The sequence below is a fragment of the Helianthus annuus genome, chromosome 7 (genome assembly GCF_002127325.2).
Source record: "Helianthus annuus cultivar XRQ/B chromosome 7, HanXRQr2.0-SUNRISE, whole genome shotgun sequence".
Classification (NCBI taxonomy): Eukaryota; Viridiplantae; Streptophyta; class Magnoliopsida; order Asterales; family Asteraceae; genus Helianthus; species Helianthus annuus.
Genome location: NC_035439.2, coordinates 85,231,432 through 85,303,520, shown reverse-complemented (window position 1 = coordinate 85,303,520; position 72,089 = coordinate 85,231,432).

Here is a 72,089-nt window from a genome sequence, read left to right as displayed (position 1 = left end):
TTTTGCAGACTTTGTAAACACTTTCCAGTACAGTTTCCAGATTTTCTTGATTCATAGGGGTTTCAGGGATATTTGGAACAACAGATATTCCTGCTAACATTCCAGCTGCAAACACATTTGCTGCTATTTTGGAAATGATAGGGTCACTTTTGGCTTTACCAGATTTTGGTGCAACCTTAAGTTTACCAGTATCATCTCCACCAGTGGTGAGTAACATATTCTCATCCTGTATTTCCTTATGTCCTTGAATCACATTAATATGTGATTCTCCATAAGTTTTTGAGGTAAACATATTACCTTTTTCCAGATTTCCTTGATCAGTTTCCTGATCTCTATCTGTTGGGATCTCATCCTCTTCCTCATTTTCTGATTCAGAGTTGAGATTGAAAGAACTAGTAACCTCTTCATCAACATCAATCTTTTTATGTTCTAAATTGTAAGAAACATGAACTGAACTTTCTGATTTTGTTTGTTTTGAGTGAGTATCAACTAACACAGTTTTTGAAAGAGATGTACCAGCAATATGAGATTCATCATGATGTATTACTTCAGTTGCTTCAATTTCAGTGCCATCAAAGTGAGTTTCTTCATAATGTTTTTCTTCAGCATCTTCATGAGTTCCTCCAGCAATGTGTGATTCTGCATAGTGTTCATGTATTGTCTCTTGATGAATATTAAACTCATGATGAATTCTTTCTTCATGAATTTGTTGACTCTCAGCATCATCTGTCTTGTTTTCTGGTGAGTTAGTAATCATCAGAATTCCTTCTCCTCCTGCATCCTCTGTTTCTGATGTCTAGGACTTCTGAACTTCTTCTTCTTCTGGTGATGAAGAACAGTTAAAAACTTCTTTGCTGGCTCTTTCTATTGGAGAATCTGATTTGGTCAGAAGTGCTTCATGCTGTATTATGTACTGTGAATCTGGTGCAATGAGGCATAGCATGCTTTCTAGTAACTCAGTGATATCTTTGTCAGATTCCCATCCATGATTTGAACTCTAGGCCTTCATGGTATTTGAACTCCACATATCTTCCAAAATTGGAATTTCTATGTCTCTTGCAGCAAAAGTTTCAGAGATAAAAATAGAGATTAACCTTGGATATGGCAAATGTGAGGTTATTCTTCCATTTCTGGTGATGATTGACCTTTTGATCAGATTGAAAATTTCTGACCCATAATCAATTTTGAACCCAGTTATGAGTCCATACATGATTGTCAGAATAGCTTGACTGACTTGATCAGTTCCTCTTATCTTTGAGGTGAGACATTTGTTTAGCACTTCCATCATCACTTGCCAGATGGCTCGCATTTCGTTTCTTCTAATTGCTCCAATTTTGTTGATTTTCTTGTTCTTGTAACCAAGCCCAATGATAAAGCTCATTAATTCTTCTCTGCTTGGTGCTTCAATGTGATTATCAAGAATAGGTAGTTCAAGCCATTCTCTTACCCTTGCAGGGGTTAATGTTACAAAAACACTTCCCCATACATGAGCTGAGACCTGATTTTCTTCAACTTCATTAAAAATGTGAACAAATTGTTGTAGTAGCTTTTCTGGTACTTCTCTTTCTTTTGTTAGTGTTCCTGAGATTGGACAATTCATGAAATACTCTACCAGAAGTTGACATCTCACATCATACTCCGAATGCTCTATATTCATCAGCAGATTGTTTTCTTTCATTGGTAGAAATTCTGTATCTACCACAAAAGGTACTTCATGTTGAACAATTGGGATGTTAAGGTTTACTTCGGCCATTGTTGAATTTTGTGATTTAGGGTTTGGAATTTAGGGATTTTTGGATTTTGAGTAAGAAACAGGGGATGTTTTGGTTTGAAGTTTTTGTGAAGAAGGTGTGTGATTTTCGAATTTTCTGCTAAGTGAGATTTATATAGTGAGGGTTTTAGCAGAGAATTGTGGGTTTATGGAGTTGAGGGGATATGGAATGTGTCATGTAATGGCGGTTAAAGGATCATTAATTGTCTTTATTACCATTAGATCATGTGATGTGAGTTTTGGTTCAGAATATAACCGTTGGATCGTGGGTATCAAGACTTTAATGATGATTAATCGTGTAATCGTGGTTATGCCCTTTCAACTTGTTCCTTCAATTTGTAATTTCTTCAATCATTCCTTTCCCTGAAGTGTTAAACTGAATTTTAATTGGAGAAGGCTATCGGTTATATGACACCTTTTCATTTTTGTGGACCCCATTTTGTGAAGAGGTCCAATTGGCTTTCTTCATCTGCATCCTCTCTTTTCTTGTAAGTCAAAGTTCCATTCTGATGATGTCATCAGAAATTCAACATAAATTCTGTTAGAAATATGTATTTCCTTTTGATCTAACTTCTGTTGACCCCCTTTTTTTGGATGTGGTCAACATAGGTTAACAATATTCAACATAATTTCTTAGTTGTGTTTCCCCCCTAAACTTGTGACCCTTTTCAGCAGATTTTGAAGTTACACTTTTGATTGATATAGAGGTATACTTGCATTTTTTTTTTTTTGAGATGAGAGGGAATGAGACAAGATCAGAGGACTTACATGTGATTTTCTGGTTGCATCCATGTTACCTTGGCTTTTTATGATGTTTTCTAAAACTTTTTACCATGTTGGAGTTTTATCAGAAAACCAGTTTGAATTACCAGATTTTATCTTTTGTCATCAGAAATTCAGAATATTGTGTCAAATATTTTTGTTTTCTGATGATCATGTTTCTCAATTTTCCTTACCCATTACCCAATCCATAAGTCAGTTAATCAAAGAAGAAAAAAACATACTTTATAAACATATTAACATGCAAAATATCTACACAAATAAGATTCAAATAGGGAAAGTCCTAATCTATATCTATCCCTTCTCCATGCTCAATCTCAAGGAGTACCCAAAGTACAGTCATCAATCCAGAATTCTGATTAGTGGGTCTGAGCAGACTGATATTCATGTTTTCTTGGAGACCCAACTCAGCTCTGAGATAACCTGCAGGAACTCCTCCAAAGCCTAGCTGGCTTGTGATTATCTTCATCAGAAAACGAGGATACATAAAAAATGGCCTGTCCGACCACATATTACTTGCAAAATCTTTCATTAAATAATAAGAGAAGTTGTAAGGAATGTTAAATATGAGGGCTCGGATAGTCTCCAACAACCTATTGGATGCTTCATGATGATTAATGGCCTTCTTTGAGAAGCATGCACCCATTTGTGTGATCAGAAATTGCCATGGATTGTACCCCATTTGCGTCAAGGTTTCTTCAATCTCAGTCTTTGAGAACATCAGAACATTATATTCATCATTGAGTTGTAGAGCCGTTCTGAAGGTTTCTTCAGTTATTCGAACTCTTTGGTTGAGCACAACACTTTCAATAAATATCTGTCCCCTATCCTCACAGTCTGACAAAGTTGCATTTTGCCAGAATGTTTGAAGAATTTCCGGGAAGACTATTATATTGGCAGTGAGGGCATACTTCAAGTTACTTGCCATGAGCATATTTACCACTGTTTGACATCCTTCCCAGAGAGGACCCTCAAAGCTGGTTCTAAGTTTGAGGTTGTGGTATGGATGTTGAGGAAGTGGGACACGATCAGCTCTTATGGTTAGCATTTTTGTGATTGAGTGAAGATGTGAGTGTGTGAAGAAGAAGGTGAAGAAGTTTTCTGGTGATTCCTTATGTGATGGTGACAGACTTTGCTTAATGTGGTGAACATATATAGTAAACTTAAAGTTTGCCATAAATGGTATCCACCTACTAATAGATTTTGTACACCACAATCTTCGTTATTAAATATCTATCAGGTTACATAAAGAATAACTCAGATAAAACTCTCTGCATTAAATGATTTAGGCGGCCATTTTCAGATTATCTATCATGATTACCTACCATTGTCACTTCAGTGTAATTAATGAAAGAGAGAAAAGTCTTTACACCCATTAACGAGTTCCCAGAAAAACTTTTGTCATATGACGTTTTCAACACAAGAGAAGAAAGAAAAAATAATACTGAAAGAAAAAAAAAAGAAAAAGTAAAACACACAGAATATTGATTATGAATTTGCCGAGTTGAGATATAGATAAAGGTGATGACATGCGTGAACTTGTTCTAATGATCATTCAATGATTCTGATTATTCAAGATGTTTTCTGATGAGGTACCAAGATTTCTGATGATTTATTAGATATTCTGATGATTTATCAGATTTTCTGATGACACATCAGATTTTCTGATAATTTAATAGATTTTTGGTACTTTAATCAGATATACACTCCAATTCTTTTGATTATCATTTAGACAAGTTATTAAGCATTTTTCTGGTAATAAGGTTGTTTGAAAGACCTTTATCACAGAATTGACCAAGATTTAGCAAATTGTACCTTAAGTCTTCAACATAGGCTACTTTCTATATGGTCAGACATCCATACCTTATACATCCGTATCCCATGATCCTCCCTTTCACTCCATTTCCAAAATTTACCAATTTACCCAGCTTTGGAACAAAGTTGCTGAGTAAGCTCCTATCCCCAGTCATGTGCTTGGAGCTTCTTGAATCGCAGTACCAGATCTGTTGCACATGATGGTCCTGAAATGGAATGGTTAGAGGGTTTTTGGTACCCAAGCATGCTTGGGTACTCTTTCTGATGAAATTTTTAACGGATTTCTTTCTTTTGTTTTCTTTTCATCAGAAATTCTGTTACATGCTGAGCCATTAACAGATTTTGCATTTTTCTTTTGGAGATGGTGTTGAACAAGCTTCAGTATGTCAACACACATACAAGATTTATCAGAATTTTCTGATATTCCTTCTTGTGATGGAATGATGGGATAATCTTGAAAAAATGAGTGAACTGCTTCTGTAGTTTTTACAGACTCTTGTTTACATTCACTTATTTTTGGTTCAAAGTTGGGTTTATCAAAAGAGTATTTAGAACAGGTTGACTTGCAAGTTTCAGAATCAGATTCTGATGAAAATTTATCAGAAATCTGTTGAGTTGCTTTTACAAAGACAGCGGGTTTACTGTTACTTGTTCTTACATATCCCAAACCCTCTCCTTTGTTCTTTGGTGTGGACTCAATGAAGTTTATAAATTCTTTGGCTTGTTGAAAACCTCTTACATTAATTTCTTTATCATTGATTTTCTTGTAAAGATCTTTTCTTTCATTTTCATAGAACTCTATTTTAGCTCTTTGATCTAAACTTTCTTCTATGAGTAATTGGTTTTCAAGAATAATTTTGTTCATGGTCCTTTGCAACTCATCAGATTTTTCAATATCTGATTTATGTTTAACTTGCAGATTTAGAAAATATGACATTAGCTCATTTAGCTTGTGTTCAAGATCAAGATTGTCTAAATTTTCCTGTTGTCCTGAAGTTTCTGGTATGTCATCAGAAAGTGCCATGAGACAGAAGTTGGCCATTTCTTCTTCTTCTTCTGCATCAGAAGAGTCATCAGATAGCCATGTATCTGTCCCAGCAATTAAGCTGACTTGATGCTGCTGCTTCTTAGCTTCTTCAAGCTTCTTCTCATAGTAAGCAACATCTTTCAGCTTCTTGGTCTTGCATTCTGATGCATAATGACCTCTTTGCTTGCACTTGTAGCACACAACCTCAACCTTCCCCTTATCCTTAGATCTAACTTCTTCTTTAGATCTTCCATCCATCCTCCCTCTGTCACTTCTCTGATATCTCTGGCCTCCTCCTCTCAACCTCTGCTCAAATGTTTTGGTGAGCAGTGCTATTGCTTCAACAAAAGCTGAAAAATCTGATGAAGTATCAGAAATTTCAAAACTTTGGTTGTTTGAAGGTTGTGGATCATTGGAAGGTGTTGGCCTTTGTAAGTTTGAGATAAGAGCTAAAGATCCCCCTCTTTGAATGGTTTCTTCAAATATTTCTTCCTCTCTGGGGATCAAGATGTTGTATAAGTCATGAAGACTCATGTCTCCTAGTTCTAAGGTTGAGGACAAAGTCATGGTCAGACTTCTCCATTCTCTAGGTAAAGCATCAAGAAATTTTATGTTTCTTTCATCATTTGACTTTGTTATGCCAAATTTCTTTAGCTCGTTTAAAAGTTTTGTAAATCTTTGATATGTATCATTTAATCTTTCATAGGGTAAACTTTTAAACCTCTCATATGAGGAAACATTATTTGTTCTCTTGTTTCTTCTCGTCCTTTCTCCTCCTTCACAAAGATTTTCCAACTGATCCCATATTTCCTTAGCTGATGCACATGCATCAACTTGTGAAAATATGTCATTGGGGATGGCCATTATTAAGAGTGACTTTGCCCTTTCATCCCCAGCCACCAGATCCTTGTCTTCCGCGCTCCAGTTTATTTCACTTTTGGGAGCACGGGAGGCAGGGATTGCTGGTGTTTGGTCAGTTGCTGGAACTGCTAGTATATCAGTCATTGGTATATGTGGACCCCTTTCAATGGATTGAAATAGAGCTCGGTCATGACCATTTAGGAAATTGACCATCCGAGGTTTAGACATAGAACCAATATTAAAAGCATTATTCCAGGATTGAAAGCTGGCCATACTTAGAAAAAAGAAGATGAGCGATTGATCATTTGGAAATAGTTTGTTCAATCTGCTCTGATACCAATTGTTGGACCCAATATGGCCTAAACAACTTTTTTTCACGTAATATGGCAAGTGATTTCAGTAGATGTGAAAAAGATGTGCGGAAATGGAAATCAGACTTTCAGAAACAAGACCTATAGAATTATCAAGTTTATATCACTTTGAAACAAAATCGTTTACAAGGTGATTGTAAGATTATTATCTAATACAAATGAATCTTGTATTCTGTGGGTGAGAAGGGCAATGGAGTTTGTGTGTTGTATACGAATGCTAAGCTTCAAACTCAATTGTCTTCTGCTGGTTGGGCCTTCTATTTATAGAAGGCTGGGTACATGAATAAACAATAGTTTATTCATGCAATAAGTCCTGCAAAAAGTAGCAATTTGACATATTCATTGAATCCAACGTTCAAGTTGCCTTTGTAATCATGATATCCAATAATATCAACTTGCTTCGGTCATGGTGGCAGCATAGAGCTTGGTTTTAGACAAGTGGGGTATTCATCAGAATTTCTGATAAACCACTTCATCAAAAATTCTGGTGAACAAATCATCAGAAAATCTGATGATCAGAATCGTCAGAAACTGATGATATTTCATCAGAAATAGCATCAGATCTATCAGAAATGACCTTCTCTGATAATCCAAATCAGCTCTTGATCAACTTGTGATTCTTTGAAGTAGATGCTGTGCATTTCAGTTGTCCTATCTGATCTTCTTCTTCTTGTTTTGATCTTCAGGACTGTTATCTCTTCATAGATCCAGTTGATTGTGATTTTCTTCAATACTTACAAATAAAGTTTCCTAACAACTTCCTTATTAAGATTTAAATTCTAGTTAACATCTGAAAACATGTTAACACTCCTGGCAAAATGTGATTCGATAAAATCACATAAGTCACCCTTATATTGGATCCTTCCAATTCCTTTCTGTATTATTTAAAACATCTATTAGCGATGTAATGCATACGGGCCATATTCTTTGTCATTAAGACAAAAAGACATTTGTAGTCTATGACTCCCTGTCAAGAAAGGTAATGAACTGCGTTCAAACCTTAAAGCCTTGATTCTATAAAATCATGGCATATAATTTAAAAAAAAAGTTTCCTTGTGTTGGTGCATTTATGTCTATCGCCTCCGTCAATTCAGAACGTAGCAGAAACAGTATAATTCTAGCCTTATATTGTTATAATTAGATAGAAAAGGCAGGGTGGCAATATTGTAAATAAGAGGAAAGCTCTTATAAGCCTTGGCCTATAAATAGAAGAGTTAGGGTTAGAGACTTTTGAGACTTTTGGCATTTGGAGCTTTGGAGATCTAGAGCTAGAGAGAGAAAGTCAAGAGATAGAAAGTTCCGTGTATGTGATTCAGGTGCTGTACAATTTCGGATCATTCTATAGAATCACAGTTATATTACATCTCGTGTGTTCGGTCACGTTCGTGTACGGATTCCGCACGTCACACGTTCAGTTCGCAATCGTTTCGGAGTCAAAACCGGTCCTAACAAGTGGTATCAGAGCAGGAGCTCGATTGCACGGATCAAACGCACCGAATCGGATAGGATTTCATCGAATTCAGATCTAAAATTGCATCAGAATTGATTGATTTCTTCATCTTTTCATCTCTTCACGTTTTTATCTGAAAATCGCCAAATTAAACGACTTTTTACAGTTAAAATCAGCTAATTTTTGAATATGTTGTGCGAAAACATCTGATCTACAAGCCTACAACTTTTCAGATCTTAATTCAAAGCCGTTTGGGAGAAATCTAAGATTTTTTGAACGAAACAATTGATAAAATGCTTATTGTTATTGTTGATGTTCTTAGAGTCACCCGATCGATCAACTAGTCACCCGATCGAGCAGCATTAGTGTTACCTGATCGAACAACTATTCGATCGATCAGTAGTTCGATTCATTTTCACCTCATTCATATTACTTCATTTATGTCAGTAAACTGTGTCGGTCGTTAAGCACACTATATTCCACGGTTCATTTAATACATGATATTTTGGTCCAATTGAATTGATTCATTATAAAATTGTCGGCCATTGATTTCTTAAGTCAATACATTGCATCTGACATTTAATTGTAAATTTAGTTTGTATGAAAAGTGATAAAAGTGTTGTCGGCTTTTAATATTTGTCAGAGATTTGAATCATTAGTATGCATGTGCATGTGATCAGTTGCATGTGAGTTTATTTTGAAGTTCAAAGTTCATTGTAGAGGTCAAAGAGTCAACAAGCTAACCGTTCGACCAACATAACATTTTGTCGTTTTTTGCCATTCAATCGAACAGTGGGTCGAACGATTTGCAGTTCCAATAAGGGTTGTTTCGATCGAACAGTGGGTCGTTCGACCTGTCACTCGATCCTCAATTCATCCCAACCGATTGAGTTACTTAGTCAACGTTGATAACCTTGTCAATCAAACTCATTAATTACAAACAACAGAAGTCACATGTTGCACTAATATAGATAGATTCATGTCAATCAGTCAAATCACAATTTAAATCAATACAGATATGTCGGCCATTTGCAAAGTATTTGCATGAGAATTGATGTGTGTATGTGAACTTTATAAATTGTGGTCATAAAGTGTCTTGAGCTAAGTGCACGTAATTAAAGGTCCAATAGAATCATGACTTGAATTACTTTGTCAGTACATTCATTAATACACTGCATGTGATTTTGTTAATAATAATCAGTTTGTGTATTGAAATCAAATCATCGAGTGTCCATTGATCGAACAACAACTTGATCGAACAACAGCTCGATCGAGCAATAATTTTTGTGGTGTGAATTGATCGAACAGTGGGTCGCACAAGTTGCCACCTTAAAAGTCAAGTGGGTCGAACGAATAGCAGGTCGAACGGTCGAACAAACAGATCGAACAAACAGTGGGTCGTTCGGTTTGCCACCCGCTAATAACATTTGTTTGTTTGTTTTTCAGGTCCCACCCGATCGAGTTACACCCCATCTGATTCGCTGTCATCCTATCTTTGATATATTGTTGACTTTTGTTGACTCACTCGATCAGATACCTGTCCGATTCAATTGATTGTTAGTGTTTGAACTGATCTTGTGTGTTCGTGATTCAGGTGATTCAAGGAGATAAAATCATGGCTGAAATCAAAGAGAAAAGCAAAGAAGAGATTTTGAAGGAGAAAACACCCAGAGAAAGAAGTATAGTTGGATACAGAATTGATAAAATGCAAGAAGAGTATGAAGATGCTGTCAGCAGTAAAAGATGGGACAAGAAGCGAGAGTGTTATGTCAACAGAGATGGTGAACCTGTTGTCCACATGAGGGACATAGTTCATGATGATGTTCTTGTAGTAATTCCTCGATCCGACGAATACTATTCAAATGTTGAAAAAGATAAAACATATGTGAAAAGGCTGGATAAAATCATAAGAGATGCTATGACATCAAGTCTGAGGAAGAGGGATGAAGCAAAAATGAAGAAAAATGTGGAGTGTATGGTGAATGAGTTGAAGAAGGTGGCTGAAGAAGTGAAAGAAAAAGAAGAGAAAGTTGAAGAAAAAGTTGTTGTGAATGAAGAAGTTGTGAAAGAAGCTGTTATTGAAAAACAGCAGGTTGTTAAAGAAGAAATGAAGAAGAAAGAAGAAGGAGAAGTGAAGGATGAGATTTCGGAGGTTGCTGGTAATGATGTTGATGTTGATAAAGAAGAAAAAACCGAGGTGCCAATCACTGAGGTAAATACTGAATCTGAAATCTTAAAAACTGTTGAACAGTGCAAGATATGCATGGAAACGTGCAATGCTTGTACTGAAAAAGACGAAAAGTTCAGAACAAGAGATCTAGAATTCAGTAAAATCGAACAAGTTTTCAAAAATAAATGCAAAGAAATGTTAGAAAACGAAAAGGTTTTAAAAGATAATGATGAAAAACTTTCTCAAAAATGTAAAAAAATTAGAAAAAGAAAATGAAGTTTTGAAAGAAAATGTTTTGAAAAAGACAGAAGAGTGTTTACAAAAGGAAAATGCATGTCAAGAAATGAAAAAAGAATACGATTCAATAAAATTGGCTTATCACATTACGAAAAAGTCATATGAAGATGTAAAGAGTCAAATGAAACTTGTTCAATCACGATTGAAATACTGTTCTGAAACAACTGATAAGCTTAAGCGACAATATGAAATAAAGCAACAAGTTGTAAATTCTTACATTGAGGATGTTGCTAAGCTAAAGCGTCAGATTGCTGATTTAGAACAGGATAACAACAAGTTAAAAGTTATCATGCATCATCATATGTGCTTGAAAGAATTTTCAACATAAAACCGGGGGATGATGATTCTGAGAAAAACAAGAAAGGTATTGGCTCAGAGTTTCATCAAGTTCCACCACCGGAAAAGTTTGCACTTTACGATGATGAGAAGGTCAAAAAAGCTTTCAACATGGTCGATCAATTGCCAGATAACATTGGCGTAACCTATTCTAAATCTGATGATTCAAGTGACTCAGAGGTGGTAGGTAAGGTCGTTGAAAGTGTGTTGAAAGAAGAATCAGTTGATAAAGGTAAATCTGAATCACAGGATGGAAATGAAGGTAGTTTTCATGAAGAATATCTGAAAAACTCAAAATCTGAGAAAAATTTGAATGATGATTCAAAAGGATTGGCATATACCATGATTGGATTGGACAAATTATTCTTAGATATTGTATTCCCAATTCAGAATGTGATTTCAGAAAAGGTTGATAAAGTTTTCAAGATGGTTGAGATTGAAAAGTCTGAGATTCCAAAGTTTGCTGGAAAGTGTCACAAAACTTTTTATAACAAACCTGGTTTCAAGAAGAAAAACATGAAGGCTGGTTTGGGTTATAAAAAGAAACAAAATTGGAAGAAAAATGAAACACCAAATTATCATACAAAGATGAACTTTGTTCATGGAACAAGTTCAGAAGAAGAGAAAGAACTCCAATTTAGACGACAGTCTAATGAAGAGTTCTATGCTAAGAAAAAGCAACAACAATAGGTCAAAGATGTTTCAAAGAGAACATGTTTTAAGTGTGATCAAACTTGACATCTTGCACGCAAGTGTCCAAATCTGAAACCTGTTAATGTTGAGACGAAAAAGAAGTCTGATGATGTTCAAAAACAGAAATCTGAGGATGTGATCTGAGGATGTGAGACAACGGTCAACCAGATTTGATTCAAAACAAATTTGGAGGTACAATACAAACAAGTTTGCTTCGAATCAAACTTTGAAATCAAACTCGAACAGGTTCGATTCTAGACAGACCTGGAATTTTCACACACCCAGATTTAGAACAACACAGAGTTGGAGAACAAATGTCGATGCAACAAAACCACAACAATTTTGGAAACCAACTGTTGTTCAAAATCAAAATGTTCAAAAAGAATCACATTTTTACAAAAGAGGGACTCCAAAAGGTCAAACATGGTCTGCTAAGAAACAAATCGCTTCGATAAATGATGAAAAAGTTGAAATCAAAATTGACAAAGTCTTTCTACAAAATGACAAAGATTTCCCGAAGTTAAATGATTCATTTTGTGTTGAAATGCCTAAAGTCAAACAGACCTGGGCTACATTGCTCAAATAATTCAATCGTTGAATGTGCAGGTGCTTCCGAAGAATTCTGAATGTCAACAAGAAGGGTGTCGAAGCAGCCTGGCACGAGAAGAGGAGGCTGCTGAACCCTGAGATGGTTGAAACAGGGAGTTTGTTTGTTTTCGGAAAATAAATAAACGATATTTCAAAACCCTAAAAATTGAAAATTTAAAAAACCAAAAATATGTTTTTATTTTGTCAAAAATTTGAAAAATCAAAAATATGTTTGTTTTTAAATTTGTCAAAAATCAAAAAATTCAAAAATGTGTTGATTGAATACGCCGAAACCCTCATGGCTGAACAAACATGATTAATTTCACAAGATTGAAAAACGGTTTTTTAAACTGTAAAAGATCAATGTGTTGTAAATCATGGGGGTACGTTATATTTTCTGCAAATCAGTGCATGAGAAGCAGAAAATGGATGGCGAGACAAAGCTGTCTACATCGGTTTGTCAAATTTTCTTTAAATGGTTTTGCATTTTAGGGGGAGTAAGAAATTTTCATAAAATCCAAAACATTTGAAAATTTGAAAAAGCCAAAAACATGATAAAATTAAAAAATGAGTTTTTGTGTAAAAAGAGGAAATGATAGTACATCAGTAGACAATCACAGTACGCTAAAGAAATGGAAAGTCAAATGTGATAAACGGTCTCACTGATGATATGCCAGTAGGTTTTTACACGTTTAGTAGATTGTTTTCGAGATATAAACCTAAATATCAATACTTACTTATCTCGTGGGGAATATCTCTCGGATATATAGGTAACCCCCGAAATCTTGTTTGAAGGGCTTTCTATTTCTGACATACTAGGTCTTTGTACATGATGATATCTGGGGTATTATACCGGGACTTCTGATTTTGCGGGAGCAATAGCCTAGTCCTCGTATAATACTCTGCACTGCTTTAATCATAAAGCCCACCCTCAGCATAAAAAATAATGAAACATTGAAAAATGCTAATCATGTGTTCTTGAAGAAAATATCCCCAAATAGGACACACCTAAAGTCGAGCCATCATCTCTTTTTCCGAAAGTTCTAACCTGAGCTCTCATGGTCTAGCATTACCCGTTTACAGATATCTTTAGTGTACATTCACCTGTAAGACTGAATATAGGAGTCTGGATACGGGTGTATATTCTGAGGTGGGACATGCGAATAAGTTTAAGTCTTTAAAACACTAATCCGTATCTCGAATCAATTGAACTTTGTGTGAAAATTTAAGTGGATCAGTATACTGACAATCTAAGTGAATCGTTTAGAACTTAAATTGTTTAAAGCTCAATGGTGCTAGTGATTTGTCATAAACTGATATGATCCTCTGACGCGAACTCAAACAAAAATATTGTCTGTAAATATGTTTGTAAATATTTCTTTACTGCTTTATGTTTCAGAAAAATACAAAAAGATTTTGATTTCACTTTATTTTCGACAACCGATGTCTGAGAAGCTGAGTTTCAAAATTTAAGTATGCTGATCGTGTTTCTGAAAAATAAACAAGTTCATTAATTTGAAACTTGAAATTAAAAAAAAAAATTGGTTGTGATGTCTCCAAGGTCATTAAGTTCGACTTGGATGATTAACTGTGAGGGAGTTGGATGTTTAGATTGTTAAAATCTTTTGTAATAGAGCCAGTGTTAGATCTTGGTCGTTGAAACTGCCAAATCTTTAAAGATTGTTGATATAGAGAGAGAGAATCAAGTTAATCCTGGATATATTCATATTGTTATATATTAGAGCCAGGAGCTTGATTTAGAAAGTTTAATACAGCCAGGTTACGATTCCTGGACAATTGAATGATTCAAAATGTTTTTTCTTATAAATGTTTGAGTCTTTGCAGATGCTATACCAGACTACGATCCCGATAGCCGAGTCTAATGGGGAGTCTGAAGACGAGCTCATCGCAAGGGGGAGCGTGGATTCAAGGAGCCATGTAACTATCCCAGAAGAGCTTGTATAGAAAAGCAAGGTGTCGATCCTAAAAGCACGGAAGCTTGACGAAAGGGGAAGCTGAAGCTGAAGACAGATCCACGAGGATTCTGTTCGAGAAAGAGGGAGTCTGTGTGTGCTGAAGACGTCAAATTTTCAAGAAGACTCAGAGAGAGAGAAAGACAAGTCGCTACGAGTTTGACTACGGATTGACTGCGGAAATATCCAAGGGGGAGTCTGTTGGTGCATTTACGTCTATCGCCTCCGTCAATTCAGAACGTAGCAGAAACAGTTTAATTCTAGCCTTATATTGTTATAATTAGATAGAAAAGACAAGGTGGCAATATTGTAAATAAGAGGAAAGCTCTTATAAGCCTTGGCCTATAAATAGAAGAGTTAGGGTTAGAGTTAGAGACTTTTGAGACTTTTGGCATTTGGAGCTTTGGAGATCTAGAGCTAGAGAGAGAAAGTCTAGAGAGAAAGTTCCATGTACGTGATTCAGATGTTGTACGATTTCAGATCATTCTATAGAATCACAGTTATATTACATCTCGTGTGTTCGGTCACGTTCGTGTACGGATTCCGCATGTCACACGTTCGGTTCGCAATCGTTTCGGAGTCAAAACCGGTCCTAACACCTTGTTTCTAGGCCTTTTGTATGCCACCCTATTATCCTAAGTAGTTTTTGATAAGGATAAAATATAACGAAAATTTAAATAAATTAAATTAACCCATATGGTTTATAGCTACCATGGTTAATGAATTGCCATAAAAGGCAACCCCTTTAAAGATTTCTGAATAAATCATTGTCATCATTTTATGTAGCAATCAAGCTACATGAGAGAATCAGAAGAAGACAACAGTCATCCGAGGGAGAATCATGATACTACCAGGATCAACATAACTGGTGCGGAACTTCAAGCATTAATTGATAATGCTATTACCAAGGCCATGGATAGGTAGTTTAATAAATCAAGTGGTACTTGGAGCAAGACCCTATCGGTACCTCATTCCAAATCGCACCCTAAGACTCACTCTGTGGCTCATAGTAAGCCACCATCTAAAACTCATGAGTCGAAGCAGGATGATGGCCAGCACTCTTCAAATCAGCATAGCGTTCCGTCTAAGAAGATTGTATTCAATCAAGAGCCACGTGCAAAAACCTGTTCATATAAGTATTTTGTCTCCTGCAAGCCCAGGGATTTCACGGGGGAATAAGGAGCCATTGATTGCATGACGTGGCTAGATGAAATTGATACAGTGATTGATATTAGTGGTTTGCAGAGCAATATATTGTGAAGTATGTTTCACAATCGTTCAAGGGAGAAGCTCTAGCCTGGTGGAGATCCTTAATCCAAGCTACTGGAAAGATTCCGTTATACAACTTATCATGGGCTCAGTTTGCTGCTTTGATCAAAGAGAACTTATGTCCTCAACATGAGGTTGAGAAGATCGAGACTGACTTTCTGACATTGGTTATGAAGAACTTAGACTGTCAGGCATATCTCACAAGTTTTAACACCATGTCTCGATTGGTTCCTTACTTGGTGACACCGGAACCAAAACGTATAGCCCGTTTCATTGGGGTTTAGCCCCAGAGATCAAAGCTAGTGTGAAAGCCTCTCGACCTACTACCTTTAGGTCTGTAGCTGATTTGTCATTATCCCTTACCCTTGATGCGGTCAGGCAGAGATCGCTTAGGAATTCTGATGAAGGGAAAAGGAAACGTGAGGATGGTGGCTCACACCGTTCTGATAAGAAGCCTAAAGGGAACTCTGAAACAAGAAGAGTTCAGGGTTCAAGAAGGATAACCAATAGTCGGGTGAGAAGCCCAAATGCAAGATCTGCAAGAAGCGTCATCTGGGAAAGTGCAGGTATGAATCAAAATCCCATTCGCAGCCTAGGGCTTGTGGGATTTGTAAGTCTAGTGAGCATAAGACATTGGACTGTAAGAAGATAAAGGATGTGACTTGTTACAACTATAACGAGAAGGGGCATATCAAGTCTAACTCCCTAAAGTATTCCAAGAAACCTGAGGAAGGTAAGAAGACCAATGCTAGGGTCTTTTAGATGAATGCACAGGAAGCAATTCAAAATGACAACGTGATAACAGGTATCTTTGTTATCAATGATGTTTATGCAAGTGTATTAATTGATTCTGGTGTAGATAAGTCATTTGTTGATGATAAGTTTTGTAAGTTATTAAATCTGCCCGTTAGAACCCTAAGCATAAAATATGAAGTAGAATTGGCCGATGGTACCATAGAAATTGCTTCAACCGTGTTAGATGGATGTTTTATATCCATTAGGAACCACTCTTTTCCGTTGTCTTTGCTTCCTTTGAAACTAGCTGGTTTTGACATAGTGATAGGCATGGATTGGTTATCTCATAACCAAGCCCATATTGTTTGTGACAAGAAACAAGTGGTTATCAAGACTCCGTATGGTGAGCCTCTTATTATACAAGGAGATACTCAGTATGGATTGCCTAAGCAAGCGTCTATGCTTAAGGCGTCAAGGTGTTTGAAGAAAGGTTGTGTCAGTTACTTGGCACAGGGAACTATTGATGAACCAAAGCCCAAGGTTGAAGACATCCCTGTTATTTCTGAATATCCAGAAGTATTCCCTAAAGAACTACATGGTTTACCTCCAGATAGGCAAATGCAGTTCAGAATTGACATTATTCCTGGAGCAGCACCTATTACAAGAGCACCTTACAGGTTAGCACCGACTGAGATGAAATAGCTGAGGACTCAGCTAGATGATTTGTTGGAAAAAGGTTTTATTCGACCTAGTTCATCTCCTTGGGGAGCACCAATTCTGTTTGTGAAGAAAAAGGATGGGTCGATGCGTCTATGCATCGATTATCGCGAGCGGAACAAGGTTACAATCAAGAATAGATATCCATTGCCCAGGATCGACGATCTGTTTGATCAACTACAAAGGGCAAGTTATTTCTCCAAGATTGATTTAAGGTCAGGCTACCATCAGCTGAAGGTTAGAGATGAAGATGTACATAAGACTGCATTCAGGACTCGTTATGGTCACTACGAGTTCTTGGTGATGACTTTCGGACTCACTAATGCACCAGCAGCATTCATGGATCTCATGGATCGCGTCTGCAAGCCATACTTGGACAAGTTTGTCATCGTCTTCATTGATGACATTCTTATTTATTCAAAGAACAAGAGTGATCATGAAAAGCACCTTCGATGTATCCTTAAACTTCTTCAGCAAGAGAAGCTCCACGCCAAGTTTTCAAAATGCGAGTTTTGGCTCCGCGAAGTCCAATTTCTTGGACATGTGGTTAGCGAGAGTGGTATCGAGATGGATCCTGCTAAGATTGAAGCCATCATGAATTGGCAAGAGCCGAAGACGCCCACAGAGATTCGTAGCTTTTTGGGTCTAGCAGGATATTACAGGCGTTTTATTGAAAATTTCTCAAGGATTGCAGCACCCCTAAATTCATTGACTCGCAAGAATATAAAGTTTGTTTGGGGTCCAAAGCAACAAGAATCCTTTGATGTTCTTAAAAAGAAGTTAAGCAATGCACCTGTGTTGACATTGCCTGAAGGAATTAAAGAATTTGTGGTTTACTGTGATGCATCACACACAGGTATGGGATGTGTGCTTATGCAGAAGGGCAAAGTTATTGCCTATGCTTCCCGACAATTAAAGGTGCACGAAAAGAATTACACCACCCACGATTTGGAGTTGGGTGCTGTTGTGTATGCACTAAAACTTTGGAGGCATTATTTATATGGTACCAAATGTGTGATCTATTCTAATCACAAGAGCCTTCAACATCTGTTTAACCAAAATGATCTGAACATGAGACAGCATCGATGGATGGAGACACTGAATGATTACGATTGTGAAATCCGATATCATCCAGGCAAGGCGAATGTAGTCGCCGATGCATTGAGCAGGAAGGAAAGGATTAAGCCCATTAGAATCAATGCCAAGAGCATTAAATTGAAGAACAGCTTGAATGAAAGATTGTTAGCCGCTCAGAAGGAAGCTGTATTGGAAGCCAACTATCCGAATGAAAAGTTGGGTGTGACTGCCAATCAATTGTCTTGTGACAAGGATGGAATTCTAAGATTGAATGGACGAATATGGGTTCCAATGTATGGTGGACTACGAAATGTGATTCTTCAAGAAGCCCATAGTTCCAAATATTCAGTTCACCCAGCCAGTGACAAGATGTACCAAGATTTAAAGGTAAATTATTGGTGGATAGGTTTAAAGAAATCTATAGCCACTTATGTGGCCAAATGTTTGACATACGCGCAAGTTAAAGCCGAACACCAGAAGCCGTCAGGTTTGCTGCAACAGCCTGAACTTCCCACCTGGAAGTGGGAAATGGTAACTATGGATTTTATCACCAAGTTACCAAGGACAAAGCGAGGAAATGATAATATTTGGGTTATAGTGGATAGACTGACCAAGTCAGCCCACTTCTTACCTATTAAGGAAACACACAGCTCAGATAAGTTAGCTCAGCTGTACGTGAACGAGATTGTATCTCTTCACGGAGTGCCAGTGTCTATCATCTCTGATAGGGATACGAGATATACATCGCATTTTTGGAAAAGTTTTCAACAATCCCTAGGCACTCGATTAAACATCAGCACTGCATATCCTCCTCAGACGGATGGGCAAAGCGAACGTACAATTCAAACGCTGGAGGATATGTTTAGAGCTTGTGTTATTGATTTAGGTGGAAGTTGGGATGATCATCTTCCATTGATAGAATTTTCATATAATAATAGTTATCATTCAAGTATTCAAGCTGCACCTTTTGAAGCTTTGTATGGAAGAAAGTGCCGAACGCCAGTTTGCTGGGCGGAAGTTGGAGATGTCCAACTAACAGGACCTGATATAGTCCTGGAGACGAGAGATAAGATTGTGTAGATACGTGATCGTCTCAAAGCTGTCAGGGATAGGCAGATAAGCTACGTAGATAAAAGGCGTAAACCTCTGAAATTCAAGGTAGGTGACAAGGTGTCACTTAAGGTATCACCCTGGAAAGGGGTAATGCATTTTGGCAAGAAAGGCAAGTTAAGCCCAAGGTATATAGGACCATTCGAGATCATCGAATGTGTCAGATCAGTTGCTTACAAACTAGATTGGCTGGAAGAGCTCAATCCATAATGTGTTTCACATCTGCAATTTGAAGAAATGCCTAACCGATGAATCGCTAGCCATGTCACATAAGGATGTGCATATAGATGAGAGCTTAAAGTTTGTTGAAAAACCTTTGTCGATCGAGGATCGACATGTTAAGAAGCTTCGAAGGAAGCACGTACCGATAGTAAAAGTTAAATGGGATGCCCGTAGAGGCCCCGAATACACGTGGGAGGTTGAGTCCACAATGAAACAGAAGTACCCTAATTTATTTCAGTAAATCTCGAGGTCGAGATTTCTTTTAAGGGGGTGAGGATGTAACACCTCGTAAAATCATGTCCGATATAATAAAGACACGTGTCATGAACCCGGGTCATGTTTTTGCCAAGAATGTTAACATGTCTTCAGATGTTAACATGGATTGGAATCTTTTGAATAGGTTTTACCATCTGAGCCATGTCTATAATGACATTTAAGCTAGGTTTTACCTTTAAGATTCATTATAATATTTAACGCAGAGCAATCCTAAATTGAGATGTTATCAAGGATCTGAATCTAATTGTGGAACTACCATCTTGGCCCTGTCTTAAGGTGACACATGGCTAGGTCTTGTCGTTTTTAGATTTTGCCATTTTATTATAATGGTAGATCTTATAATAGGAACGTTATTTTAAATCTAACCGTTCTATTAAAATTAAACAAGTATATTGTTGCCCTAAACGGGACTTTTAACTAAAATGACTTGCCCATGCAGGGGCTAATCAGAAAATAACGAGAAAACAATTAAAGGGCGAAATAAAACAAATTAAGATTAGTCCTATGTTCTTTGTCTAGACTCGAGAATCAAGGAATGTGCAATTGTGTAACTGAGATTAAACACAAAAGGCTAGTGTTTAATTCACTCAGTGTTGGCTCTGATACCAACCTGTCACACCCTGATATTTCCACGTATTACCGGTGGGCCCGGTGGGGAGTATCGTGACGTAGTTGATATCATCATAGTCAAACAATACAAATTATAAATGCACATCGGAAGCAAAAGATAGATTTATTTCAACTGAATAAATTGTAATATTAAGTATCACAAAATAGTTGAAACAGATCCACGGGCGGATCAAATAAAAAGGAAATTGTTCAACAAACTTTAAAGGCATCTAAAGCTTGCGAGACTTGAGTAATGACGCCTAGAGTAGCCAGCCTATTTCGTTTAGTACCTGCACTTAGCCTTTTTGGAAAATGCGTCAGTTTACACTGGTAAATACAACTTAACTGACTCATTTTGAAAATGTTTTAGAAAATTGATTTGAATGCACATGGCATAAAAATTCTTTTATAACTTGGGATAATTATTTGTATATAATCTTGTATACAGTTTTTACTTATTTGTCGTCCGTCAGGGCCGGTTTGTAGGGTCAGTCTAGATTAACTGACACGCCACAGGTATAATACCCACAAGGTTGATTCCTCTAAGTGGACTACCAGTTTTTACATAGGCACTGTCAGGTGTACGCCTACACCCCGTGCTTAGGTCGTGGCCATTTCATGAATGATGCCAAGGATATCCGGGACATGGTCATTAACCCCCAAAGGCCATACACCAAATAATACATATTAAACGAGATATGTAAATACATCAATCACCATCCGATTTACATGACTACATACCCGACCAAGCGGTATTATTATAATTCCGTATCCCAAGCCCGTATAGGAAAAATAAGTTAAGAGTATTTACCTGAGCAAAATATAAATTCAATCCCAGCGGTATATCAAATAAGCAAGTACAGATAGCTTTTACTGGGCTCCTAAATCTGGAACGAAGGTTTTTGATAACCTATTAGAATCCTAACGGGTCTTTAGTTAAGCCTAGACTTAGACCGGTTAGTTTTCAAAAGGAAGACACGGTTCAAACACATGATAAAGCGAAGACCGGCTTAGAATGTGGGTTTGACCCGACAAGCTTGTATGCTTGTTTAATATGGGTGACTTAAACACATTCTGGATTTTGAGGTGAAAACGATATGGTTTGACCCATTTCGGCTAATATATGTAAACTAGTTACAATGCCGATCCGAACGCGAAAAGTGCGTAACGAGTAACCAAATGAGTCATATGCAAGTTTCCTAAGTTAATATGCCTTAATTATTGTCACGACCCCCGATCCCACCCTGGACGGAATCGGGAGCCGCGAGCAGCCAAGTGGTACCGGTGGTTATTTTAAAACAATGCAGCGGAAATTTCATCAGGACCGTGAGTTAGGAAAAATATCAGAGTTTAGAAACACCGGATTTTATTTATTAAATAGATGGGATAAAACCTATATTTTACAATGGTAGCTTTAATAAGGGATAAACCCAATTATATAAAACAATTTTTCTTAATTTAATTATTTGATAAAATTGAGCCACTTCTGTAAGTCTTGTTGGTGCCGTATCCAACTCTTACTCCAATCTACTGTAATTACCTGAAACGCGTTTTAAAAAGATTTTGTCAGCAGGAAATACTGAGTGAATCATTCATTTTACTAAAATGATGCATTGTTATAATATACAGTATTAAGAGCGATTACAATGTTTATATGTCAACCAATTACCCACAGTATTTGTCACTCGACTCGTTTCTGTGACTATGGTCATATCACCCATTGGCTAACTCGTTGTCCAATGGTGAAGATTATCAAGTAATGTATATAAAACCCCACATACCGGCTGTAATTGAAGACTACAAAGGCTTAATCCCTGTAATTATAACTTTGGAAACAAACATGCTTTTGAAAGTAAATTTTGAAAAAAGAGAATGACTCACAGTATAAGCATGCAGTATTGATTTAACAAGCTTCTTGATTCTACTCCTTCTGATAATTAAGCATATACTTTATTATTTTGGATCTTCTGATAATTAAGCATCCATTTTGATTGTAAGCGTATAGTTGGGAGTATTCTGATGGTTAAACATATAGTTTAACAGAATGGAATACGTATTTGTGTAAAACCATATCAAACCTAACGATGATCACGAGATTCGAACCTTAACGAATTTCACAAAGTATAGTCTTATTCAGACAGTACTTTGGTATCCATTTAATGAACTCACAAGGTATAATACTTTGGATTCAGTTTAACGAAATTCACAAAGTACAACACTTTGGCATTCGTTAGATGGTTCCTGAATCGATCGGACAGAACATCGCTTTGGTGATTATTGGTTAGAACACCAACGTATAGAGAGAAGAATATAAGAAATGAACAAAGGAAAATGAATCCTAAGCTTCCTATTTATAGGTAAGGTAGATTCATTCCTTAGCTAGGAAGTTTCCTTAACCATTAAGTTTCCTTAACTATTAAGTTTCCTTAACCATTAAGTTTCCTTATCCATTTAACTAGATAACTTACTTAGCTGTTTAATTAATCTTACTTAGCTTAATTAATCTTGCTTAGCTTAATTAATCTCGCTTAGCTTAATTAATCTTGCTTAGCTTAATTAATCTTGATTAACTGATTAATTAATCTACTCAATTAACTTAACTGCTAAGTTTATTTAACTATTAAGTTTACTTAGCTATTAAGTATTCCAACAATTTTCTACTTACGAGTTCTAATTTCTAGATACCATGGAACTCGTATTAGTGTAGTAACTCAATTCAACTTTAACGATAATCATGAGATAAAAACCCTCACAATGAATGACAAAGTGCGATACTTAAACACCCATCGAATTCACGACGAATGATAAAGTATAACCTGAGTTTGAGCAGCACTTAAACATCCATCGGATAGTTTCAATCGATCGGATAAAGTATCGTACCAGTGATTAGAGTTAGTATCCTAATAACGGGCAGAGTTTCGGGATTTAGAAGGTATAATCTCGAGCTATTATTTACAAAAATAAAAGCTGACGGAAAGAAAAGAATTGAACAGTGATCGAGTTAATACCCTGTATCCGTAGTAGCGTTTCCCTATGCGGAAATTCGAATTTAGCAGAATAGAGGCGTTTTAAGAATGAGATTTCGACACAGAATGAAAGCTCGATGTCCAGGCTATTTATAGCAAAAATATGGGTTTTACGCGGCCCACGTAAACCCGCAGTTAATCTTTACGCGGCCTGCGAGGGCAACAAGGCTGTATTGGGGTTGCTGAGTCATCGACACGTGGCGGCACCAGGTTTTCGCTCATCGTTGAACTGTCGCGGCCCGCGTGAACTCGGAGAAACATTTACGCGGCCCGTGTGAGCCTTCATGCTCATCCGGAATAATTTTAAGTTGACGCGGCCCGCGTAAACTCTTCTTATGGTTTACGCGGCCCGCCTGAAATCCAAATTTCTTGTTTTCTTGGTTTTTCATGTACATTAGGGTTTCAGGGGTTCGGGTTTCCACTTACGGAGCGTTTAGGGACATTTTTGGGTGAGTCGTTACATCCTCCCCACCTTGTTTTAAATCTCGTCCTCGAGATTTGGACTATGATATCTTCTTGGGGTTATGTTACTCGTTTTTAATAATATATCATGGGATGAAATCAAAAGATATTTGATAGGCATGAATTTTGAAATATAAGGACTTGAAACAATAGGATTCAATGTCAGAAAAGAACTTATTTTGATCAATTAAGGGAGATTCTGAATTGATAAATCTCTATTTATGAATGGAAGTATCAAAAATGATTTGTCAATGATCAACCCAAAAATCAATATCGATTACTTAAATGGTAAGGATACACTGGGCAATAGAATTTAGTGTATCATCGTCTGAATACACAACTGTATCAGGACTATTAAAATGATGAATTAAATGAATGACGTATGAATAGGGTTTATTATTAGCACAGGCTACAAATTTATACGGACACTGCAAGGTGTTGTAATGATTGAAAGAATTCAATAATTATGGTGACCGAATAAATTCACTGTTTTCGAAATTAACTGGGAGTTTCAAGGAAGCGAATCTGGATATTTCAAAAGATGAGATGTTCAAATGAATGAGATGAAATGATATAGTTTCCAAGGTGATTAGGTTCAATTCGAAAAGATATATGATCAATTGATGTGAATATTTACAAGTTGTAAATGACTTTAGAAACAATAGAAGTCATTGTCAAAGGGAACTTACTTTGATTGTCAACTGACTCGGAATCAACAAGCTCGAATGAAATAGAAATACGAAAATGATTTGTCAATTATTGAATTATGATATGAGAAAATCAATGGGTTGACATTTATTGGATTATAAGGATACACCAATATACAATAGAGTTTCGTGTATTATGACTACTATTGAATGATGAATCGAAGGAAAGACATACGTGGTTTTGAAGGATTCGTATGATTGTGATTAGCCCAAGCTACAAGTTTATACCGATGCCACAAGGTGTCGTAGTGATCGAAATAATAGTAGCGGTGATTGAATAAGTTCACCATGCTTGAAACCAAATGAAAGTTCAACGAAATAAATCCGAATGTTTGCTTCAAACAATTCTAGTAGGATTTCCGATTGAAAATGAAACAATTGAATAATGTTTTTCGATTCGAAAATGATAAATCAATAATTATCATGAAGTGCTCAATTGATGTTGTAAGAACCATTAAGAGATATACTGAAATATGATATGAATTTGCGTGTCATTATCTTAGCACACGATTGTGTTAAGATTTGATTTTATAGGATAAACCAACAAAGTGGATTTAATATAGTAAATAAATAATTAAATCCGTATATAATGTGTGCAAACGAAAAGCATAAAGAGTTCCGCATGAAACGACTGATAGTAATTTAGCACAAGTTGCAAGTTCATACCAACACCACAAGGTGTCGTAGTGATTGAAACAAGGCAATAATAGAAGTGATCAACGAGTATCACCGTGTTTTGAAATTAAGCGAAGGGTTCACAAAGTAAATCTGAATATTTGTTTTAAATAATTTTCATAGGATCTATAACTAAAAATGGAACGAATAAACAGTATTTTTGAGCGAAGAGGAAAGGCAATGAATATCACGAAATGTTCGCTCGATGGTAAAGGAATCGTTAAGAGGTACACCGGAATATTTAACACGAACTGGGGTACCATTATCTTAACACATAATTGCATTAAGACTGATAATACATAGATCGAACAAGCGGATTTAATATCAATACACAATAAATAATTAAATAATTAAATCCGAGAATGGTGTGAGCAACGAGATTAGCGCAAGCTTCAAACTTTGTGAAAACGTCACCACAAGGTGATCGTGATCGAAGAAATGATTCAATGAAGTCGAAGACCAAACAAGCATGTTATGGTTCAAGAGAATTGAAGTGCTTGTTGGGATTATTTTGAATATGATAGCTGCAACCCATCATATGGGACCTTGAATTGAATACGTAATGCAAGCAAGTTCAAACAATTGAACTTGGTTTAAACGAAACGAGTCCAAGAAAGTTCTGACATGGTTACAATAAAAACTATGTTTACCAAAAGAAATTCGAGTTTTTCAAGAAATTCAGCGATTCGATATCAAAGGGTAATCATTTTGCAAAACGCGGTTTACAGTGCAAAGATCAAGTATAGAGAAATGATATTTGAGTTTGGATAAAATAACAATTTGGAATGAAGCCCTCCAGAGGTCTTCATGAATCAAACGAACCACATGCGCAACAAACAGTGCATGTGTAATGTGTGGATTTACCAAGAAATGAAATAGATTAATATTTGTTACTATGAAAGAAATCCTCATGGTATGATGACCATTAGGGGAAGTAGAAACGCGAAAGTCAATTCATTATATGCAGAAGTCAAGATTTCAATGAAAGAAATATAAGAACTTTATCTGGAATTTCATGTGACAACCGTTGTTGAGTGATGTTATCATGGAATGTTGACTAAAATGAAATAGAGGGAGTTGCAAAGGTATGTGACTCCTTTTTCAGTGATAATAATTATGACTCTGATTAGACTGTGCACCGATGGTTGTGAAATCTTGTCCCAACGTACCTCAGCGATATTCAGATCGTTTGTAGGATCATGTGGCGGAGTGCCGCTTTTTGATCAGTAGTTCTCCCACTGCTGGGATGCATTGTCGTGGTGCCCAATCATATTTTCAAAAGGTCTTGCCTTGAAAGTAGCGTGTGATATACTTCAACGTCTGTGGACGCATAATTTAAGTTTCATGTGTTTTCTTGTGCATTAGCACAACTTTACATGTTTCTTACTTGCGTTAATAGTTTATGGTAATGCATTGGAAATTCTTATACTTTTGATGGTGTCGCAACTTAATGGGTTTCCATTGTTATTATTGTCGCTCGAGTTACGAGGTAGATGATCAAACGAAATAATGTTTGATATCGGAATAATAGATATATGCAAGAGATTCCTGATAAAGAAATCTAAAATTTATTATTAACACAGATGTTGTTGATGCATGAAATGTCTGTTGACTTCGTCTGCATTAAGTCGTAGGTCAAGATAGGTCAACATAGGATCAAGAAAGTTAAAATTAGGTTATATGTTGATAGTTTCGCTTGTATGTACATTCATAGAAGGTTCTGCTTATGTGTCATCTTAGGGTTTCGCTTATTAGGTAAATGAGATGGTTTCGCTTATTCGTCATGTCATTCAAGCGAAACCTCATGGGTATATATAGGTCTCATAAGCGAAACCTGGTAACACACTTGTGTATGTTAAGCGAAACTGTGTGATTGCTTTGTTACCGAAACTCTGTCAAAATTACATCAGAAAGCAATAAAAGGAAAGGAATTGAATAGGAAAGCTATTGTTACTTCATTTACGTTGATTCCGCCTTCGTACGTGAAGATGAATGTTCTCTACTGACTATTTAGGGTCGGAACACGGTCCAACAAGTGATATTAGAGCTCAGGACGATGAGTTCATACTACTACAGCTTGAATCTGCAGAAATCTCTCATTTCTACTCACTTTCTCTCATACTTTTTCGATTTGAAGTGGTTCTTACGGTTGAAATGGCCTGAATTTTGACTATATTGTGTGATATACAGTATTAACAAACCCTAGGAAGTTTCAATTTAAAATTCGGACTAAAACATGGTGAAAACTGGTTAGAACTAGGTTCCGCTTATACGGACAATCAGTGGTTCCGCTTGATAGTTCCGCTTATAGGGACATTTCGCTTATAGGTTCCGCTTGTAATACATAGTTCCACTTGAAATAACCAGTTAGTTTCTCTTATCCAGACTGTTCCGCTTGAAGGATTCGCTTGAAACGACATAGGTTCCGCTTGAAATACCTACTACCGCTTGTAGGTTTCGCTTGAAAGAACATTTTAGGTCCGCTTGAACGAACTTTTGCTTATTCATACCCTATAGTTCCGCTTGAACAGACAAGTGTAGGTCTGCTTGAATAGACACTTACCTGGTTTCACTTATTTGAACACACTTGGAGTTCCGCTTATCTGTCACAAACTGTTTCGCTTGTTTGTCATAGTTTTCAAAAACTTGAAAATTTTTCTAAGTGTTGATTGATTTTGCAGGTACATTCGCAACGGATGATATATTCTTGAACCCGTTTAGCGACATGTATGCATTTACAAGAAATACCGGAAACGATGATACTTCGTCAAGTAACACGAATGAAAATTCAACGGTTGTGAAGAAAAAGGAAGCTTGGGAATCGGAAAGTGCTTTCGGAACGTTCAACAAACCCGCAAAGCTAATGGCTACCGAAGAGTACAGTAGATGGTCGAGAAAGTTTGAAGACTGGTTGATGGCGTTTGCATTTGCTAGCTAGAAGAGTTTGAAGAACGGCTATGAACATGGAGATAAAACTGGTGAAATGTTGACCTCAGCTGAGGAGATTGATTCATTTGTAGCCGAACAGAAGTGTATAGCGTTGTTATTTCAGTCAGTTCGTGAAGACATAATCTCACTGATAGATTATAAAAATGCAAAAGATCTTTGGAAGAAATTAGAAAAGAAATGTATAGGTAGTGAAGAGATCAAGAAAAACAAAATGAAACTACTTAGGAAAGAGTTTGACATGTTTGGATGTCTAAAAAACGAGTCGGTTTGTAAAATAATAGAATGATTTGGTCATCTAAAGCTGGAATTGGCAAGGCATGACATCAGATATTCTGAAGAAGATCTTATCGACAAGTTGTTTGATTCATTGCCAGACAAGATGGACTGGAGATATTATGCGTTAATGCTAAAGAATACCATCAAGGCACCAGAAAAGTTGACATTAGATCTGTTGATTGAGAAACTCGAGAGTCACGAGTTGGAGCTGAAAAGGACATTCAAAGTCAATCACTCATCTTATCAACAAAATTTGGATCTTTATTATCCGAAAAGCATGATGCCGAAAGCTACTTTTCCCAAGACTGCATTTTCGGCTGAGAATGTTTCTTCAGCAAGCAAAGAAAGTCAAAGCAGTCAAAGCAGTGGAAGTCACAGTGGTTATCACGGTGGATCTTCATCATCTGCAAGTCATTCTGATGCAAAGTTTCAGTGCAACATCGCAATAGATTTGAAGAATGCTCAGAATTTTGACGAGGAGTCGGCTAAGCAACAAATGGTTTTCTTGGTGTCAGTGTTGGAATCATATGAAGGGTTAGTAGCTGGGAAGATCGGCAACACCAACCTAACGAAAGAGGACTATGACCAAATAGATCCTGAAGATATGGAGCTAATCGATATTCGTTGGGCTATGGCTAGTGTTGTTCGTCGTGCTCAGCGCTTCATGGAAATAACTGGCAGGAAGACGATTGGTGGTCCATCTACCAAGCTGGGGTTCGATAAATCCAAAGTGACGTGTTTCAAGTGTAAGCAAAAGGGTCACTTTAAACGAGAATGCGGAAATGCTTATGCTGATGAGTCGGAAAACCCTTTTAGAGATGATTATTACAAGAAGGCGATTTATCACCAGAATAAATCTGAGCCTCCTAGATTGAAGCAGTCTGAAGACAGCAGAGACAAATCTAGAGCTCTTACAGTGATCTACGATGATGAGGGGTATGATTGGAGCAAAGAAGTTCTACCAGAAGAAGATGCGGTCGGTTACGCATTCATGGCGAAAAACGATGAACCTGTTCCTTGGAAAGATAATCGAACTGAAGAACCGAAGTATAGCTATCGGAAAATGATTGCTGAAAACAGAATCATTAGAATTTCTCGTATCTATCTGGAAGCTAGAAGAGCAAGAAGATGGGATCCGGACAGGGAGTGTTATCTTGATGAGTATGGAAATATTGCGATCGATGACAAAACGCTTGATCTGGAAGCCATCATCAAGGAGATAAAAGAAGATGATGAGTATTGGCAACACAAATGGTGGGGAACTCCAACCGAAAAAATGAAAGAAGAAGAGAAAGAGAAAGAAGAGAAAGAGAGAAAGGAGAAAGAAGAGATCGAGAAAGCAAAGAAGATTGATACCGGCATTATCGATACAATGCAGGAGTTGACGGTAGAGAACCTGGGAAAAATGGCTGACAAAGTGCTAGCAGCTAAAGCACTTGAGGTAGACTCTAACTCCGTGTCTGAGTCAAAAGGCCAGGTCAGTCCAAACTCGTAAACAAATGCGTCAGGTAAAAAGATTGAAGGAAATGCTGATTGCAAAAATTTCAACAAAGAGTGCAAATTTTGTATCACTGTCACGTATCTCAACAGTGAGAAAGTTAAAGATCTGAAAGCTAAGGTCAGAAGCGTTGAGAATCAGATTTTTGCACGTGACAAAACAGTAAAAGCTTCAACTGAACGGATTAAAGAATTAACTGCTCAAATTGAAATTGATAAAATTGAACATGAAAAGGTTAAAAATGAAAATGAAAGGTTAATTCTTGAAAACCGTCAGATTTCTGAAAAGTTTGAAAAACTCAAAAGCACAGTAAAAGATAGTGATGATCGAAATGGTAAAACTTTTAAAGAAAACGAACATCTAAAAGCAGTGCTGAGAATAAAAGAAGAATCAATCAACAAACAACTGGATTGAATCGCTAAATTGAAACATAAATTTCAAGAGGCTGAAATTGAAAATGAGCGAATCTAGTTGAAGCTTAACAGCTATAGCTCCGCAAGCTTTGTGTTGCAGCACATTGTTCCCAAACCCATCAAGAAAAACAAAGCTAGCGAAGATGTGTATTCTGATGGAATCGGGGTGGGTTTTCATAGAGTTCCACCGCCAGTTCTTGATAACTACACGAAAAAACAATCTGGGTTGGTTGAACTTGAGGAAGAAAGTGAAGTTAAACTTCCTGAGAACATTGATGTCACGTTCACATCTTCCGATGACGATAGTGTCCAAAATGATGTTGTAAAGGGTGTTGTTGAAAAAGTGTTAAAACCAGATGGTGACACTACTGAGGAAGATGGGTGTTTCTTGGACAAATACATTCCGAAACAAAAGTCCAAAAACAACTTAAGTGAAGAATCAAATCTTGTCATGTACAAGATGTTGGGTTCGGATAAGTTGTTTTCGGATTCAGAGTTTCCGATTAAGAATGTAAACATGAACAAATTGACAAATGTTTTCAAGTTGATCAAAGTTGAGTTGTCAGCAGTGAACAATCTGAGTTAGAAGAAAAGGAAAATGAGATTTGAGAAAGAAAAGGTTAATAACAAGAAATCTGTTAATCCACCACGTTTTTATAATAACAACAGAAATAACTGGTCGGGTGGTTATCAGGGGGGTAAATCATATCAGAAAAGAAATGTTCCAAACAAGAGGTTTGTCGAGAAGAAACAGTTTGTGAACAGTTCAAGTTCACTTGTTGATGAAGAAAAATAATTTTTTTTCAAAATCAAACAAAGAGTTCTTTGAGAAAAGAGCTTCTCAGTCTCAGTCTGAAGGCACGAGTCGAGGTGTTGATACTCGAACTTGCTTTAGATGTAATCAAGTTGGTCACATTGCACGAAAGTGTACTAGTGTGAAGCCTAAGACTGAAACTGTGAAGACTCAACAGAAGAAAGTTGACGTGAAGGGTAAAGCACCAATCGTTGTTGAGAAAAAGAATGTGAAAAATGAACCCGTAAAGAAGTTGGTAACTAAAAACGACAAATTTTACAAAAGGGTTGCATTATCTCAACAAGTTTGGAAGCCCAAAAGTGAGAAGAAAATTTCAACTTCTGAGGTGAAGAAGTCTGAAGAATCAATTACAGTTGATTATGATGCAAATTTTCCACCTCTCAAGGCTGAAAATTTCAAAATTCAAATTGCAAGAGTCAAGGTTACACCTAAGGCTGATGAGGCCTGGGTGGACACCATGTTTGACTAAGTAGTTTGAATTGTCGGAGCTTCCTGGATCGCGAAGCATGAATCGGCATCTTTCTTGAAGTTGTTTAAGTGATAATTTGTTATGTGCAGGATCTTCCAAAACTTGTATCCAGATGGATCATGGATAGTGGAGCATCAAGACATATGACAGGGAAGACCGCGTTACTGTATGATGTGAGGAATATCAACGGTGGTTACGTAGGTTTTGCTGGCAATCAAGGAGGAAAGATTATAGGTGATGGAACGTTATCCAACGGAATTGTAACGTTTGAGAGAGTTAACTACATCGCTGAGCTGGAGAACAACCTGCAGAGTATCTCCCAGATCTGTGACAGGATGTATACTACTCACTTCACTGACAAAGAATGTTTGATCTTGAAACCGGGATTTGTGATACCTGAGGAATGGATCATCATGAGGGCACCAAGAGTCAATGATCTGTACGTGTTGGACATGAGCGTAGCTACCACAACCACGGGCCAGGCTCATTGTTTTGTGTCCAGAGCAACGGAAAAAGAATCAAGATTGTGGCACCGGAAAATGGGGCATATTAATCTTAGAAAAATGAATCATTTGGTGCATAATGATTTGGTCACATGAGTTCATGTCAAAGGTTTTCATCTGGAAGGGGAGTGCATTAGCTGTGTCAAAGGCAAACAGAAGAAAAAGTCACACCCTACAAAGCAAGTCAATTCAGTTTCGAGACCATTGGAAAGACTTCACATGGATTTGTTTGGTCCGGTGAATGTCAAGAGTATTACAGGATATTACTACTGTTTGGTCGTAACTGATGATTATTCCAGATTTTCGTGGGTTTCATTCTTGAAAACGAAAGACAAAACGTTTGACAGCCTGATGGCGTTGTTTAAAAGAATTGAGAATTTGTACCAGAGGCCTATCAGTAGAATTCGAAGTGATAATGGTACTGAATTCAAGAACAGTAAGATGGAAGAATTTTGTGATGAAAGAGGTATACTGCATGAGTTTAGTGCTCCGTACACTCCGCAGCAGAATGGAGTAGCAGAACGCAAAAACCGGACGCTAATCGAGTCGGCTAGAAAGATGCTCGCAGATTCAAAATTACCAATTAATTTCTGGGCTGAAGCTGTTTCCGCCGCATGCTATACTCTCAACAGGGTTCTTACTGTCAAGAAGTTCAACAAGACATGTTTTGAGTTAATCAATAACCGCAAACCGAATTTGAAGTATCTAGAACCGTTCGGGTCACCCTGTACAGTTATAGAACCTCATGGAAAGTTTGGTCCGAAGAGCATTGAGGGAATATTTGTTGGTTATGCCAATCCATTGCTATGTATCTTCGTTCCAAGTGAGAAGCGGATTATTGAAGCTGCAAATGTTGAATGTCAAGGTTACACTATGCCGCCAGAGAATCCTGGTGATTCATGGCGTTATCATTATGACAAACTTTGGGATTCGTTTTACATGAGAGAAGAATCAGAGGAAGAAGAAGATTTCTTTGATGAGCTGGATATTTTGCGAGAGTATGAGTCGCAGCTCAGGTTCCCAACGGAGTATTCTAGTAGACCTCGGGAAACTTCAAATGATGATGAAGCAGGTCCTAGCAATGCTGGTGAACATGATGATGAAGTTTTTCCTGGTAATCAGTCGATAGTGAATGATGATCAAGAAGCTGATAACATGCCAGTATTCGACCATGGTGATTCAGATTCTGAGGGGGAGCAGATCCAGTTATCAAGTCAAACAAACCAAGTTGGTGAACAAGATGCAGAACAGAATGTTGCTAATCTGGAGGGAAATGTAGATGTTCCAAGCGTAGTGATGCCGCGAACTCTTTCTTATTATCCAGAGGAGTTGATCATAGGCGAATTGCAATCGGGCGTTCGCACGAGACGTCAAATTGACCAGGGCCTTACATGTTTTTATTCTACAGTAGCACTTTTACAAACTGAATTTTCATTAAGTTATTTTATCTCGCAGATTGAACCGAGAACTTACAAAGAGGCGCTTACTGAAGACTCTTGGGTCATAGCAATGCAAGAAGAGTTAAGTCAGTTTGAAAAGTTAGGAGTGTGGAAGCTTGTGGATTTGCCGGATGGTCAAAGAAAAATCAATACAAAATGGGTATTCAAGTGTAAAAGAGACGATAGAGGAGTGGTTGTAAGGAACAAAGCTCGACTCGTTGTTCAGGGCTTTAGTCAACAGGAGGGGATTGATTTTACTGAAGTCTATGCTCCTGTAGCACGACTAGAGGCAATCAGAATTTTCCTAGCATTTGCGTCTTGGAAGAATTTCAAATTATATCAGTTGGATGTAAAGTCAGCGTTTCTTTATGGGAAGGTCAAAGAGGAGGTTTATGTTGGTCAGCCGCCGGGCTTTACTGACCCACTCCACAAAAACAAGGTCTATTTGCTGGACAAAGCGCTGTATGGTTTACACCAGGCCCCGAGAGCCTGGTACAAGACTTTGTCTCAACACCTACTCGCTAACCAGTTCATTCGTGGAAAAGTGGATGCCACTCTCTTCACTAAAGTCGTTGATGGTCATCTTTTGATAGTACAGATTTATGTGGATGATATAATTTTTGGGTCAATGAATGAGAAATTGTGCAAAGATTTCGAACAGGTGATGAAGCAAAAATTCGAAATGTCATCAATGGGGGAGATGAAATTCTTTCTGGGTCTACAAGTTGAACAACTTCCTGAGGGAATTTTCATTCACCAGACGAAGTACGTGCATGATATTCTAGAGAAATTTGGAATGTCAAGTTCTACTCCAGCTGCTACTCCACTTGCGACTAATCATGGGATTCACCCAGATCTCACCGGAGACAGGGCTGATGAAACGTTTTATCGTTCCATGATAGGTTCATTGATGTACCTAACTGCTTCACGTCCTGACATCATGTACCCAACGTGCCTCGCAGCAAGATTTCAGTCTAACCCAAGAGCATCGCACATGATTATTGTCAAGAGGATATTACGTTACCTGAAAGGTACTCCGTCATTGGGGTTATGGTATCCTAGGAAAGGCGATTTTACGCTCGAAGGATATTCCGATTCAGATTTCGGATGCTGCAAAGTCAACGCGAAATCAACAACTGTAGGATGCCAGTTCTTTGGTCCTAGATTGGTTACTTGGTAGTGTAAGAAACAAACGTCTGTGGCGTTATCTACATGTGAAGCAGAGTATGTTTCTGCTAGCAGTTGCTGCTCTCAGATCTTGTGGATACAGCAACAGATGCGCGACTACGGTTTGCAGTTTCTTAACACACCTTTGTTTGTTGATAATGAGGCCGCAATAAACATAACAAAGAATCCAGTACATCACGCTAAAACTAATCACATAGAAATTCGTCATCACTTTATTCGCGATTGTTTCGAGAAAAAGTTGATAAGAATTGAGAAAATCCACACTGACGAACAAAAAGCTAATTTACATACCAAAGCTTTTGATAAAAATCGGTTTCAATATTTGTTAAAACTTAATGGTATGAAATTGCTTTCGGTGTCGGATGGAATTGTGAGCGTTGATGAGAGTATTGTTGCGGATGAAGACGAGAAACAATCTGCAATGGTTTGTCGATTTTTTACATGTTTTGGTATTTAGGGGGAGTATAGATGGATGTACATAGTTTATTTTTCAGAAAATACAAAAATAGTAAAAAATGCAAAAAATACAAAAACATGATAAAATCGAAAAAGAGCTTGTGTATATAGGGAAAATGATAGTACATCGGCTAGACAATTACAGTATGCTAAAGATTTGTAAAGTCTAAATGAGTTAAACAGTCTCACTAATGATGTGTCGATATGTTTTCACACATTTAGTAGATTTATTCGGGATATAAACCTAAAATTTCAAACTTGTGAAATTCGTGGGGAACACTACTTGGATATATAGGTAACCCCTGAAATCTCGTTTGAAAGATCTTGTATTCTGATATACTATGTTTTTATACTCAATGATGTCTGGGGTATTATTCCGGGACTTCTTCTAAACGGAAGTTCTGACCTAGTCCTTGGATAATACTTTCACCAAATGCTTGAAACACAACATAAACCCTCAGCATGCAGATGAAACAATAAAATTGATAGTCTCTGCTGTTGTAACTAAAATGTGACACCTGCGTCACTATGACCGTCAAACAAACACCAAACCAATGAAATTTTGTGTTTTATTCTTGGGATTTGTGAAATTATGTGTATCATTTGCACATATCAAATTCTTATTCGATTTCGAGCCTTAAATCACTTTCTGGAAGGTTATACGCGATCTGATGCGTAAATATAACCAGCTTAATGCAACAAACACTCCGGAATAGTGAAATAGTCTTAAAATACCTTAAATAACCTTTACATAACTTAGAAATAAGTTTTGGATGGTTTGGTATGCCGAAATCAAGTTTATTTGCTCACAGGGACTATTTGCGTCAACTTGCAAAAGTCTGCCGTTTCATAAGGAAACGCATAGTCTGGCACTTGATCATAAGTTAAACATACCATATAAAACCTAAACATGGCTTAGAAATAAGCTTTGATAGGTTCGGTGTGCAAAAACATGCTTACATGATCTTACAGGGACTAAAAGTGTCAAAAACGGCGTAAGTTTGCATTTTCGCGTATATCTTACGTTCTGGACACATCTGGACATCCAAAATTTTTGTACACACTAAAATACTTTATTTTAGTGATCGGCATGCAAAAATACCATTCGTCGCTTAATTTGGTTCGTTTTCGCGTCCGTTTGAGTATCGTCGTAATTTAGCGAACAACGCGACCGTACGACCAAACGAGCCGACATCCGAGAGTGTTCCAAGCATATTTTGAGTCCTCTAAACTTTATTGACCTTGTAGAGCCTTGAAAATGGCTTAACGGGGGTCAAAAGGGGCTGAAATGGGCTTAAAACACATGCAGGGACCTGAACTGTCAATATTCAAACTTTGGCTGATCTGGGAAGGTCAGGCGGCCCGCGTGAGCCCCCTCCCATATCCCAGGCGGGCCGCATCAGGGTGCCAGTTCCAGAAAATCAGTTTTTAGCAAACTGTTGCAACTTCAGGGGCTGTTTATGCATTTTTCTTGGAATGTTGAGCAAGTTTGTGTGTTCACCAAGGCTCCTAATCAGCTTGTAACAAATGGATGGCTAGATTTCATTGCTTAATGGCTAATTTAACCACTTGGAATGATCTTGTTGATCACCAACAACTATAAATACCCATCCATTTCTCCTCATTCCTTGCTCATTTCATTTTTTTCTCTCCTCTCATCTGCTTTGGGAGCTTCCTAAGCTGATTTGGGAATTGTCTTCTTTGTAGAAAAGATAGCAAGGACTTGGGTGAGCCTTCTTTCATTCTTTTATTTGCTTTCTAGTCTAAATAGTCAAACAAGTGTTTGACTATCAGTTTGACCAACCTTTGGTCAACGCAAAGTTCGGTTGAACTTTGAAACGTGATTGTAATCACGATAGTTATAATCCTTCGTGATTATAACCGCTGATTACCACGTTAACTAGGTGTAGTGTCGAGTCAAAGTTTCGGTCAAAATGCGTTTTAGCACGCATTTTGCAACGGAACTACTTTAGGGTATCAAAACACTTTGTTTTGATACCAAATCAGTAGGTTAAACATGTTTTGACATGTTTAACTCGACACTATTAGTTTAGTGCTTGTTTAGGGTCGTAAGGTAAGCGGTCTAAACAACCGCTTAGACTTTCGAACCCGACCCGTTTGGTCGATCTTTAGGATCCGACCAAGCTTAGTTAGTGATCATAGTTGCATAGGGAATAACCACTGAGGTTATACCTTATGGTCACATAGGATTGGTTAGTCATTTGCTAGTTAGCTTGTATGCCCATAGGAAATGACCAAAATGCCCTTTTAAAGCTAAAATCCGTATTTTGCCTATGTGAACTTATTTTTGACATATAATCTGATTTAGTAACATGTTTAGGGATAATTGGGCATGTATGACTTGGCATAGCACATAGTTAACCATCCGAACATAGTTTTACGCTAACGACGCCTTATAGTAGCTTATGTTACCATAATGTGTCGAAACGGGTCAAAAGCACTTAGTTAGACTTTCCAATCAGAACGTAAGGTCTATTAAATCATACCATATGAGTTTAATTACTCGTTTGATTTATAGAACCTCATTCTATCCTATCTCCCAATTTAGGTCCGGTTATTCACATAGTTACCTATATAGGGTGCCGTTTGATTCCCCGATCACTCTAGCTTTGCTTGGTTGTTGTTCAAGACTTCTAAGCACCCTCAGGTGAGTACATAGACCCCTCTTTTACTGTTTTTCAAACATTTTGGGGTGAAACACATGTGCCTACTTGATACTTTCATGTTTCCCATGTTTTTATATCATATACTTACTATGTTCAATAGTACACTATTAGTACACGATTTCATTATCTTTTGCTATGTATGTTCACTTAACATGCTAGCACATTGATTTCTATGTACTACATTTTGTCGCATATGCTCATCCAGCATATGGACACATTGTTTTACATTTGAGCCGTTGTAACCATTTGATCATTTGAACCGTTGTAACCATTTGATCATGTGAACCGTTTGTAACCATTTGACTATGTGAACCGTTAGTAACCGTTGATCATATGAACCGTTTGTAACCATTGACTAGATGAACCGTTGGACTATGTGAACCGTTGTGACTACTTGTCTATATGAATCGTTTGTGACTACTTGACTATATGAACCGTTTGTAACCGTTGGACTATGTGAACCGTTGTGACTACTTGTCTATATGAACCGTTTGTGACTACTTGACTATATGAACCGTTTGTGACTACTTGACTATGTGAACCGTTTGTAACCGTTGATTGACATGAACCGTTTGAAATCTGTTTGAACCGTTGGGTTAGGGAAGTGATTAGATAACGAAGCGGGTGTAATGTGTTAAAAGCATGGTGGATACGCCGCTGGTACTTCCTATATATAATTGCTTTTAATACCTTATACATCGTTGCGTTATCTAGATCACTTGGGCAATGGTAAACAAAACAAAGTTGTAATACAAGGTTTTTCCAACAATATATTATACTATTCGAGTTTTTATTCCTAAAACGATTTACAAATCTGGATTTAATTAAACAAATGTTTTGGGGTTAGGAATCATGGCTACGAGATTTTTATAAATTATAACCAATTTGATTTGAGTTGGTTATTGATGTCGCAATACTATACTTTTCAAAACAAGGTTTTTAAATAAGTATTGCAATATGTAAAACAAGCCATGAATCTGAAACTCATACAAAACCTATGTACTCGCCGGCATTTTTATGCTGACGTACCTATTTTCACATGTGTTTCAGGTACATTAGTTGATGGCAATTGATGATGATATTGGTGTACTCTCACATAGGAATGGACAAGGCCTTAGCGACTTTAAAACTTGGAGGATAATAGTTGTATTTATCTAATTTGTATCAAAACATTTAGTTCAATAATTTAATAAAACAAAACTGTGTGATCCATGGTTGTGAAACAATGATTCTGTTACATCACTCCCCGACGTTTCCGCCACGTTTTGTTGTTTTACGTGGTCGAGGTGTGACAGAAAAGTTGGTATCAGAGCCAATGGTTATAGGGAATTAGGTTATTAGTAATGCTTTGACCTAGACTATAACCTTCCTAGGACCCTAACGCGAGTTTACTTGCGTTTAGTCATAAAACAATACCGTCACCTATCCTTAGGTGATAACCACAACGAGAACACAATAACGAATCCGCTTCGAAAATTAATCATCTGTTCTTGGATGATTGATTACTAGGTTTTGAACCTTCTGTTATAAGATTTTGAACCCTTTGTTATATGGTTTTGAACCCTTCCGGTTTGATTCATCCTTGGCTTTGTGCCTTTTGAGTTTTCAAAATCTCGTCAAAGTTTGGGGGCTAAATAATGTGAACACGTGCGAACTGGAAGAGTGAATGCCTGTACCCTGAGTTTTCTGTCTAAGGCTAGAGTGTTCGTACAAATCCGCAGTATCGGACCAGTCACTCTTACCTGGGAACTCTTGGGGTGAGTGTTCATTTATAGGCGAGCATGTCTTCAGTGATACATTATATTGACCTATTTACTTTGATTTGTCTCAGTGTCGTTTGTTTGTTTTAAGTAACGAACAAATGATCACAATCATTATGCCTTGTCGATATTCTCAACATCCAGTTTTGAATATCCAATGACATCTCACTCATTTTCCCTCATGTTTCTTTACCCTTTTTAGAATATGCCTCCTCGGCGTAATCAAGCTCAGGATGCCGCCTTGGCAGCCTTAATCACTCAGCAAATCGCTGCTGTACTCCCGAACCTTATGACCCAGCTAAATCAGGCAAACAATAACAATAACAATGTTCAGTGCACCTTGAAGACATTCAACTCAGCTAAGCCATCAAAGTTTTCTGGGTCCCAAGGAGCAACTGCACTTCTGCAGTGGTTTGAGAGTTTAGAGAGCACCTTCAGACATGTTCAATGTCTAAACGAGCGAAAGGTAGATTTCGCATCTAGTGTCTTTGAGAAACGAGCTTTGACGTGGTGGAACGGTGTGGTGAGAGATAGGGGTGCCGATGTGGCACTGGCTCAAACGTGGGAAGAGCTTCGAGCTCTGATGATGAAGGAATTTTGTCCTCGTCATGAGATCAGGGTCTTGGAAAGGGAATTTGACGATCTTAAGCAAGAAAGCCGTGAGCATCGAGCCTACACGGAACGTTATGAGGAATTAAGTCTGTTATGCCCAAACATGGTCACGCCTTTGGATAAGGCAACTGAAAAGTACATTGATGGCCTCCCTGACTCAGTACAGGACATTGTGACTGGTAGTAATCCCACTACAGTTAGACAGGCCATTGAGCTATCCGCTACCTTGACTGAATCTCAGATCAGGAAAGGTAAACTTTTCCGAAAAAGTGACAAGAAACCGGTTGAGGAATCGAAACCAAGGGATGAACAGACTGAATCCTCCAAGAAGTCAAAGAAGCGAAAGGCTTCTCAGAACTTCGCCGTGGTTGCTCACAATGATCAAGCCATTCCCAACCAACCAGCTCAACCCCCTGCTAGGAAGCCTTACAACGGAACCGCACCTTTGTGCAACCAATGTAGCCGACATCATCATGCTGGTGTGAAGTGCCGCACATGCCAAGTTTGTGGACTCATAGGCCATACAGCAAGAGTTTGCCCAGCTGCAGCTGCACTAAATCCAGCTGGCAACAATCCTGCTCAGGGTCGTTTTCCACCAGGTTCTTGCTTCAACTGTGGCGAGATGGGCCATTTCCGAAGAAATTGCCCAAGGCTTGCTAATGCAAATCCAGCACAGGGATGAGCATCTGACCGATGGAAAGACAACACTGTTTGGAAATAATCAAGCCTTTTGTGTTATTTTCTTTTGTTGTCAAGGTCTAAGAAACAGTTGTTGTTGTTTATAAATAAAGTTTTTTTTTTATTTTACATCGCAATATATTGTTATGGTTGCATGTATAAACAACATATCCCCTACAACACCGACAATCAAGGAGCCGTACACCTTGGAAATCAAACTATCCCCAAAATTTCTTCCATTTCACGATCTCTTGCGTTTTCCACGAAAATCCTAAGTACCTGTTTTCCCCAAGGAAACAAAGTACAAGGCGCAAATTACAACTCTGGACGAATACCCAATCCTTGATAGGCTACCTAAGGGTATTTCCGTAAGTCCTTAATTGTTGTATACCTTAATTCGAATGTGGTGATTCCTAGTAATCAAAAGTCGATTTTTGGAGGATCATTCTATCTTTTCAGATAGATGCTTCAGGACATTGAGGTCCATCGACTAGGTTCCTGGTATACCTCGAATGCCCATATTCAAATCGACGTCAAGTTTATAGCAATCGATAACAAGATAATAACAATCCAAGAAAAACATTTATATGTTTCTGTGTTGACCCAATCAATGATGTCTCAAGTTTATTCAAATTCAATCCCTTTCACATCACAAAACAAACTGTGCGGACTGTGCAAGGAATTACGTAACTATGGAGGCCTACATAATTATGGAATTTAGTGCACGGAAACCACATCGAGTTTTGTCATGTGCCTTGAGTGAACCCTGTTCATTTCCAATTCTGATGAAGCACCCGTTGAGGAAAATGGATCATCCAATCATTTTTCACTTCTGAAAGAATATCCGTTGATGGAAATGAATATCCGTTTGTTTAATCCTTCATTTCCGTTCTGATGAAGAATCCGTTGAGGAAAATGGATCATCCATTCATTTTTCACTTCTGAAAGAATATCCGTTGATGGAAATGAATATCCGTTTGTTTAATCCTTCATTTCCGTTCTGATGAAGAATCCGTTGAGGAAAATGGATCATCCATTCATTTTTCACTTCTGAAAGAATATCCGTTGATGGAAATGAATATCCGTTTGTTTAATCCTTCATTTCCGTTCTGATGAAGAATCCGTTGAGGAAAATGGATCATCCATTAATTTTTCACTTCTGAAAGAATATCCGTTGATGGAAATGAATATCCGTTTGTTTAATCCTTCATTTCCGTTCTGATGAAGAATCCGTTGAGGAAAATGGATCATCCATTCATTTTTCACTTCTGAAAGAATATCCGTTGATGGAAATGAATATCCGTTTGTTTAATCCTTCATTTCCGTTCTGATGAAGAATCCGTTGAGGAAAATGGATCATCCATTCATTTTCGCTTCTGAAGAATATCCGTTGATGGAAATGAATATCCGTTTATTTAATCCGTCATTTCCGTTTCTGATGAAACAACCGTTGAAAATGACTCCGTCTGTTCATTTTCGTTTCTGAAGAATATCCGTTGAAGGAAATGAGTATCCGTTTGATTATCCTTTTTCATTTCCGTTTCTGAGGAAGCATCTGTTGAAAATGACTCCATTTGTTCATTTCCGTTTCTGAAGATTATCTGTTGAGGAAATGAATATCCGTTTGATTTTCCTTCATTTCCGTTTCTGATGAAGCATCTGTTGAAAATGACTCCGTCCGTTCATTTTCATTTCTGAAGAATGTCTGTTAAGGAAATGACAGGATTATGCCTTGCATATCTCTGATGGTTATTTGACACAAAGTCACAGACAGACTCCTACGAATAAATTTCGGGACGAAATTTCCTAAAGTAGGGGAGATTGTGACACCTGTGTCACTATGACCGTCAAACAAACACCAAACCAATGAAATTTTGTGTTTTATTCTTGGGATTTGTGAAATTATGTGTATCATTTGCACATATAAAATTCTTATTCGATTTCGAGCCTTAAATCACTTTCTGGAAGGTTATACGCGATCTGATGCGTAAATATAACCAGTTTAATGCAACAAACACTCCAGAATAGTGAAATAGTCTTAACATACCTTAAATAACCTTTACATAACTTAGAAATAAGTTTTGGATGGTTTGGTATGCCGAAATCAAGTTTATTCGCTCATAGGGACTATTTGCGTCAACTTGCAAAAGTCTGCCGTTTCATAAGGAAACGTATAGTCCGGGACTTGATCATAAGTTAAACATACCATATATAACCTAAACATGGCTTAGAAATAAGCTTTGATAGGTTCGGTGTGCAAAAACATGCTTACATGATCTTACAGGGACTAAAAGTGTCAAAAACGGCGTAAGTTTGCATTTTCGCGCATATCTTACGTTCTGGACACATCTGGACATCCAAAATTTTTGTACACACTAAAATATTTTTTTTTTAGTGATCGGCATGCAAAAATACCATTCGTCGCTTAATTTGGTTCGTTTTCGCGTCCGTTTGAGTTTCGTCGTAATTTAGCGAACAACGCGACCGTACGACCAAACGAGCCGACATACGAGAGTGTTCCAAGCATATTTTGAGTCCTCTAAACTTTATTGACCTTGTAGAGCCTTGAAAATGGCTTAACGGGGGTCAAAAGGGGCTGAAATGGGCTTAAAACACATGCAGGGACCTGAACTGTCAATATTCAAACTTTGGCTGATCTGGGAAGGTCAGGCGGCCCGCGTGAGCCCCCTCCCATATCCCAGGCGGGCCGCATCAGGGTGCCAGTTCCAGAAAATCAGTTTTTAGCAAACTGTTGCAACTTCAGGGGCTGTTTATGCATTTTTCTTGGAATGTTGAGCAAGTTTGTGTGTTCACCAAGGCTCCTAATCAGCTTGTAACAAATGGATGGCTAGATTTCATTGCTTAATGGCTAATTAAACCACTTGGAATGATCTTGTTGATCACCAACAACTATAAATACCCATCCGTTTCTCCTCATTCCTTGCTCATTTCATTCTTTTCTCTCCTCTCATCTGCTTTGGGAGCTTCCTAAGCTGATTTGGGAATTGTCTTCTTTGTAGAAAAGATAGCAAGGACTTGGGTGAGCCTTCTTTCATTCTTTTATTTGCTTTCTAGTCTAAATAGTCAAACAAGTGTTTGACTATCAGTTTGACCAACCTTTGGTCAACGCAAAGTTCGGTTGAACTTTGAAACGTGATTGTAATCACGATAGTTATAATCCTTCGTGATTATAACTGCTGATTACCACGTTAACTAGGTGTAGTGTCGAGTCAAAGTTTCGGTCAAAATGCGTTTTAGCACGCATTTTGCAACGGAACTACTTTAGGGTATCAAAACACTTTGTTTTGATACCAAATCAGTAGGTTAAACATGTTTTGACATGTTTAACTCGACACTATTAGTTTAGTGCTTGTTTAGGGTCGTAAGGTAAGCAGTCTAAACAACCGCTTAGACTTTCGAACCCGACCCGTTTGGTCGATCTTTAGGATCCGACCAAGCTTAGTTAGTGATCATAGTTGCATAGGGAATAACCACTGAGGTTATACCTTATGGTCACATAGGATTGGTTAGTCATTTGCTAGTTAGCTTGTATGCCCATAGGAAATGACCAAAATGCCCTTTTAAAGCTAAAATCCGTATTTTGCCTATGTGAACTTATTTTTGACATATAATCTGATTTAGTAACATGTTTAGGGATAATTGGGCATGTAAGACTTGGCATAGCACATAGTTAACCATCCGAACATAGTTTTACGCTAACGACGCCTTATAGTAGCTTATGTTACCATAATGTGTCGAAACGGGTCAAAAGCACTTAGTTAGACTTTCCAATCAGAATGTAAGGTCTATTAAATCATACCATATGAGTTTAATTACTCGTTTGATTTATAGAACCTCATTCTATCCTATCTCCCGATTTAGGTCCGGTTATTCACATAGTTACCTATATAGGGTGCCGTTTGATTCCCCGATCACTCTAGCTTTGCTTGGTTGTTGTTCAAGACTTCTAAGCACCCTCAGGTGAGTACATAGACCCCTCTTTTACTGTTTTTCAAACATTTTGGGGTGAAACACATGTGCCTACTTGATACTTTCATGTTTCCCATGTTTTTATATCATATACTTACTATGTTCAATAGTACACTATTAGTACACGATTTCATTATGTTTTGCTATGTATGTTCACTTAACATGCTAGCACATTGATTTCTATGTACTACATTTTGTCGCATATGCTCATCCAGCATATGGACACATTGTTTTACATTTGAACCGTTGTAACCATTTGATCATTTGAACCGTTGTAACCATTTGATCATGTGAACCGTTTGTAACCATTTGACTATGTGAACCGTTAGTAACCGTTGATCATATGAACCATTTGTAACCATTGACTAGATGAACCGTTGGACTATGTGAACCGTTGTGACTACTTGTCTATATGAACCGTTTGTGACTACTTGACTATATGAACCGTTTGTAACCGTTGGACTATGTGAACCATTGTGACTACTTGTCTATATGAACCGTTTGTGACTACTTGACTATATGAACCGTTTGTGACTACTTGACTATGTGAACCGTTTGTAACCGTTGATTGACATGAACCGTTTGAAATCGGTTTGAACCGTTGGGTTAGGGAAGTGATTAGATAACGAGGCGGGTGTAATGTGTTAAAAGCATGGTGGATACGCCGCTGGTACTTCCTATATATAAGTGCTTTTAATACCTTATACATCGTTGCGTTATCTAGATCACTTGGGCAATGGTAAACAAAACAAAGTTGTAATACAAGGTTTTTCCAACAATATATTATACTATTCGAGTTTTTATTCCTAAAACGATTTACAAATCTGGATTTAATTAAACAAATGTTTTGGGGTTAGGAATCATGGCTACGAGATTTTTATAAATTATAACCAATTTGATTTGAGTTGGTTATTGATATCGCAATACTATACTTTTCAAAACAAGGTTTTTAAATAAGTATTGCAATATGTAAAACAAGCCATGAATCTGAAACTCATACAAAACCTATGTACTCGCCGGCATTTTTATGCTGACGTACCTATTTTCACATGTGTTTCAGGTACATTAGTTGATGGCAATTGATGATGATATTGGTGTACTCTCACATAGGAATGGACAAGGCCTTAGCGACTTTAAAACTTGGAGGATAATAGTTGTATTTATCTAATTTGTATCAAAACATTTAGTTCAATAATTTAATAAAACAAAACTGTTTGATACATGGTTGTGAAACAATGATTCTGTTACATCACTCCCCGACGTTTCCGCCACGTTTTGTTGTTTTACGTGGTCGGGGTGTGACAGAAAAGTTGGTATCAGAGCCAATGGTTATAGGGAATTAGGTTATTAGTAATGCTTTGACCTAGACTATAACCTTCCTAGGACCCTAACGCGAGTTTACTTGCGTTTAGTCATAAAACAATACCGTCACCTATCCTTAGGTGATAACCACAACGAGAACACAATAACGAATCCGCTTCGAAAATTAATCATCTGTTCTTGGATGATTGATTACTAGGTTTTGAACCTTCTGTTATAAGATTTTGAACCCTCTGTTATATGGTTTTGAACCCTTCCGGTTTGATTCATCCTTGGCTTTGTGCCTTTTGAGTTTTCAAAATCGTCAAAGTTTGGGGTCTAAATAATGTGAACACGTGCGAACTGGAAGAGTGAATGCCTGTACCCTGAGTTTTCTGTCTAAGGCTAGAGTGTTCGTACAAATCCGCAGTATCGGACCAGTCACTCTTACCTGGGAACTCTTAGGGTGAGTATTCACTTATAGGCGAGCATGTCTTCAGTGATACATTATATTGACCTATTTACTTTGATTTGTCTCAGTGTCGTTTGTTTGTTTTAAGTAACGAACAAATGATCACAATCATTATGCCTTGTCGATATTCTCAACATCCAGTTTTGAATATCCAATGACATCTCACTCATTTTCCCTCATGTTTCTTTACCCTTTTTAGAATATGCCTCCTCGGCGTGATCAAGCTCAGGATGCCGCCTTGGCAGCCTTAATCAATCAGCAAATCGCTGCTGTACTCCCGAACCTTATCACCCACCTAAATCAGGCAAACAATAACAATAACAATGTTCAGTGCACCTTCAAGACATTCAACTCAGCTAAGCCATCAAAGTTTTCTGGGTCCCAAGGAGCAACTGCACTTCTGCAGTGGTTCGAGAGTTTAGAGAGCACCTTCAGACATGTTCAATGTCCAAACGAGCGAAAGGTAGATTTCGCATCTAGTGTCTTTGAGAAACGAGCTTTGACGTGGTGGAACGGTGTGGTGAGAGATAGGGGTGCCGATGTGGCACTGGGTCAATCGTGGGAAGAGCTTCGAGCTCTGATGATGAAGGAATTTTGTCCTCGTCATGAGATCAGGGTCTTGGAAAGGGAATTTGACGATCTTAAGCAAGAAAGCGGTGAGCATCGAGCCTACACGGAACGTTATGAGGAATTAAGTCTGTTATGCCCAAACATGGTCACGCCTTTGGATAAGGCAATTGAAAAGTACATTGATGGCCTCCCTGACTCAGTACAGGACATTGTCACGGGTAGTAATCCCACTACAGTTAGACAGGCCATTGAGCTATCTGCTACCTTGACTGAATCTCAGATCAGGAAAGGTAAAATTTTCCGAAAAAGTGACAAGAAACCGGTTGAGGAATCGAAACCAAGGGATGAACAGACTGAATCCTCCAAGAAGTCAAAGAAGCGAAAGGCTTCTCAGAACTTCGCCGTGGTTGCTCACAATGATCAAGCCATTCCCAACCAACCAGCTCAACCCCCTGCTAGGAAGCCTTACAACGGAACCGCACCTTTGTGCAACCAATGTAGCCTACATCATCATGCTGGTGTGAAGTGCCGCACATGCCAAGTTTGTGGACTCATAGGCCATACAGCAAGAGTTTGCCCAGCTGCAGCTGCACTAAATCCAGCTGGCAACAATCCTGCTCAGGTTCGTTTTCCACCAGGTTCTTGCTTCAACTGTGGCGAGATGGGCCATTTCCGAAGAAATTGCCCAAGGCTTGCTAATGCAAATCCAGCACAGGGATGAGCATCTGACCGACGGAAAGACAACACTGTTTGGAAATAATCAAGCCTTTTGTGTTATTTTCTTTTGTGGTCAAGGTCTAAGAAACAGTTGTTGTTGTTTATAAATAAAGTTTTTTTTTTTAATTTTACATCGCAATATATTGTTATGGTTGCATGTATAAACAACATATCCCCTACAACACCGACAATCAAGGAGCCGTACACCTTGGAAATCAAACTATCCCCAAAATTTCTTCCATTTCACGATCTCTTGCGTTTTCCACGAAAATCCTAAGTACCTGTTTTCCCCAAGGAAACAAAGTACAAGGCGCAAATTACAACTCTGGACGAATACCCAATCCTTGATAGGCTACCTAAGGGTATTTCCGTAAGTCCTTAATTGTTGTATACCTTAATTCGAATGTGGTGATTCCTAGTAATCAAAAGTCGATTTTTGGAGGATCATTCTATCTTTTCAGATAGATGCTTCAGGACGTTGAGGTCCATCGACTAGGTTCCTGGTATACCTCGAATGCCCATATTCAAATCGACGTCAAGTTTATAGCAATCGATAACAAGATAATAACAATCCAAGAAAAACATTTATATGTTTCTGTGTTGACCCAATCAATGATGTCTCAAGTTTATTCAAATTCGATCCCTTTCACATCACAAAACAAACTGTGCGGACTGTGCAAGGAATTACGTAACTATGGAGGCCTACATAATTATGGAATTTAGTGCACGGAAACCACATCGAGTTTTGTCATGTGCCTTGAGTGAACCCTGTTCATTTCCAATTCTGATGAAGCACCCGTTGAGGAAAATGGATCATCCATTCATTTTTCACTTCTGAAAGAATATCCGTTGATGGAAATGAATATCCGTTTGTTTAATCCTTCATTTCCGTTCTGATGAAGAATCCGTTGAGGAAAATGGATCATCCATTCATTTTCGCTTCTGAAGAATATCCGTTGATGGAAATGAATATCCGTTTATTTAATCCTTCATTTCCGTTTCTGATGAAACAACCGTTGAAAATGACTCCGTCTGTTCATTTTCGTTTCTGAAGAATATCCGTTGAAGGAAATGAGTATCCGTTTGATTATCCTTTTTCATTTCCGTTTCTGAGGAAGCATCTGTTGAAAATGACTCCATTTGTTCATTTCCGTTTCTGAAGATTATCTGTTGAGGAAATGAATATCCGTTTGATTTTCCTTCATTTCCGTTTCTGATGAAGCATCTGTTGAAAATGACTCCGTCCGTTCATTTTCATTTCTGAAGAATGTCTGTTAAGGAAATGACAGGATTATGCCTTGCATATCTCTGATGGTTATTTGACACAAAGTCACAGACAGACTCCTACGAATAAATTTCGGGACGAAATTTCCTAAAGTAGGGGAGACTGTGACACCTGTGTCACTATGACCGTCAAACAAACACCAAACCAATGAAATTTTGTGTTTTATTCTTGGGATTTGTGAAATTATGTGTATCATTTGCACATATCAAATTCTTATTCGATTTCGAGCCTTAAATCACTTTCTGGAAGGTTATACGCGATCTGATGCGTAAATATAACCAGTTTAATGCAACAAACACTCCGGAATAGTGAAATAGTCTTAAGATACCTTAAATAACCTTTACATAACTTAGAAATAAGTTTTGGATGGTTTGGTATGCCGAAATCAAGTTTATTCGCTCACAGGGACTATTTACGTCAACTTGCAAAAGTCTGCCGTTTCATAAGGAAACGTATAGTCCGGGACTTGATCATAAGTTAAACATACCATATATAACCTAAACATGGCTTAGAAATAAGCTTTGATAGGTTCGGTGTGCAAAAACATGCTTACATGATCTTACAGGGACTAAAAGTGTCAAAAACGGCGCAAGTTTGCATTTTCGCGCATATCTTACGTTCTGGACACATCTGGACATCCAAAATTTTTGTACACACTAATATTTTTATTTTAGTGATCGGCATGCAAAAATACCATTCGTCGCTTAATTTGGTTCGTTTTCGCGTCCGTTTGAGTTTCGTCGTAATTTAGCGAACAACGCGACCGTACGACCAAACGAGCCGACATACGAGAGTGTTCCAAGCATATTTTGAGTCCTCTAAACTTTATTGACCTTGTAGAGCCTTGAAAATGGCTTAACGGGGGTCAAAAGGGGCTGAAATGGGCTTAAAACACATGCAGGGACCTGAACTGTCAATATTCAAACTTTGGCTGATCTGGGAAGGTCAGGCGGCCCGCGTGAGCCCCCTCCCATATCCCAGGCGGGCCGCATCAGGGTGCCAGTTCCAGAAAATCAGTTTTTAGCAAACTGTTGCAACTTCAGGGGCTGTTTATGCATTTTTCTTGGAATGTTGAGCAAGTTTGTGTGTTCACCAAGGCTCCTAATCAGCTTGTAACAAATGGATGGCTAGATTTCATTGCTTAATGGCTAATTAAACCACTTGGAATGATCTTGTTGATCACCAACAACTATAAATACCCATCCGTTTCTCCTCATTCCTTGCTCATTTCATTCTTTTCTCTCCTCTCATCTGCTTTGGGAGCTTCCTAAGCTGATTTGGGAATTGTCTTCTTTGTAGAAAAGATAGCAAGGACTTGGGTGAGCCTTCTTTCATTCTTTTATTTGCTTTCTAGTCTAAATAGTCAAACAAGTGTTTGACTATCAGTTTGACCAGCCTTTGGTCAACGCAAATTTCGGTTGAATTTTGAAACGTGATTGTAATCACGATAGTTATAATCCTTCGTGATTATAACCGCTGATTACCACGTTAACTAGGTGTAGTGTCGAGTCAAAGTTTCGGTCAAAATGCGTTTTAGCACGCATTTTGCAACGGAACTACTTTAGGGTATCAAAACACTTTGTTTTGATACCAAATCAGTAGGTTAAACATGTTTTGACATGTTTAACTCGACACTATTAGTTTAGTGCTTGTTTAGGGTCGTAAGGTAAGCAGTCTAAACAACCGCTTAGACTTTCGAACCCGACCCGTTTGGTCGATCTTTAGGATCCGACCAAGCTTAGTTAGTGATCATAGTTGCATAGGGAATAACCACTGAGGTTATACCTTATGGTCACATAGGATTGGTTAGTCATTTGCTAGTTAGCTTGTATGCCCATAGGAAATGACCAAAATGCCCTTTTAAAGCTAAAATCCGTATTTTGCCTATGTGAACTTATTTTTGATATATAATCTGATTTAGTAACATGTTTAGGGATAATTGGGCATGTAAGACTTGGCATAGCACATAGTTAACCATCCGAACATAGTTTTACGCTAACGACGCCTTATAGTAGCTTATGTTACCATAATGTGTCGAAACGGGTCAAAAGCACTTAGTTAGACTTTCCAATCAGAATGTAAGGTCTATTAAATCATACCATATGAGTTTAATTACTCGTTTGATTTATAGAACCTCATTCTATCCTATCTCCCGATTTAGGTCCGGTTATTCACATAGTTACCTATATAGGGTGCCGTTTGATTCCCTGATCACTCTAGCTTTGCTTGGTTGTTGTTCAAGACTTCTAAGCACCCTCAGGTGAGTACATAGACCCCTCTTTTACTGTTTTTCAAACATTTTGTGGTGAAACACATGTGCCTACTTGATACTTTCATGTTTCCCATGTTTTTATATCATATACTTACTATGTTCAATAGTACACTATTAGTACACGATTTCATTATGTTTTGCTATGTATGTTCACTTAACATGCTAGCACATTGATTTCTATGTACTACATTTTGTCACATATGCTCATCCAGCATATGGACACATTGTTTTACATTTGAACCGTTGTAACCATTTGATCATTTGAACCGTTGTAACCATTTAATCATGTGAACCGTTTGTAACCATTTGACTATGTGAACCGTTAGTAACCGTTGATCATATGAACCGTTTGTAACCATTGACTAGATGAACCGTTGGACTATGTGAACCGTTGTGACTACTTGTCTATATGAACCGTTTGTGACTACTTGACTATATGAACCGTTTGTAGCCGTTGGACTATGTGAACCGTTGTGACTACTTGTCTATATGAACCGTTTGTGACTACTTGACTATATGAACCGTTTGTGACTACTTGACTATGTGAACCGTTTGTAACCGTTGATTGACATGAACCGTTTGAAATCTGTTTGAACCGTTGGGTTAGGGAAGTGATTAGATAACGAGGCGGGTGTAATGTGTTAAAAGCATGGTGGATACGCCGCTGGTACTTCCAATATATAAGTGCTTTTAATACCTTATACATCGTTGCGTTATCTAGATCACTTGGGCAATGGTAAACAAAACAAAGTTGTAATACAAGGTTTTTCCAACAATATATTATACTATTCGAGTTTTTATTCCTAAAACGATTTACAAATCTGGATTTAAGTAAACAAATGTTTTGGGGTTAGGAATCATGGCTACGAGATTTTTATAAATGATAACCAATTTGATTTGAGTTGGTTATTGATGTCGCAATACTATACTTTTCAAAACAAGGTTTTTAAATAAGTATTGCAATATGTAGAACAAGCCATGAATCTGAAACTCATACAAAACCTATGTACTCGCCGGCATTTTTATGCTGACGTACCTATTTTCACATGTGTTTCAGGTACATTAGTTGATGGCAATTGATGATGATATTGGTGTACTCTCACATAGGAATGGACAAGGCCTTAGCGACTTTAAAACTTGGAGGATAATAGTTGTATTTATCTAATTTGTATCAAAACATTTAGTTCAATAATTTAATAAAACAAAACTATTTGATCCATGGTTGTGAAACAATGATTCTGTTACATCACTCCCCGACGTTTCCGCCACGTTTTGTTGTTTTACGTGGTCGGGGTGTGACATAAAAGATCCTCTAAAGGGGACATATTGAAAAGTCGAAGCTGATATCTCTCTACGCATACGGAAGTATCTACCTGAGATCCCTCGGCCCTCGCATACCTAATTTATGTACAGATATCATTGTAGTATACTCACCTGTAAGACTGAATATTGGGATTCTGGATACTGGAGTATATTCAAGAGGTGGGACAGATGAATTGAGGTAAGTTCATAAGTCATCTAAATTGTATCCTGAATAGATTGAAATCTGTGTGAGAATTTAAGATGGATCAGTATATCAACAATCGAGGTGAATTGTTTAAGTCTGAATATGTAATGAAGCTTAACGGTACTAGTAATTTGTCTGAAAAGCTGATATGATTCCCTGACACGCTCGCCAAAAATAAGTTTGTATATAGTTCAATTTCTTTATATTCTGTAATTTAAGTTTTCTGTTAATTCCATTTCTTAGTTTAGATCACATTATAAAATCCAAAAAGATTTTACATTTCTGCTTTATTTTAGACAAACCAGAGTGGAAAGTTGATTGTCTGATTCTACAAAGTTGAAGCAGATGCAGGAGGTTCTGAGCTAAAAAATGAGGAGAGCTTACTTTGTTGGGAGTTTGAAGATGTTCTCAAAGTTAAAACAAGTTCATTAAATTGATGCTTGTTACATTGTTGTTAAATGTGAAATTGTTTTTACTAAATCAGTTTAATTCGTCAAATAAGCAACCAGGATCATTAAATTGAACTTGGTAGATTAATCAAGTGATCAGGGTCATTAACTTGAACTTGAATACTTGAGTGGATTACTAAAGTTGATTTTGTTAGTGATTTATTGTTTGAGAAAATAGATTGTAATGTTATTGGTTGAGTAACAGGTTTGGACTTCATTATTCCCACGGAAGCTAGTTGTTAAAGATTGAACCAGATACCTCAGATTCTAGCATATCGAGAGGGGGAGTCTGTGAAAGGGGGAGTCTGGATCAACAGCTAAAGGGAAGTCTGAAGATGGAGTCAGGTTGTGATCTTAAATCTATGAAGAATGCTTATGATGAGAAGACAGAGAGTTGAAGAAAAGACCAAGACTGAAGACTCAGGGACTGAAGACTACGTCAACATCCAAGGGGGAGTCTGTTGATGCATGAATGTCTGTTGACTTCGTCTGCATTAAGTCTTAGGTCAAGATAGGTCAACATAGGATCAAGAAAGTTAAAATTAGGTTATATGTTGATAGTTTCGCTTGTATGTACATTCATAGAAGGTTCCGCTTATGTGTCATCTTAGGGTTTCGCTTATTAGGTAAATGAGATGGTTTCGCTTATTCGTCATGTCATTCAAGCGAAACCTCATGGGTATATATAGGTCTCATAAGCGAAACCTGGTAACACACTTGTGTATGTTGAAGCGAAACTGTGTGATTGCTTTGTTACCGAAACTCTGTCAAAATTACATCAGAAAGTAATAAAAGGAAAGGAATTGAATAGGAAAGCTGTTGTTACTTCATTTACGTTGATTCTGCCTTCGTACGTGAAGATGAACGTTCTCTACTGACTATTCAGGGTCGGAACACGGTCCAACAGATGTTTGTGCTTTTGACTTTTGGAATTCCTTATAGATATACATATCTATATAATCATATATTTCACATGCTGTAATATACATACCTTTCATAAGGTTAAATGTATTTAATAGATTCATATTTCCAAAGCAACTCAGATATCAGCTCATGATACTATTTAGGGAATACTTGCAACGTTCTAATTATCATTCTCATGGCATACCAAAACTTATCACACTTTATTTACACAAATATTTAGCTTAACTCAAAACTTATACTAAGGCATCTTTCTTAAGTTCAAGTCTAAATGCTACCATGTGTGTTACCAGATAATAGCAATCTTCTAACTCTGTTATTTAAGCTTAGGTATTATTATCACAACACCTATTGGCTTAAATCAGTGGCTCTGATACCACCTTCTGTCACGACCCCCGATCCCACCCTGGACGGAATCGGGAGCCGCGAGCAGCCAAGTGGTAGCGGTGGTTATTTTAAAACATTGCAGCGGAAATTTCATCAGGACCGTGAGTTAGGAAAAATATCAGAGTTTAGAAACACCGGATTTTATTTATTAAATAGATGGGAAAAAACCCATATCTTACAATGGTAGCTTTAATAAGGGATAAACCCGATTATATAAAACAATTTTTCTTAATTTAATTTAATTGATAAAAATGAGCCACTTCTGTAAGTCTTGTTGGTGTCGTATCCAACTCTTACTCCAATCTACTGTAATTACCTGAAACGCGTTTTAAAAATGTTTTGTCTGCAGGAAATACTGAGTGAATCATTCATTTTAATAAAATGACGCATTGTTATAATATACAGTATTAAGAGCGATTACAATGTTTATATGTCAACCAATTACCCACAGTATTTGTCACTCGACTCGTTTCTGTGACTATGGTCATATCACTCATTGGCTAACTCGTTGTCCAATGGTGAAGATTATCAAGTAATGTATACAAAACCCCACATACCGGCTGTAATTGAAGACTACAAAGACTTAATCCCTGTAATTATAACTTTGGAAACAAACGTGCTTTTGAAAGTAAATTTTGTATAAAGAGAATGACTCACAGTATAAGCATGCAGTATTGATTTAACAAGCTTCTTGATTCTACTTCTTCTGATAATTAAGCATATACTTTATTATTTTGGATCTTCTGTTAATTAAGCATCCATTTTGATTGTAAGCGTATAGTTGGGAGTATTCTGATGGTTAAACATATAGTTTAAAAGAATGGAATATGTATTTGTGTAAAACCATATCAAACCTAACGATGATCACGAGATTCGAACCTTAACGAATTTCACAAAGTATAGTCTTATTCGGACAGTACTTTCGTATCCATTTAATGAACTCACAAGGTATAATACTTTGGATTCCGTTTAACGAAATTCACAAAGTACAACACTTTGGCATTCGTTAGATGATTCCTGAATCGATCGGACAGAACATCGCTTTGGTGATTATTAGTTAGAACACCAACGTATAGAGAGAAGAATAGAAGAAATGAACAAAGGAAAATGAATCCTAAGCTTCATATTTATAGGTAAGGTAGTTTCATTCCTTAGCTAGGAAGTTTCCTTAACCATTAAGTTTCCTTAACTATTAAGTTTCCTTAACCATTAAGTTTCCCTAACTATTAAGTTTCCTTAACCATTAAGTTTCCTTAACTATTAAGTTTACTTATCCATTTAACTAGATAACTTACTTGTCACACCCCCAAAATCCACTTGCGGAACATCACCGCTTGGGAGCGTGACTGACCAGGATCAAGCCACCAATTATATTGAACATGTAAATATATAGTAAAGTTATCCATCAATACGAAAGGTGTTTATCAAAACCAACATAGTTAATTATAGCGGAAGCATTAATGTAAAACCCAATCATAAGTATTAATGTATGAAATAACATAAGTAATCTCGATCCATTTGTCCACAACGACCTGCTCCTCCCTGTGCAAGCTCCCAGAATGTACCTAAGGTCCTGCAAGGCATGCAGCAAATAATCAACAACTAGTTGAGCGAGTTCACAGAAAGTAAGTTCATAACAGTAATGTGTAAGTTCATCTAGTGGGGGCTTCCCATACAAGTATATACTATTGGTGAGGGATTCTCACATTTATCCTTAACAATGGGGGATTCCCATTATGGTACTTACTAGACTATTTGCTACCATGTGTTCTTCTTAAACCGAGAACAGGAATACGTACTAGGTCACGCAGGATTTACGTGAGTGCCCTTCCCCGAGGACAGTGGTACGCGTGGGGTTTACGCAGGATTTACGTAAGTGTCCTTCCGACCCGGAAGACAGTAGTGGGTATTAGGTTACGCAGGATTTACGTAAGTGTCCTCCCGACCCGGGAGACAATGGCAGATACTAGTTTACGCAGGTTTTACGTAAGTGTCCTGACTATCCTGAGGACGATGGTCTATAGTCTAGTGATTGCGTAAGTACGAGTAATTATTCCATATCAACATTCCAACCCAATTCCCAACCCGGGAATCCCATGCCTTGGCTGTGTGAACTCACCTTGGATTGTTCGGCAGATACACAAAGAGGGTTTCTTGAACTAAAGTGGTCAACCACGTCCTAACAGGGTTACCACACAAGTCAGGTTTTGACTTCAAGTAATGCACGTATAAATCATAGCAACACGTATAGCACGTAAACAGTCAAAGCATAACAATGCAATCATACTTGTGCGTCTAAACTATTGGCCCAAATGTAAACAGCCCAACATAATTAAGCCCAACCTAAAAGAAATCCCATATCATATATGATCCAAAAACAATGCGGCCCAAATAGCATGCAAATAACTTGTGCGGTCCGGTCGATCTTGTGCGACCTGGACGGTTTGTGCGATCCAAACAAGCCCAACCCAATTAACTATCTGGCCCAACAGTTAAGTAAACATATGACTTGTGCGATTCAGGTTCTCTTGTGCGGCTGGGTAGACTTGTGCAAATGGACCTCTTGTGCGACCCAAAGCCTTGTGCGGCTGAGTTGGGTTGTGCGAGTGGTCCATTGGGCTTGAGGCCCGACAGTGATCAAGAAGCACCTTGTGCGATCCAAGGGACCTTGTGCGATTTGTTTAATTATCCGGATATCAAGCAATCGGTTACAACTAATAACAGTTTCCAAGTTTATCGCATCAATTAACAAAATCAAAGATTCTATCCCAATCCTTTATCGATCAAACAAGCATAATTCAAATGTTTTTATCAAGAACCCTAACCGAAACATACATGAACACATCTTATGAACATTTAATCGAATTAAACCTAATCATCTATCCGAGTTCTACTATATTACAGTCGGTTAATTCAAGCATCATGTGATTAACAACTCATAACAGCCGATTACTAGATCATGCATGCTAGAAACGTATAAACATTAATGAACTTGCAAATCAAGTGTACATGGGATCCGATTATCAAGAACACTATCATTCAATCATGAACAATCATATTAATCCAAAAATCCTATATCATCATGCACACATCAAAACATTAAGCACAAACAATTAATCATACTAACCGAATAGAATGGGGTCAAGAGTTGATCCGAAACACTATGAGTTTTGCGGCTGCCTTCGAGTTCGAGAGAGTGAGGGAGAAAGGAGCTAGAGTTCTTTTGTGTGAGAGTTGGTTGTAACAAATGAGGGCACAAACCCTAACTATGAGTGTTTACATGTTCAAGGGGAGTGGGCCGACCCTTGCTTGGGCTGCCTCTACTCCGAATACAATGGTGCGGCCCAAAGGCCTTGTGCGGTTGATATGTGTTGTGCGCTCGGGTCATTAACATACAAACACGTAACACATAAAGTACATAATATCATCACATAATTATTCAATTAATAACGTTCTCATAACCACGTATCGTTACACAAAGTAGGTCCAAAGTTCGAGTTGTCACATTATCCCTAATTAAAAAGAAATTTCGTCCCGAAATTTGGTACGCACTCACTGAGGAAGCTAGGTAAGCGGTATCGTTCGCTGGTTTTCCTGGGGTGTCACATCCTCCCCCCGTTGATCTGGAATTTCGTCCCGAAATTCCGAAGTAGTAGCTTCAGTCTCAGTAGTGGTGGCATTGGTTCCGAATAACTAGGGGTACTTTTCTGTCATCCTGTCTTCGCGTTCCCAGGTGTACTCTGGGCCACGTTTGGAGTTCCAACGAACTCGAACAAGAGGGATTCTCTTGTTTTTGAGGACCTTTACATCCCGGTCCGTGATTTCAACTGGTTCCTCGACGAACTGCAACCGCTCGTCGACAGTGAGTTCTTTGAAAGGAATGATAAGGGTCTCATCTGATAGGCACTTCTTCAGATTTGACATGTGAAAGACATTGTGAACTGCCCCGAGTTCAGCTGGTAGGTTCAACTTGTAGGCTACCTTGCCGATTTTCTCTACGATCTCGAATGGTCCGACATATCGCGGATTTAGTTTGCCCCGTTTGCCAAAACGAACCACACCCTTCCAGGGTGAGACTTTAAGTAAAACCCGGTCCCCGACCTGAAATTCCAATGGCTTTCTACGCTTGTCCGCGTAGGCTTTCTGACGGTCGCGTGCTGCCGCCATGCGTTGTCGTATTTGTGCTATCTTTTATGTGGCGTCCACTACAATCTCTGGACCCGTGATCTAACTATCCCCCACCTCTGCCCAACAGAGAAGTGACCGGCATTTACACCCGTACAATGCCTCGAATGGAGCGGCTTGGATGCTGGTGTGATAACTATTATTATATGATAACTCCACCAAAGGGAGGTGCTTTTCCCAGCCGTTGCCGAAGTCGATAACGCATGCCCGAAGCATGTCTTCAAGAGTTTGAATCGTTCGCTCAGACTGCCCATCCGTCTGAGGATGATATGCTGTGCTCATGTCTAATCGTGAGCCGAAATATTTATGCATCGCTTGCCATAGTTCTGACGTGAATCGTGCGTCGCGATCCGAAATGATGGATGTGGGCACCCCGTGCCTCGAAACAACTTCTTTGAGATAGATGTCTGCGAGAGTGGAGAACTTATCCGTCTCCTTTATAGCTAGGAAGTGTGCAGACTTGGTGAGTCGATCCACGATCACCCATATGGTATCATTCCCACGCTGGGATCTAGGTAGGCCTGTAACGAAATCCATGGAAATTTCTTCCCATTTCCATTGAGGTATCTTAGGCTGCTGAAGTAGGCCCGCTGGTTTCTGGTATTCAACTTTGACTCTCGCACAGGTCAAACACTTGCCAACATAAGTAGCGATGTGGGCCTTCATGCTAGGCCACCAATAAGTGGTTCTGATGTCGTGGTACATTTTGTCCGACCCTGGATGTACCGAATAGCGAGACTTGTGAGCTTCATCCATTACAAGTTCGCGTAGACCGCCATAAAGTGGGACCCAAATACGCCCCGTTACATAGTAGGCGCCGTCTGCCTTCTGTTCTAATCGTTGTCGTGAGCCGCGTAAGGCTTCAGCCTTGACGTTTTCGGGTTTCAATGCTTCTGCCTGAGCATCTCGTATCTGTGCAGGAAGGCTAGACTGAATCGTAAGTTGTAGCGCTCGCACGCGCCGAGGTAAAGTGTCTTTCCGACTGAGGGCGTCATCCACAACATTGGCCTTGCCTGGATGGTATTTGATAGCGCATTCGTAGTCGTTCAATAGTTCAACCCATCGCCGTTGACGCATGTTCAAATCCTTCTGCTTAAGGATATGCTCGAGACTCCTGTGATCGGTGTAAATCGTGCACCTGGTACCGTACAGGTAGTGTCACCATATCTTAAGCGCGAACACAACAGCTCCCAGCTCTAAGTCGTGCGTCATGTAGTTCCGTTCATGAATCTTGAGTTGACGTGAAGCGTAAGCAATAACCTTGTCGCGCTGCATTAACACACATCCAAGTCCCCGAATGGATGCATCACAATAAACCACGAAGTCATCTGTGCCCTCTGGCAAAGAGAGGATAGGTGCACTGCAAAGTCTATCCTTTAGGTGCTGAAAAGCAGTTTCCTGGGGATCTCCCCAACGGTAGGTGACACCCTTCTGTGTCAGTAGCGTAAGCGGCTGAGCAATCTTTGAAAAGTCTTTAATAAAGCGTCTGTAGTACCCCGCCAAACCCAAGAATTGGCGTATTTCTGTTGGCGTACGTGGTGCAGGCCAGTTTCTGATCGAGTCTACCTTGGATGGATCGACATGGATCCCATCCTTGTTCACTACGTGGCCTAGAAAGTGGACTTCACGAAGCAAGAAGTCGCATTTCGAAAACTTAGCGTACAGTTGTTCCTTCCGTAGGAGTTCCAAAATACGGCATAGGTGCTGCTCGTGTTCCTCCTGACTCTTTGAGTAAATCAGAATGTCGTCGATGAAAACAATGACGAACTTGTCAAGATAGGGTTTGCACACCCTGTTCATAAGATCCATGAATACGGCAGGCGCGTTCGTTAACCCGAATGGCATGACAAGAAACTCGTAGTGACCGTAGCGAGTTCTGAATGCTGTTTTGGAGACGTCCTCCTCCCGGACTCTCAGCTGATGATAACCAGACCTCAAGTCTATCTTGGAGTAGTAACACGACCCTTGCAACTGGTCGAATAAGTCGTCTATGCGTGGAAGAGGATAACGGTTCTTCACCGTCACCTTGTTGAGTTCACGGTAGTCGATGCACATCCTGAACGTACCGTCTTTCTTTTTCACGAAAAGTACTGGAGCTCCCCATGGCGAAGAGCTTGGACGAATGAAGCCCTTTTCCAAGAGCTCTTGTAGCTGCTTTGACAATTCTTCCAATTCTGATGGAGCTAGACGGTATGGTGCGCGAGCTATGGGTGCTGCTCCTGGAGCGAGCTCGATTTGAAATTCGACCTGACGGTGAGGCGGTAAGCCAGGTAAGTCTTCAGGAAACACCTGAGGGTAGTCGCGCACAACTGGAATATCCTCCAGTTTCTTTTCCTTCACTGATGCATCCGAAACGAGTGCCAAGATTGCGGTGTGACCCTTCCGCAGACACTTCTGAGCCTTCAAGAAAGAGATGATGCCTACCACTGCACCACTCCTGTCACCTTGAACTTCGAGAGGTTCTTGACCAGTACAGGGAATGCGAATGATCTTCTCACTGCATAAGATCTCTGCCTGATGTTGGGATAACCAATCCATCCCAATAACGATATCAAAACTTCCCAAGACTATGGGAATAAGATCGATCGAGAATGTCTGACCGGCTAAGACGATACTACAACCCCTGACTATCTGTGTGGCTTCTAAACTCTTACCATTAGCTAGTTCTACGACGTGTTTGGTGTTTAGGGGTGTTGATGTACGTTTTAACAATTTACTAGCTTTCACAGAAATATAACTTGTATCCGCACCCGAATCAAATAAAACAGTAACGTAAATATCGTCAAGGAGAAACTTACCCATAACCACATTGGGATCATTCATTGCATCTCCTCGTCCTAACACGAAAGCTCGACCCCTTGCCTCGTTGCCATTGTTGTTGTTTCCCCCGTTGTTGTTCCCGTTGCCCTGGTTATTGTTGTTGCGATTTTGGTTCTGATTCAACTGAGGACAATCGCGCTTGAAATGACCTTCAGCCCCACACTGGAAACATCCCCGGTTTCCACGCTGTGGCTGCTGCTGCTGCTGCGGGTTCTGTGGAGCTGGTTGTTGCAGTTGCTGGTTCTGATTTGCAGGCCGTGGACTCCTACAGTCTTTGGCCTCGTGACCCATCTTGAGACATCTTTGACAACGACCCTTGTTGCACTGGCCGCTGTGATGCCTGTTGCAGTTGTGACACTTAGGGTGAAACCCTTGATACCTTCTTTGTCTATGACCACCAGAGGATTGCTGACTAGGACTCTGGTAGTGGTCAGTCTTCTGCTGCTGAGCTTGGGATTGAACTGTTGCTAAACCCTTGCTAGAATCCCCGTCCCACTTTCTTTTGTTGTCACTGGGTGTAGTGGGAGTAGCGGCTGAAGTGGTAGCACTGATGCGTTTGGGCAACTTGTTCTGATCCACCGCCTGATCCGTGAGGCGATGAGCAAGACACTGGATATCCTGAATGTTGTCAAGGTTAGCCGATGTAACATGGCTCTGAATTTCTGAGGCTAGACCCTTGAGGTACAACTCGATGCGCTTGATCGGAGGGTCTACCATGGTAGGACACAAAATGGCCAATTCGTTTGACCGTTTCGTATAAGCCTCGATTTCTGACCCTGTCATCTTCCGATGGTAAAGCTCATCTTCCAACTTGTGGATGTCTTCACGCGTACAGTATTCTCGCTTGATGAGTTCCTTAAAATCGTTCCAAGGGGTGGCGTTAGCAGCTGCCAACCCTAAGATCTGTACTTGCGTGTTCCACCAGGTTAGCGCAATCCCTTCCAACGTGCCAGTGGCGTACTTGACCCTGCGAGCCTCAGGGCATTCACACATCTCGAATACTGACTCTAGCTTCTCAAACCAATGGAGGAGTCCTACTGCCCCCTCGGTGCCACTGAAAGTACTTGGACGACAGTCCATGAAGTTCTTGAATGTGCAGACAGGTTGCGGTGCGCGTTGACCTATTATGTACGAATAGGACAAGGTTAAACACAAGAGTTGGTCTAGAAGTGTAGGATCTAAAGGTCTTAGTGTGAGTTATAACTACAGGATATACCTCCTGCTTGTGCGCAAGTGCCGCAGCAACTTGTTCGTTAATGAGAGCCGTCAACTGGGCTTGAGTCATGTTAACACGTCCAGACATGATCTTCATAGTAAAAGTAGCATAAGTGAGAATGGTTCGCGAGTAGTGCGATGACAGAAGAGTGTAAGCACGTAAGTGTTCTCAGACAATAGTGTCATGTGTATCTATGCATACTACGAGTAAAGTTCTATGTAATTCTAGCATGCAGGCACCAAATAAACATAAGCCATATTACTTAGTATGTCGAGTCTTGCACGTGGAGCGAAGCGTCGTTGTGGATCGTTGAGAGCACTGTTCTGGTTATAGTCTGGTTTTAATAGAATCGTTTTTCCCATATTAAAACCAAGTTCTCTATAACCAATGGCTCTGATACCAATCTGTCACACCCCCAAAATCCACTTGCGGAACATCACCGCTTGGGAGCGTGACTGACCAGGATCAAGCCACCAATCATATTGAACATGTAAATATATAGTAAAGTTATCCATCAATACGAAAGGTGTTTGTCAAAACCAACATAGTTAAGTATAGCGGAAGCATTAATGTAAAACCCAATCATAAGTATTAATGTATGAAATAACATAAGTAATCTCGATCCATTTGCCCACAACGACCTGCTCCTCCCTGTGCAAGCTCCCAGAATGTACCTAAGGTCCTGCAAGGCATGCAGCAAATAATCAACAACTAGTTGAGCGAGTTCACAGAAAGTAAGTTCATAACAGTAATGTGTAAGTTCATCTAGTGGGGGCTTCCCATACAAGTATATACTATTGGTGAGGGATTCTCACATTTATCCTTAACAATGGGGGATTCCCATTATGGTACTTACTAGACTATTTGCTACCATGTGTTCTTCTTAAACCGAGAACAGGAATACGTACTAGGTCACGCAGGATTTACGTGAGTGCCCTTCCCCGAGGACAGTGGTACGCGTGGGGTTTTCGCAGGATTTACGTAAGTGTCCTTCCGACCCGGAAGACAGTAGTGGGTATTAGGTTACGCAGGATTTACGTAAGTGTCCTCCCGACCCGGGAGACAATGGCAGATACTAGTTTACGCAGGTTTTACGTAAGTGTCCTGACTATCCTGAGGACGATGGTCTATAGTCTAGTGATTGCGTAAGTACGAGTAATTATTCCATATCAACATTCCAACCCAATTCCCAACCCGGGAATCCCATGCCTTGGCTGTGTGAACTCACCTTGGATTGCTCGGCAGATACACAAAGAGGGTTTCTTGAACTAAAGTGGTCAACCACGTCCTAACAGGGTTACCACACAAGTCAGGTTTTGACTTCAAGTAATGCACGTATAAATCATAGCAACACGTATAGCACGTAAACAGTCAAAGCATAACAATGCAATCATACTTGTGCGTCTAAACTATTGGCCCAAATGTAAACGGCCCAACATAATTAAGCCCAACCTAAAAGAAATCCGATATCATATATGATCCAAAAACAATGCGGCCCAAATAGCATGCAAATAACTTGTGCGGTCCGGTCGATCTTGTGCGACCTGGACGGTTTGTGCGATCCAAACAAGCCCAACCCAATTAACTATCCGGCCCAACAGTTAAGTAAACATATGACTTGTGCGATTCAGGTTCTCTTGTGCGGCTGGGTAGACTTGTGCAAATGGACCCCTTGTGCGACCCGAAGCCTTGTGCGGCTGAGTTGGGTTGTGCGAGTGGTCCATTGGGCTTGAGGCCCGACAGTGATCAAGAAGCACCTTGTGCGATCCAAGGGACCTTGTGCGATTTGTTTAATTATCCGGATATCAAGCAATCGGTTACAACTAATAACAGTTTCCAAGTTTATCGCATCAATTAACAAAATCAAAGATTCTATCCCAATCCTTTATCGATCAAACAAGCATAATTCAAATGTTTTTATCAAGAACCCTAACCGAAACATACATGAACACATCTTATGAACATTTAATCGAATTAAACCTAATCATCTATCCGAGTTCTACTATATTACAGTCGGTTAATTCAAGCATCATGTGATTAACAACTCATAACAGCCGATTACTAGATCATGCATGCTAGAAACGTATAAACATTAATGAACTTGCAAATCAAGTGTACATGGGATCCGATTATCAAGAACACTATCATTCAATCATGAACAATCATATTAATCCAAAAATCCTATATCATCATGCACACATCAAAACATTAAGCACAAACAATTAATCATACTAACCGAATAGAATGGGGTCAAGAGTTGATCCGAAACACTATGAGTTTTGCGGCTGCCTTCGAGTTCGAGAGAGTGAGGGAGAAAGGAGCTAGAGTTCTTTTGTGTGAGAGTTGGTTGTAACAAATGAGGGCACAAACCCTAACTATGAGTGTTTACACGTTCAAGGGGAGTGGGCCGACCCTTGCTTGGGCTGCCTCTACTCCGAATACAATGGTGCGGCCCAAAGGCCTTGTGCGGTTGATATGTGTTGTGCGCTCGGGTCATTAACATACAAACACGTAACACATAAAGTACATCATATAATCACATAATTATTCAATTAATAACGTTCTCATAACCACGTATCGTTACACAAAGTAGGTCCAAAGTTCGAGTTGTCACATTACTTAGCTGTTTAATTAATCTTACTTAGCTTAATTCATCTTGCTTAGCTTAATTAATCTCGCTTAGCTTAATTAATCTTGCTTAGCTTAATTAATCTTGATTAACTGATTAATTAATCTACTCATTTAACTTAACTGCTATGTTTATTTAACTATTAAGTTTACTTAGCTATTAAGTATTCTAGCAATTTTATGCTTACGAGTTCTAATTTCTAGATATCATGGAACTCGTATTAGTGTAGTAACTCAATTCAACTTTAACGATAATCACGAGATAAAAACCTTCACAATGAATGACAAAGTGCGATACGTAAACATCCATCGAATTCACGACGAACGATAAAGTATAACCCGAGTTTGAGCAGCACTTAAACATCCATCAGATAGTTTCAATCGATCGGATAAAGTATCGTACCAGTGATTAGAGTTAGTATCCTAATAACGGGCAGAGTTTCAGGATTTAGAAGGTATAATCTCGAGATATTATTTACAAAAATAAAAGCTGAGGAAAGAAAAGAATTGAACAGTGATAGAGTTAATACCCTGTATCCGTAATAGTGTTTCCCTATGCGGAAATTCGAATTTAGCAGAATAGAGGCGTTTTAAGAATGAGATTTCGACACAGAATGAAAGCTCGATACCATGCTATTTATAGCAAAAATATGGGTTTTACGCGGCCCGCGTAAACCCACACTTAATCTTTACGCGGCCCGCGAGGGCAACAAGGTGGTATTGGGGTTGCTGAGTCATCGACACGTGGCGGCACCAGGTTTTCGCTCATCGTTGAACTGTCGCGGCCCGCGTGAACTTGGAGAAACATTTACGCGGCCCGTGTGAGCCTTCATGCTCATCCGGAATAATTTTAAGTTGACGCGGCCCGCGTAAACCCTTCTTATGGTTTACGAGGCCCGCCTGAAATCCAAATTTCTTGTTTTCTTGGTTTTTCATGTACATTAGGATTTCAGGGGTTCGGGTTTCCACTTACGGACAGTTTAGGGACATTTTTGGGTGAGTCGTTACAATTATGTTGTGACATCAGTAAGATATCTTCTATTATGCCCAAAACGAATTTAAACTCAAACTACGCCCGTAAGGGCATTTTGGTCATTTTAAGGGTTATAAAAAAGTTTAAATATTAACCTGAGTTACAGGTCTGATATAATCAGTAAAAATACTTAGTTTAATAAGTTATAACAATAGGGTATCATATATATGTGAAATTTATTAATTATAACCAAACTATGCACCGTAGGGGCATTTTGGTAATTTCACATAAGCCTAAAAGGTCAAAACCAGAAATCTGAGTTCAAAAATTTTGCTTATTGTTAGAATATAAATATTTACTAAAAATATCAGTAGGTATTAAACCTTATATGTTTAAAATAGTTTTAATACTTACTATGCGTTAAAAACGCTTAAAAAGGCGATTTGGAGCCATTTCCGGGTTTTATTCCAGAAGGCTCAAAATTTTTATTATTCCAGAAGGCTCAAAATATTTTATTTATCATATTAGATCAGTAGAAAAAGGTTTGGTATCAAAAGGATTTGTAAAACTCATTTTATGGCCCAAAAGGGCAAAACCGACAATAACCGAATCAAGCTTAGAACTCTATGTTATGCTCAGCCTAAAAATAAATAAAAATCTCCAAAAATCCCAAAATATTATTTTATATCAGTAGGTAAAAAGTTTGATATTAAAAATTGGGTTTAGATAGGCTATACGCTAATTACACCATTTAATTAATAAAAAGCTTCTCATTTACGCTAATGAGCATAACTCTTAATCTAGACCTCAAACTGATGTCAAATTTTACGGACAAGTTTATAAATCAGTAGTGAAGGTTTCTATTCTTTCACTTTTTCAAAAATCACATTTTAAGGTGTAAAGGGCATAATAGTCAACATTTAAGCATTTAACGGAAATATGCATATGAATCGGATAACTAATGAACCAAGTTGTATAATCTCAGAGGGTTATACTTATAGGTAACTTGGTACTAATAAAGCTCTAAGGCATTTCTAAACTATGCTCAAACGGGACAGAACTGAAAGTCAAAGCAGAAGTCAAACTATGCGACTTTCGGTCCCAAACCGAGCCTAAACTTAGAATTTGTCGGGTTGAACATGCTTAGACATCTTCTTGCATTAATTACCAAGTTATATAAATGTTAAAACAGGTTTCATAGCTTCTATGTTTCTAGTTATGAATTTATTTGTAAAATAGCTTCCTGTTGACTTTTTAATATCAAGTTTGACCTGACATTTGACCAAGTTAAGTTGCTAATCAGTAGGTGCCCTCTTAGGGTTTTATTACCTACATAATTACCAACTTATATCTACTTCTAATTAGACTAACTACTGGACCATTAGTGATTAATCACTAAGTCAAACCTTAATTACGATAAGGTTGACTTTTGGTCATTAAACTAACCAAAACTGAAATTAGGAGGTTAACGACACTTACAAATGGTCCTTAGTACTGAAAAGAACTCCAAGGAAGTTCCAAAAGGTCAGGATTCCTCCAAAAATGAGAAGATAGCAAGATGGGATGAAATGAGCAATTTTTTGAATGAAGAGAACACTTCTATTTCTAGGTTTTGGATTTGAATTAGATCATGACAAGTGTTAGGAGAGACATCTAGGATCATTACAGGTGTAATACCATTTTTGGAAACCATCAAATGATCCATCCATAGGATTGAATATGTGAGACAAAAGGCAAAACCAAGGCTGGTTTTCTGATTTCTGGAACTGGGCATGGCTTACGGACCGCAAGGGTCCAGCCATACGGTCCGTAAGGACCAGGCCAGCTCACCAGAACTTTCAAAAGTTGATATATTTGGCCCCTGCACTTCCAAATGTCATTTCCGATACTTCCAAGGCCCGCTAAACCATTTTTAAGGCTCTACAATGATGCCTAAGCATAGGGAACATAAAACATGCTCAAAAATATGTCGGATGTCGGTTCGTTTGGTCGTACGGTCACGTTATTCGGCTAATTACGACGAAACACGGACGGATGCGAAAAACGAACCAAATTACGCGACGAATGGAATTTTATCAAGCCAAATACTAAAATAAAATATTTTAGTGCTTACATAAATTTTTGGATGTCCGGATGTATCCAGAATGCAAGATATGAGCGAAAGTGCAAACTTGTGCACTTTTTAACACTTTTAGTCCCTACATGACATAAAAGTTTATTTTTGCGCACAAAACACCTCTAAGCCTATATCTAAGCTATATAAAGGATAATTAGGGCATGTTTAACTCATGGACATATTCCGGAAGGTCCGTTAACATATGAATCGACATACTTTTGTAGTTTGATGCAAATAGTCCTTTAATTGCGCAAAGTAGCGCGAAATGCCGTTTAATGATATCCAAGCCTTCCTTGGCCCGTATTGATCATTCCCAAGTATATAATTAAATATTACTACGCTCTCGTTTGCTTAGATGGTCACCAAAAGGCGTAGATTCAAAAGTTGACGCTTTAGGTCCCTCTATTGTGCAAACTTGCGCATCTCATCATTTAATAGCATTGAAGCCTCATCTAACCCATATTAGACATTCTTGAAATTATTGTTAAGCATCACGATGCTTCGGGTTTGTTAAAAGGTCACTCAGAGGTATAATTAAAAATATTGACACTTTTAGTCCCTCTAACTTGCAAAGTTGCACGCAACTTTACTTATAAGCATAAAAACCTTAGACGGTCATTATTTGGAATTCCCGAGAGCATAATCAAATATCATGAAGCTCCTTGTTTGTTAAAAGGTCACTCAGAGGTAAGAATTAACATGTTGATGCTTTTAACCCTTCATTGCGCAAACTTTTAATTAATTACACAAACGGCTACACTTGATCAACAAGTGGCTCATTTGTGAATATAAATACCGTATGATGTTATTTAGAATCTTATTTTAGGCATGCTAACACTTCCAGTCCTTTCATAATCAAAGTTTTTGATTTTTCGAAAAATTAGTCCCTTAATTTCAGTGTTTTAACTTCATTAGGGTTTATTACACGTGTCAATACATCATTGGACGTGATTTTACGAGGTGTTACATCTTGTTTGAGAGATTGCCTGATTCTGAGATACTAGGTCTTTATACTGTTTGATATCTGGGGTATTATACTGGTCTTCTGATTTTGCGGAACCAATGGCCTGACCTCGTATAATACTTTATGCGCTTTAAAAGCTTACCCTCTGCCTAAAAATTGAAAAATATCGAAAGGTATTAATCAATTGTAGTTGAAGAAAAGATTCCCTAAAGGGAAGACACCTAAAGTCGAGCCTTTATCTCTTTGACTGAACGGAAGTTCATACCTGAGCTCTCAAGGTCTCGCACTAACCCAGATACAAATATCAAATTGGTATACTCACCTGTAACACTGAATGATGTGTGTAAAATGCAACATATAAATTACATCAAATGAGGCATAAAACTGACCCTTTTTAAGTACTAATGTTGGAAAAAGTGTATTTTTGTCTTCCTTTTGTATTTTCAGGATTAAATGAGCTCAAATTAACAAAAGAAGCAAAAAGACAGCTAAATCTAACATAAATACAAGAAAGGGAACAAAAGTGGACTGCCCGACCCCTCGACAGCATCCTCCCAAGCAAAACAGAGAAGGCAGAAGACTGAACACGCCCCGTGCTCAGCAAGCACGGGGCCGTGCCCAAGAAGCAGTAGAAAAGACAAACCTGTAGAAGCTTCTATTGCTCACCACGGGGTCGGGCCCAGTGAACACGGGGGCGTGCCCAAAGTACTGCAGGCGCATTTATTGTAATTGCGAATTACAATTAATGAAGAAAGAGAGTGTCAGACGGGCACGGGGCCGTGCCCAGCGGACACGGGGCCGTGCCCAGGCTTATGTTCAGCCTATAAATAGGAGTGCTTGGATCCATTGTAACTCATCCCTTGGCACACCACCTCTCTCACACATCATCCACCATCCACCACCATCACAACACCATCACCCACCACCATCATCCATTGTCCATCATAGAGTGTGTGAGTCGTCTTGGGATCCAAGATTGATCGTAAGAGTTCTTGACAATCAAGGCCATGTTTGCCTAAGTCTCTTACATCACTTGGTGAAGACAAGTGTTTAGTATAATACTTTTTATTTTTAATCTTTTGCACTTCTTAATTGGTTTTGTATTAATGACTTTAATAACTAGTTTCTTATGTTGAAGGTGATTCTTCCTTATCGTTTGTCCGTGGTATCTTGGCATTATTTTACTGTCTATATAAAATAAAAGATTTTCACCATTCATATCTCCACGGTCTATATGGAGGTATGTTGGCTACCTGGTCGGGGGTTAAGGGAACGGATTGGTAAGGGTCTTGCCCTTGTTCAGCGCTTAGAGGTCCTGTAAGGGACCTGGGTCCAATTTAGTAGGACCTCCTTCGATACCCAAAGGTATTGGATGGCGGGGGTCCAAACTCTTTGATCCCCTCATAAGTTAACTACTATTAATACTATAACCCGGCTATTTAGGACTGTATCCCTGCTGACTCAGACTACTTAGTCGAGGGTAACGTCACCTCCAAAAGAGGGGCCTACCATAATTTGCATTAATAACTTAATTAATTATCTTTCAATAATCTGACCCTTTAGGATTGTATCCTTGCTGACTCAAACTACTGGGTTGAGGGTAACGTCGCCTTCAAAGAGGGGCCTACTACAATAACTAAGATAATCTCTTAAACATGTGCAAAAGTGCGAAAATAATCAAAGGTTATACTAACACACGAGTCGGATCCAAGTGATTCATCTTGTCTATCTGTTTTTATTTTTATTTTATTTTTCAGCATTTAGTTAGTTTTATTTTCTTAGTTTAAAAATCTTTTTATAACATTTTGATTTGATTAGACGTTGAGAATAAACCAGTACTAAAAGCTCTTGTGTCCTTAGACGACCTCGGTATCTTTCCAACACTATACTACGTCCACGATGGGTGCACTTGCCCATATGTGTTTTTAGTGTTAGTAAATATCGTGTTTTATAAATTTAAAACTTGGCTAAAGTGTAAAAAAGGGCTTAAATATATACCTAAAACATTTTACACTACACACGCATCAAGTTTTTGGCGCCGTTGCCGGGGACACAAGGATTTTAAGAAAGTTAGGAATCAACGGCCTAATCATTTTTTTATTTTCTTTTTATTTTTTTAGGATTTTTTTAAATTTTCAGCTTCTACAGAGCTCAGCACGGGCCGTGCCTAGTCGGACACGGGCCGTGCCCAGCAGTGTTACTGGCAGTTTTTAGTTTTCCAAGTTACAGAAGGCTGACCACGGGGCCGTGTCGGTGCAACACAGGGCCGTGTCCAACTCTCCAGTAACAGGGTTCCGGAAAACAATCACTGTAACTCCGACCACGGGCCGTGTTCATTGAGCATGGGGCCGTGGTGAACTTTCTGACCAGCATTCTTTTCTGTTTTTGTTGCAGGACTTGGAACCAGACACCACCTCCACGTAGTGCATGAGCTCCAGTTCTAATAAAGACATAAAAGAACCTCTTGAAGAACCCGAACGCCTTCTCAGAAAAAGACTAAAAGCCAAAAACCAAGAGAAAGTGTCGGGGACCCACCTTTCAATGGCGGACCAACGTACC